The following is a 72,089-nucleotide window of genomic DNA, read 5'->3' as shown; positions in this document are numbered from 1 at the left end:
TTGATTCCATTGGCCGGAAAATCTTTCCGACTGCCGTTTGTGAACTCTTGATATACCTCTTGGAATGGTTTTTGGAGCTCAATCCCCAAAAATTGTGCTGCATAAAAAAATATTGTAGTTTTAGTCACAATAAATAAATTTATACATATATGAAAAAAATATTGTAGTTTTAGTCACAATAAATAAATTTATACATATATGAGAAATATCAAAAACTAAATTTTCATTTTATCATTTTATTGTTTGTGTGAAAAACAATAAATGAATATAAGTCTCATGTTTTAATCGTGTAAAAAGGTGATAGATTTACCAATAAAATCTGCGACAGTTCGACCATTGGTGAAGCGTCCAGTGGGTTGGCCAAAGAAATTTGAACCGTATGGTGGAAAATTTGCTTGAGCAGTACAGTTCTTGACAAAAGGATTGTTACCTGGATCAAAAAGGGAGTCACCAAACACGAACACGGATTTAACAAATTCATTGGCTGATGCTGAAATCATAAGAAATACGCTAAGGAATATTATGATCAATTGTGGTGATCTTCCCATAATCTTAATCATAAGTTGGTAACATTTATTTATTTTATTTATTTGTGTAGAAATGATGTGAATTTGAAGCTAAATAGACTTGAAGAAGAAAGGAAGGGAATAAGTTGAAGAAAAGGAACAAAAAATGGCCAAAAAACGACATAAGAAATGGAACTGAAAACACGAGGAAAGTGCACCATTAGTTTGCCATTATTATCCCGACATTTAAAAGAAATGTTGATTGAAACTTATGCATGGTGTTGTCATTCTATGATACATAAATTTGATTGATTGAGAATAATAGAGGTATTGTTTCTTAATTTTATTTGATGAATGAAATCACATGTTTCATTTGGTTATTTGGTTGGATTTGAAAGTGTGCAATTTCATAATTTCAAATGAAATGCGAAATCATTAGGAATCAATCAACAATTATGTTATATAAAGGAAATGTCTTATTCCAAGGGTATTCGACTTTGAATCTATCATGTAATACAAAAGAAGCATCATCGGCATTGGCAATAGCAATAGCATGACACATATGGTTTTAAAATGTTAAAAAATTATATTGCTGAGATAATATAATATTGGTTCTTAGGCGATGCATAATTTGTAGTTAATAGCCGTGTTTGACATGTAGTTTTGAAACCTTCTAGTTTTGAACTTCAAAAAAAAAATAAAAAACAAAAAAAAAAACCTCATTTGTGCGTTTGACAAATTTTGTTTTTATAATTTCACAAATTGACTTAATTACCTTTTTTTTAAGATAAATGACTTTAAATAGTTATTTTATGTAATTCTAAATCTTTTAAAAGCTTGAAGCTATTTTTGTCAAACGTTTATATACAAATAAAAGCTACAATTTCTAGCAATAAGCTATCAACTTCGGAAGCATGCCATATATCTCAACTTGAGCCAACCACTTCAATTTATCCACTCATTACTTATGTTTGTCAAACATTATTAATATAAAAATGCATTTTAGTTTATTCATTTATAATATTAATACAAGAGTAAATTACTGAAATGGTCCCTATGGTTTGGTCAAAATTACACGTTTGGTCTCTAACTTTTTTTTTTTGCACTCGGATCGTCCATGTGGTTTGATTTTGTTGCGTTTTTGAAACCAGAAACACATAAACGTAAGCACAAAGCTTAGTAATTTCCCTAAAATCCCACATACCATACATACATCGGGCCTCCCCTAACATCCATCGGGCCCCGTTGCAGATATGTTAGTAACATTCGATGAGCGCCGCCCAACACTCTCATCAGGCCTTGCCTAGCATAAGGCCCCAGCCAGCATACATACAACTTATAAACAATATGTCACACCCCCGAACCAGAACGACAGAAACGTCCGGGTGTGGGTGACTTCATCTTGTAATATCATCACAATGTATATAAATGAATCAAAGACAACATCATCATCATACATAAAATATAACAACCATCATTGTTTACATCAAGTATTGTATCGCATATTACATCCCAAAATATCAAGTGTATGATGGAAATAAAAATACAACAAAAGTCCACATGTTCTTGATGACCGACCTGCTTAACGAGTCCCTGAGAATACAAGTTACTTGGAAAACGTCAACATATATAATATTGGTGAGTTCATAAGCATGTTTGTATAAAAAGTTTTGTATCATTTGTAAACACCAGAAAATCCGATATTTTCCGTAAAAATGGTTTGAGAGTTTTGTTTCAAATCTTGTATTATAGCATGTGTGTTCATATTTTTGAAAATGTATAAATGGAGAGTTCCAGAAAATCCTATATTTTCTATTGTAAGTAAAATGTAATGTATAATGTATTTTCCCAAAAAAATCCGATATTTTCTGCTTGTAAAAGTGTTGTAGTCTTAAAACCCGAAGACCGAAAAATGGTGTTTGTATGGTTTTGTATCAGCATTAAAGTATATATAATCCGTAAATTTTACAGTGTTCGTTAATCTCTATGTGAGTCATTATTACCATGCTTGATATGACTGATCTGCCTGTCATGACGTTTTTCAGGCGTCGACTTGTTTAACGTAAGACATTTGTCACTGTAGACTGGCCTAGTCTAGCTGTAGCGAACAGCTCAGGTGCGCGACTGTCAACCCCGTATAGATCTATACACAAATTCTCGCTCTCCCTCCATGAGACTCTGGTTATAACTACAGGACTTAAGGTTATACACTAGGTAGGTACGAATGAAAGAACGTTTCACAAGAACCTTAACTAAATTTACGCGAATAGTGTATCACATTGTTTACCATTTTAAAATAATGTTTCGAGTATGCATTTGATTATAAAACACTGGTGATGAAAATACCATTTGTTTTTATCAAAGTGTTAAGTATTGTTTGTTATTGGCCCGATTAACTTGAAATGTTTCGTGAGGCCCAATAAGAAAATCAGTGGGCCTAGAAAGCCTAAATAGCATGTAATGAGAACACAAGGCCCAATAAGCATGTAAATAGGTATTTAAGGCCTAATAAACATGAAATGAATATACGAGGCCCATCAAACTTGTAAATGGGTCAATAAGGCCTAATAAACATGTAGATAAGTATTTAAGGCCTAATAAACATGAAATGAATATACAAGGCCCATCAAACGTGTAAATGGGCAATAAGGCCCAATAAACATGAAATGAATATACGAGGCCCCATCAAACATATAAATGGGTCAATAAGGCCCAAGAAATATGTAATAAGCATACAAGGCCCAATTAAAGTGAAAATGACGTAATTAGCCCATTTGTTATTATAATGCTTGTTTTGGCTCAATTACTACCAAAGTGACATAAAAAGGCCCACTTTCCTTAGAAATGACCTTTTTGCCCCAAATAATCAAAGATTTTTCAATAAAAGCCCATTTTTGTCAATTTTTTAATTATTTGGCCCACTACAACCAAAATCTACAACAAAGGTCCATTTTCGTTTCATATGACATTTTTAGCCCATTAAAAACCGAAAGTTTGTAAATAAGACTCATTTTGATAAAATGACATTTTAAGCCCATTAAGGCCAAAATTTTACATTTCAAGCCTATGGAACTGGGAATTTCCACATTAGGCCCCTTTTTATGAAAAATGACCATTTTAGCCCATTAAAACCGTGATGGCCCAAAATAAGCCTAATTTGTCAAAAATAACACTTTTGACCCCTACAAAACCGTAAATGTCTTAAAAACCCATTTTTATCCAAAAATGACTCTTTTGGTACTTTCAAAACCGTGAGTTGTCACAATAAGGCTCATTTTTTGTTTATTTGTCGAAAATGGCCCTTTTTACATTATGTCTTTGTTTTTCTAGTAACTTTTGCATGTTTAATATTTTCAACATGATACAAAGTTGCTTCTAAAAGTTTGTATACAATTATCACCGATATTTGGAAGGTATTTCGAATTTTGTGAGGGTTTAGCAAACTTTCATGACATATTCACAACATATAACATGAAATACACGCATACTTGCATAAATACTTAGATCTAACACAAAACCAACTTGTATTCTCCCCCAAAACATAGTAAAAACTGAAAACAAGGGGGTATGAAGCTCACCTTAGTGTTAGTTGGATTTTGAGGAGAAGTTTGAAGCAGTTTTCAGCCCTAGATAACCTCTTGAAGAGGTTTTCGACACTTGATGGTTCTAGAGATCTAAAACATGAAATGAAGCCATGTAAGGAAGTGTTATTTAGCCTATAATGGAAATCATAACTTATGTATGATGACAACTTACCAATTAGACGATACTTGATGTAAAGCTCTTGATATCACACACAAGATCACGGAAATTGCAAGAGATGGATGAAAGAAATCTCCTTGTGTTTGAGAGGGAAGGAAATTAAGTGAGAAAATTGGAATGAAGAGTGGTGGGGGTTAGGATCTTTGGCCGAGAATAAGGAGAGAAGAGAGAGATGGAAGTTTAGGTCTTTACTTAATGGTTAACTACCTATTGATCTAGATATTTGGTGGACATTTTGCATGGATGTCCTCCATGCAAAAAGTATGTGGCACCGTTAGAATTAATACAACCTTTTCTCTTTTTATTTTTTAACATATATTGGGCCGAGAATTAGAGAGGGAAGGAAAGAAAAAGATATTGGGCTTAAATTTATGTGTAATTGATATTGTATTGGCCCATTAGGGATTTTCAATCCATGTGGGCCCACATATGAGTTTACGACCTAAAAGAGAAAAGGGGATTGGTCTTTGGCCCAATGAGATTAAATAAATGATTTTCGACTCAATAAGTCCCATGAAGGGTCTTATGGCCCAAAATACTATTGCTTAATGAATATGGGTCCAATTAGGGCCTAAAGAAGGGTTTTTGGCCCAAAAGAACCCAGTTGATGAGTTGCTGGCCCATTAGGCCAAATAAGAGAATTTATGGTCCAATAAGAGGTTTGAACCGGGAAGTTAGGGTTTCATGCTCAAGGTTGGGTGAATGCAGCGTAATGAATTAGGTTGAGAGCTTGCACATATGAGTTTTGATTTGAATTGTCGTTTTTGAATGAATAACATGTATAACCTCACACTTAGGGTTACAAGATATATCAAAGGTCAATTACACATGGACAAAATTTCCTAGCATTAAAATACTAGTTGTGACACATTACATACAAGAGTCACACAGACAGCTTGAATCCTATAAACATAAATCAATGGGCCGATATTGGTGCCTTCGATCGGTAAATGTTGTAAGGAGTCTCACCTGACTCACGAATCAACTAAACCACAACACAAAGCCTCACAATCGCTGCTGCATCACTCCTATCACATCATACAAGGTCCAACCTTAGTCTACACACTATAACCAGCCATCATGACCAAAAGTCAACCCATGTCAAAAGTCAAAGGTCAACGTTGACTTCAGCCAACCACCTTGTTGAGGCCCTCTGTGGCCATGTCGTGGCCCTCCTTCGATCGAATAGACGAGAAATTCCTAGTCGCCATGTTGTGACGACCTATGTCATGTCGTGCTTAATGAATTAAGCCACTTTCTTCGATTCCAAGTGCTCCAAAGCTCAGATCTAGTCCACTCTATGGTCTAAATAGATGAAGTTTCCAACTTTATTCATTAAGATACCCAAAGGATCAAGATCTCTAACCCTAGGTCCAAAAAAAGCCAAATACCATTATGTCTTAGCCATTAAGACCCTATTCTGAAAATTCCTTAACCTAGCCACTCCATATGGATTTTCTAATACCAAAGCCATCATAAAGATGAAAGCTTTATAGACATGTATGTCTAATACATGTCTAGAATCCATTTTAGGTCAAAATGAGCTAAAAAGACCAAAACTCAAGAAAATGACAAGAACTTCAACCAAATACTATATCTACAACATATTATACTCTTGGGACTCAGGAGTGTCATAAAGTTTCCAACTTTATGAGTTCCTTCCTTTCAAACTTGTTCAAACATGAAGAACATGGGACAATATCTTATATCTAACCACTTCAAACCATAAAGACTGAGCCTTTGGCACTTATAAAGATCCAGAAGCTATGAGAGATGATGATGATGTTGGTTCCTTGCAAGTTCCACCAATAGAGCATATTCTTCTCCTTTTTTTTTTTCTCTTCTTCTTTAAGCCAACAATGCTCCAAAAGGTCAAAAATCACCAATGAAATGAGAGTAGGGTTTTTTGAGGTATAAGGGTGTTGGAGGCTAGTAATTGTTTTGGTAAAAAATTACATAAGTACTAATCAACCAAATTGAATGAGAGATTGTGATTTCAGATTGTGTAATAAAAAATGATAAACGAAAGTGACACAATGGTTTACAAGGAAAGCCCTTGATCCTTGCTAGGATCTTCAATACAAAACCTTGGGAGGTGATAATGTTCACCTGCCTTGATGATTTTATTAATGTAAAATGATGTTTACAGAGAATATTTGAGTACGAAAAAGTGATTAATCTCGTAGAGTAAGCTTCTAGTAAAAAATAGTGTGTTGTGTGCAGAATACAAGTGTCAATTTATAGTCTAAACTAGCCAACAAGATGTTCGATATTTCCGAGATCCTCTACAACTAGCTTCATGAACGTTATTTGACCACGTATTCCGGGTCTTTAGCATAGTTGAGATGATTTTTCGTTGAGGATTGGTCTTCCCTTGACTACTTCTGCATATGTGTTAGTTATGGACAAAATATGACTGTTATAAATATGAATAAAAATAATAACGGTGATAATCGGGATCCTAAGGTAGATGAGGATCCTGGACACCTAAGGATCCTGAATATTTTGAGGATCTTGGCCCTAAAAATTGCCCCCAAGTTATTCCTAAAAATGTAAGAGTTAATTTCAGGAATGTTGAAGGAATAACTTAAATTAAATTTTAAAGAGGAATTTAAAATTAGTACTTAGTGGATAGGTGTTATCTTTATTGAGATAATCGAGAAATGGTTAAATCATCTCTGTTATCTTTTCCTGGCTATAAATGAGGGCTTCCGGTAACTCCTATTTTTACTCTCCCAAGTTGCCATCATCTCACTGTGAAGGTAATCCTTTTTCCTTTTAGTTGTTCTTATGTTGTTTCGATTTTCCTTGTCATGGCTAAGAAAACTAGTTGCTCTCGAGTCGGCGTTGTCACTCCCTCCGAGAACGATTTTAGTGATCAGGCGATCTTAACATATGACGAGGTTTGCTCCTTCGACAATGAAGACATGGAATCATTGAAAGTCATCTGGGCTTTCCCTTCTGATGTGCTTTTTCGTCCTTTTGAGGCTATCATTTAATCTGATTTTGTGTCTCCAACGTAAGTTTGTTTTCTTGAATACCCATTCACTCTAGTTTTAACTTATCCTTTTACTGGTATCATTCATGATTTCTCTCTGTATACCCAAATTTCCTATATGCAAACTATGTTTTTGGTTTGGAGGATCCTCTTTTGGATCGATCTCTTGAATCAGTCCAAGAATATGGACATTGGATTACCTGAGTTAGCCTTCATCTATGATCTTTCTACTTTCGGTTCTTCTTGTTTCCTGTTATGAGTTAATACAAACAAACCCCACCTCATTCTGAAATCTAAACAAAATGATGGCGCTTGGAAAGAATAATATTTCTTCGTGAGACGCGACTCGATTCTTGAGGGGGGTTCCCTGCCAACAACATGGATTAAAAAGGGAAGGAAATAGATTTAGATTTCAAGGATCCTAAAATATAATTCCCTTATTTTGTTTGTTTTGATGCAGTGTTCAGGTTTGAGGAGCTTTTTCTCGTTGCTGAGGATTCTGAAGATAAGATTTCCAAATTTCTTACACTTCTTCCACTTGAGAGGGCGTTCAAGCTTAAACATTCTAGTCTTCAAGAGTGTTCCTCCACTACTGCTTCTATGGCCACTGGTAATATTATTTTTCTTGGATATGTCTTTTAGAGGATCATGATTTAACAGTGATCTCTGGAAGGTCCTAAGACTACCCGGTCTAAGGCCCGCTTTGGTTTGGCAGATTTGAAGATGATATGACCAGGGGTTCGATCAAATTCAAGCAGGAAAAAGGTGACTTTCTTCCTCTTCCCAAGAGATCTTATATAGATCTTACGGTTAAGGCTTCAGGATCTCAAAAAAAAGACTTTTGAGGCTGTAGACTTCAGCCTAGAGAACCTTAGCATTGAGGACGCTCTCGAGAAGTTTTCCTTAGTTTCCCAAGTTGTAAGTGTTATGTGTATAGGTGTAACGCCATGTTGCGAATCGTTTTCCTAATCTGGGACTGTGGCCTGAGGATAGGTTATCATAAGGCTTAGGGCCTTTGGAAGAGAGGAATCTAAACCCATGTATGTATGGATAATGTAGTTGAGGTGATCCAGGAGCTGGGTTGTGTCTTGGAGCCAAAGGGTATATCGGTAAAGTGGCAGTTCTAGCTCTTTATGGGTTTTGGGTTTTATTCGGAAGGCTTTAAGGCTTGGGCGCATTGTTAGGGCCGTAGGGCTTCTCGCCGCCTTTTCGTGGATATAAGATTCGTCGGGAACGGACCTCGAATGAGGAAGAAATGACACTTTAAAGTTATTGACAATATTGGTCCTTAATGGAGAAAAGTGGCAAGATGATACCATGCATGCAAGGTGGTCAACACAGAAGTACACCCAATGTAAGTTGGGGTTACGCCCAGCATAAAGAAGTAAAATGGACATGGGTGTTGGAGGCATACGCCCAACGTACGAGAAGTACGCCCAGCGTACGTTCAGAGTCCCTAAGCCCTAATTTTTAGGGTTAAGCTCTATATAAGAAAAATAATGACTCAAACCCTAGCCTCTTTATCAGCCTCTCAACCTTAAAAACTCTAGATAGCCTATCATCCTCCATTCTTGTGTGTTTTTTGTTTTGAGAAGTTCTTGGTGGTGTTTAGAAGCTTGAAAGAAGAAAGGAGAAGTTGGAGAAGAAGAACTTGAGTATCTTAAGCTCAAGGATCCGAGATTACATCACCATTTGGCACTCATTGGAGGTATAAAGTTTCCATCTTGCCTCATGAATGCTTAGGTCTTTGTTTATGGAGTTTTTTACCTCTTTAGGTCCCAAGAATGTATTTTTATGGTTTAACTTTGTTTCTAGGCTTAGGGTTGCCACCCTTAGTGCTAAATGTGTCCCAATATCAGTAAAGTTTCGATCTTTGAGGTCCTTTTGTGACCATGCATGAGATCTATCCATTTCCATGGAAGTTAGTTCCTATATTCCATGTATGGGTCCATTTGGTGGGTTACAAGCCACCAAGTAATCGACTTTATGAGTTAAGACATGCTAAGGGGCTCAGATATGTAATATGGGCTTAAGGTCTAATGTAATAAGCACTTTTGATGTTTATGTCTTAACAGGTAGTACGTTGGGCATACAAACCAGTACGCGCAGCGTACAAGCCATGTAGCAGTACGCTTAGCATACAGAGGAGTACCCCATCGTACACTCAGGTTATGGGCTTTGCGACATTTGGGCCTCGGTTTGGGCCAAACTTTGAACTTAGTAGTTATTGGGCCTTAATGGGCCATCAGAAGTCAGATAATGGACCAATGATCTATTTGGTCTTAAGGGAAGGCCCATTTAAGGAGTTGGCCCTAATTTAGAAAATTGGGCCATTAGTGGGCCTTTAGTGGGATTGGAAAGATTAGATGGAATTGGTTATGGTCCAAATTATATTAGGGGGGAAAATGGTCATTTTACCCTAAGAAGGATTATTGGATTTTGACTAAGTGTTATTGTGATAATGATAGCCGAGGAATCGCGAGAGTAGCCGATAGAGATTCCTTACAGAGAGATTCAGCAGGCAGCTTTGTGAGGTGAGTTTTCCTCTAGTAGGAATGGGTCGAAGGCACCAATGCCAACCCGTTTATGTATGTTAGCATATGCCAGACTAAGGTCTGATGTTGGGTTGTGCCCGATGGAGGTTTATATTTTTTCGAACTTCGGTCCGATGTAAGGGTAAGCCCAAGGAATGTTTGTATGCTTGATGTATTCGTGATTCTTGCATGTGTCTGTTTGTATGTTTCCGGACTTCGATCCGATGTCGGTTCAAGCCCGAGTAATGTTTATATGCTTCCGAATTTTGGTCCGATGTCGGGGAAATCCCGAGGAATGTTTAAATGTTTATGTTATGTATTTGTGTTTATATGTATTTGTTGATATGCTTATGTATACCGAGCTTTGTTCGATGTCGGGTGAGGCCCGATGCCAGACTTCAGTTCAATGCCGATCGGGGCCTGATGTGGTGGGCTAGGCCCAAGTTATGTGTTATGTGTTTATGTGATTATGTGTATGGTATGTAGTAGTTTGGGGAGACTCACTAAGCTTCGTGCTTATAGCTTTTAGTTTTGTTTTCAGGTACTTCCGCTAGTAAAGGGAAGAGCTCAAGATGACTACATTGCACACACCACAACATTTAGCCTAGGATGATTTACTCTGATGTTTGGACATGTGATTTTGAAACAATGTTTTGATATGATGTCTTGAAATACTATCACTTATGTTTTATGAGATGATTTGGTTTGCCGTGGTTTTATTTATAAATTAAAAATGAAAATTTTGGATCGTGTGTTTGAGATGTTTCAAATTGGTATCAGAGCCTTGGTTTGAGGGATTTGGGCACACTCTCGGGTATGTCTGAACTCAAACTGAGGAATTGGTATAAAATTTTAAAGAAAAGAAAAACCATTTTTACAAAAAGAGATTTTGAAAAGAGAAAAGGGTGTGGTGCATGCAATCAGCCGAGCTCAAGTAATTTCTCCCAAATTACCCATACAAGTTGTTATGTTATGATTATGAGAAGTGAATGCTAGATTAGGGCTACAGATCATGATGCCTTATATGTCTGTTATATGTGTATGAGAACTAGATGCTAGTTAGGGATAAGGATCTAGGAAGGATGCCTTATATGCCTGCTATATAAGCTTATTGAACTGTATGCTAGTACTGATTAGTCAGTAGTATGATAGCTTGAGTAGGATATGCTTGATTATGTTTACTCAATGCTCGAATGTTGCTTGCTTTGTGCTTTTAGGAGTCCTAGTTATCTTTAACTAACTAGTAAACGAATATGCTAAGTTACATATTACGAGGACTGAATAATTTCAGAAGGTTAGGTTTAGCTCTATTTTGCAGCTCTCGTTTGAGTCTAACCGTTGTAGGGTAGGCCCTCTCTTTCGAAGAATTATCTGGTCTTAGTAATATGTAATGGCATTCGCGAGCTAGTTAAGGGGAGATAGCAGAGACTTTTTATGCAGCTGGTGGCGGAGAGTGGGTTAGAGTCAAGGTCGTTCTTGAGGAAAGTACAGATAGATGTGGAAGGTAGTATGGGCCCGTACTACTGAAAACAGAGGATCCATACTCGAATCAAGGAAGGCTGAGATGAACTCAGGGAACTTGTAGTGTGTGAGATCCCTCGAGTTATGATGAGTATTCTGATGATTGTTATGGTAAATTTTCAAGTATAGTGACGTTACGGGACAGACCGGTTGGCAGTTCTGGTGCCGACGAGGGATCAGGCTCGGGCTCTGGAGCCGGGTAGCCTGGTTATCAGATAAGGGAATTTATTTCAGCTGAGATTACACGCAATATTTTAGAACAGAATCTTGCGATCTACGGTACGGTTAAGGAGGGCATCTTGGAGATACTTAATGAGAGGTTAGGTGCATTCCATACAGAGATAGCGTCCATGCTAGGGACGCACACGATGACGTTTCGGGAGTTCCGATCTTGTGGAGCTCCAAACTATAATGGGGTTAGGGACCTCATTCTCAGTAGGAGATGGTTAGCAGATATGGCTAACGCATTCAGGATGAATTTATGCCCCGAGGAGGCGAAGATCAGATATGCTTCCTGCCTGTTGAAGGACTGGGCACATGATTGGTGGGAAGAGATTGGTAGTGAGTTGGGTGATGATGCAGTTGATGCTATGTCATGGGATGATTTCTCGACCGGGTTTCTAGCAGAGTGTTTCAGCGATTGCGCTGCGACAATTAGCGCGAGAGTTTTTGGGTCTCCGCCAGACTAATGAGACTATGGAAGAGGTCATTGCCAAGTCCCGGGAGGGGGCTTTGATGGTACTATAGTATGCAGAAGATGAGTAGATGAAGAAAGGGAGGAATCATGATATGTTGCGGGATGATATATGGGATTTCATGACAATTTCGGGATGCGGGACCCTGAATAATATGGTTTCTAGAGCCTGTAAGTGGGAGATAGGTTTGGAGCACGTTGGTAAGAAAGGGGTCAGATCAGGTGCAGACATTGGTGGGTCCCGGGAAGAGACCCAAGATTCGGATCAGATTTTGAGAGGCTAGCAGGGGCGGATTCAATGCAGCACTTGCAGGAAACTGTATGATGGAGTCTTTCGTTCCAAGGGTTTGGGTAAGTGTATCTCTGGGTTTGTTTCCCTGCTTGTGTTTGGTTTATATCCTCAAGTGATGTCATATTCTATTTGCATGCCGAGAATTAGTAATGGGTAGAGAAAGGTCATTTCCCTAATTACGGGTTGAGAGTGTACAACGTCATCTGGTTTATGGTCGAGATCGGTTCAGGGGTGTTATATGGAAGGTCTGCGGTCAGAGTTCCACAAGATGGTTATTCAACATTGTCAGGATTCAGAGTTGTTAGTAATGGTTATTGAAGGAATGATGGAAGCGCCAAGGGAAAAGGCTCGTTGCTGAGGTATTCGTGGGAGCATCTGTCTTTTGGTCTTCAAGATTCGAGTGTGGTATCATTTCAAGCATCTAGAGTTATGGATTTCACTGCGATTCGAGAAGTGTTCATCTGGTTCTTGGAAGTTGTGTAATCTTTTGGGATTGGCTAGTAGTGGAGCACTAGTTGGTAAGAGCTGGTTGTCATCGGATCTATCATTAGAAAGTGAGCACAATTGGGAATTCCTCAATTTTCATGTATTGTGAAGACTTAGTCGAATCTAAGTGGGGGAGAATTGTCCAAGGATTCAGAAGCAGGAGCAGTTTTGAAACTGGGATAAGTTTTGCATCCTTGTCAAGAAGTAAGACAGCCAAAGCGGTTGTATGGATTGAGGATAGTGTGAGTTGGAAGTTCGGAAAACTTGCCAACGATGAGATCCCATTCTCGGAATGTTTGATAGTAGGTATTGCTAATTTATTTAATCTTGTATTTATCTGTTTTGGGCCATGAAGCCACTTTGGGCTTAAAGGATTGGGCTTCTACGTGTTTTGGCTTGTTGTGACCGTATGTTGAGCATAAGCCTAGCGTATACGGGGCGTAATGCGATCAAGGAAAATGTGGAGCCCTGGACATACCCACAGTGTACAAGGTGGTACACGCAACATACATGTGCCGACTCAAAACCCTAATTTTTAAGGTTCAAGCCCTATATAAAGTCATTAATTCCTATGTTTTAGCCTCCTTAGCCCAGAAACCCTAAAATCGAGCCCTTCATCATCCTTGTGTGTTCTTGACCTTGTGGAGTGCATTTTGGCAGCTTGGAGCCTTACAAAGAAGAAGAGGAAGTTGGTGAAGGAGAGTTAGTAAAGCTTGAGCTTGAAGATATGAATCATTATCATCATTTAGTGCTCATTTGAAGTATCAAACTCAGAACTTTCCTTGTTAATGATTAGATCTATTGTGTTTGAGTTTTTGGACCTTTTTGGTCCCATGGATGAGGTCTTAAGGATTAAGGTCGTTTCTTAAGCTTAGAGTTGCCACTCTTGGAGCTATTTGGGTCCTAAAATCATAAAGTTTCCATCTTTGAGGATTTGAAGCATCCATGCATGAGTATTTGTCACTTTTATGGAATCAGGTTGTCATATTGGAAATTTAGGCTCATTTGGGGGCATGCAAGCCACCAAGTGGTCGACTTTATGGGCTAAGACACTTCATTAGACTCAAATCTGGGATTGGAACCCTAGGTCTGAAGGATTTAAGAGCTTTATGGGAATATGGATTAATAGGAGAGTATGTTGGGCGTACAAGCTATGCAGCCTATATGCCTAGCGTACAGTTGAGTACACCCCGCGTACTCACTAGACTTAGGCTTTGCATTTTTTGGTCCATTTTGTGGATTTGTGTCTTGGGCCTTAGTGGGCCATCTAGAATTGAACCTTTAGGCTATAGAAACATTATTAGGCCTTAGGCTAAGGCCCATACGAAGGGATTGGGCCTAATTACAAATCGGGCTATATATATATATATATATATATATATATATATATATATATATTGGGCCTTGTTGGATTGCTTAACTTTTGGACCATAGGGTTGTGAATTAGAGTTTTATTCTTGGACCAAGTTGTGATAGGGATAAAATAGTCTTTTACCCATGTAGGGATTTTGGTTAAGGATGTAGATCCCAAATGCTAATTAGCTTTTATTTGGTAATTGATAGCTCGGGGAGCTGTAGGGCCAACAGTCAGGGATCATTCTTTTCATCCAGCTTTTCGAGGTGAGTTTCCTCATCGGGTTAGTGGGTCTAAGGCACCAAGGCCGACCCTTGTCTGATTATGTTGAAATACTTGTTGTATGTGTGATACTTGTATGTGTTTGTATATTTATGATTCATTTGGGCGAGGCCTGTTATGCGAATATGGGCGGGGCCTGTTATGTGAGTGTGGGTGAGGCCCGTTAGCCGACACGAACTAAACGAGAATCGAAGATCTCGTTAAGAGTAGCGTAACGAGAAAAAGATGGGCGAAAACGGACGTCGGATGAAGAAGTTATGAGGATTTAACGGGCCAATCCTGTCCCGGCTTGTTAATAATATAAAATTTAAAATTGACACAAAATTAGCCGACGGAGTCTAAACGAAAGTTGTAGAGTACGTTCCCACCTTTGCGTGGATATAAAGAACGTCAAAAACGAAGGTCGTACGCAAAAGTTAACAATTTTTAAAGTTGAGTATGCAAATTGCGAAATCTGATGCGAGATGGATGACGTGGCCTCATCGCAGCCGTACATCGCCGATCACAGAGCGCCCTTCGGATCACGCCACGTCGCCTCGCTTCGCCTTACGCCCCGCGTCAGAGTTCGGTACGCCCAGCGTACCCTCGATCCTTATCCTCTTCCGAAGTGCGAGATAGCTGGATGCAGTTGGACCCTATCCGAAGTCACGCCCCGCGTAGCCAAGGATTACGCCTAGCGTAGTCCAAGTCCTCGCAGGGTATAAAAAGGGGGCGAGGGTTCCACATTTTTCACACCTTTCTTCGCTCTCTCTCTAACTTCTTTCTCTCTCTAAGTGTCCTAAACACTTCTAAACCCTAGGGAACATCCCTAGCACCCGAAGGAAGTCCCGAGAAAAAGGGTCTTTCGGTTTCGAAACGCTGCTCCAAATAAAGTTCCGATTTTTGATAAAATTCGCTGTAAGTGAGCTACGCTTACGCAATTTTTAATATAGCTTCCAAATAATTATAGTAATGTTATTAGGTCCTTAAAATAATTATTTGGGCTATTATTATGAGTTATACTGAGTGTTATTTAACGCTTATATAATAATAATAATAGTCAAACTATTAATTTGTCGCGGTTATCTTTAGACTAAACCCTAGTGGTATTGATACTAGGTTTTATCGAAGGAAATTGTTTTGAGAGTATCGAAGCGCTGTCCGAGTGCTAAGTCACCACCTTTTAGGTGAGTGCATGGTCCCCTTCAACTTACACATAGATATGAAGTATTTACTACGTGTTATGTGTGCATATTGTCTGTTTACTTGCTGCCTATGCTCGGTGAAAGATTTTATACATGGTTTAAATGATTTAAACTATATATATATTATCTATGAACATGTTGGGGTAAAACATGGGTAGATATAATAGATGAAATATGAGTTGGACGATGAGTTGAGAGGTGATATAGACTATGAGGTATGGGTGAGAGGTGTACGATGTGAGAAGCCTTCTTCCCAAACGATGTCCCCGTCATTCAGCAGAGTATGGATGACAACCACAGACTATTCTAGACAGTCCAGTGGAACACTACCAGGCTCGCAACCTGTAGGTGTTGTGAACGATGTGTTCACTTGGTGTACTCTAAACCTTGGTGATCATGCAGACTCGATGCCTAGACCCTGGTGATCATGCAGACTTGGTGTCAAAACCCTGGCGACTATGCAGACTTAGTGCCTATTGTATGAATTCTGGCGACTATGCAGACTTAGTGCCTAAACCCCGATGACGATGGACTTCGTGCCGATTCCTTAGGATGATCCTCAGGAATGTATGAACGAGGAATGGTTGATTCTTAGGGTAGATCCTTAAGAATAAAGAAGATAATAGGGATGGGTAATTGGTTTGATTGTTTGATTGTTTGAACATAATAATTATATTATTGTGGTTTGAAAACCCTATGTACTCACTAGGTTTCCCAACCTGACTCACTCAGTTTATTTATATCACATGTGTTAATATGAAGTCACATTACACTGAGAGATTTAAAGAGATGTAGATCACTAGTGTAAATAAATGTAAGTTCTGTTTATGCTTATGTTTCTGTATTAACGATGACATCCCAAACGTTTTAAAATGAATAAAATACGTTTCTTCGAAAATGTTTTAATAACGTATTTATCATGTTTTTCTGGGAACAAATTCCGCAACATTTTTATTAAAAGAAGTACTCTGTTTTTTTTTATAAAGCATAAACAAAATCGGTCTTTTCTGGCCGTGAAAATGGGGATGTCACAGTTGGTATCAGAGCATTAGTTTAAGCAAACTACGAATATGGATTTATTTCTAGACTTAAACTTAGAATGCTAAGCGATGATTGTGAGGTGTGAGCACTAGCTTATTTTAGGAATTATGCCTAAAATACTTTTATGTGCTAAATGCCTTGTGCCTGACATGCTATTATTTGTTCGGATCTATGATCTGTTGCCAACCGGATCTGGAAACCTTATGTGTCTAGGATTCTAAACGTACGAATACGATATTAGAACTAGCATGTAAACGTTTCGGATGGCTAAGGATGATTTAAACGTCAATCCTAAATAAAGATCTAGATTTGCCTTATTCGGTGTATAGATCAAGATGGCAAGGACCTGTAGCGGAAACATAAACACAAGTGGAAATAGGAACCAACCCCCTCAACCCCCAGTGGTTCAGCAAATACCTGTTGTAGAAGAAGTTGCACCTGGGCCCGTCACCATGGCTGGAGTTCAAGCCATGATTCGGGCTATGCTAGCTGAACAAAGGGAAGAAATGAGACAGATGTTCCACGAAAATAGGGACGAACCTACCATACATGTTGAGCCGACCGAGCCATTTCCTGAACAATCTGAGGAAGGGAACTACAGCCGCCAAGCGAGTCAAGTGGGGACTCAAGGCGAACGAAGGGAAGGCCCGAAGGGGAGAAATGACAAGGATGGACGAATGTACAAGAATTTCTTGTTGGATATGGTGTCTAAGTCCATAACTTTATTTGGTATGTACTTGATCCGACCCAACATGGTCCATTTGGGTTGCATGGCATTGCAATACTTGGATAGACTAAATGAGAGAATATGGCACTTATGATTATTAATATATTATAAGTTCTAATATATTAATAATACTGTTATTTAATTAGTATTGATCAAGTCTTAATCTAGTATTAATTTGGTGATCAAAGTGAGACTAATTAAATAGATAGGGTTGATTATGACAATCATCAATTCTTTTATGGTGGATTAATGATCCATGGTTTATGGGTTATGGATGTAACCATTTGGAGCTCCATGGATAGTCCATGGGAGTTACAAACCCATGGGTCATGAGAAATGAAGAGTCATGACAATTATGGGTCTTCTTAATGAAACCCTAATTGTGACACCACTATAAAAGGAACCCTTTGGCTAGCAAAATCGTGACCTAGGGATACTAGAGAGGGCATAACCGATTTTGAGTGCTAGAAGTATTCTCTCAAGTTATTCCAAGTTTTGTGGTGTTGTGTGAAGCATTTGAGGCACAACATTTGGGGTGCTAGGCTCACAAAGTCTTGAAGGAATCCTAGCAACAACAAGGTATGTATTTCTACTAGTTTTTATGTTTCATATATTCCCCATGCCATGCTAGTTAGGAAATAACCTTGAAAAAGAAATTTGCATGTATATAGAGAAAACATAGATTCAAGGTTATTAGGGTTGCATGTACACTTAGGAAGTGTTAGAATGCTCAAAACCCATCAGTGGTATCAGAGCCTAGGATTGTTTTCTATATACTTCATGCAAAACTGCTTGAAAATCGAAAATTCTGCTCACTGTCGACTGGAATCGCCGAGTTCATGGGGAGGAATCGCCGAGTCCATGTACAAATTCATCCTACTCGTCGAGTAGGATCATGGACTCGACGAGTAAGTGCGTGTTGGGTAGTCTTTTCGTGTTTTGTTGCTGGAAATGGATTAAAATCATTATCCCAATCTGTTTTGGACTTGTAAAAACTGTTTTTCAAAATGATAATGATTATGTTAACCCATTTTCACATGACTTTTATCAATTTTCAAGAATTGTATATGTTAATATGATTCATGAAATTGCTTGGGATGAATTTGTGTTCTTATGAGTTTTTAGAAGATCATAGGAATTATGTGTAACCTCCATGTGTGTTTAATTCATGATCTTAATTGTAATGATGGTGTTCATAACGTGTCCTCAAGTTATGGATAACCAAAAGTCACTTCTTTAAATTATGATTAAAGAACTAAAGAGGTTTCATAAAATGAAGAGTCTTCATTTTTATGAACCATTAAAACTCATAAGTTACAAATTGAAGAGACTTGGAATAGTTTCAATTCTTGCCCTCAAGTTTTGGAATTTGAAAAGTCTTACACTCTAATACTTTAATTCCAAATTAAACCTTAGATTTTTAAAAAGTTTAAAAATCAACACTTATACTATTATTATAATTTTATTATATAGATATGTATAAGAATATGTCGTTCTTACCGTTAGTAGGCCTCATTCACGAAGCCGGTCTATAAGGGGGGTATAAGGTTGTTGCCTATAAAATGGTGACTTAATGGGTATCCACTCTCACCCACTGCTTCCTTGATAGGTGGAGGGTCGTTAGCCGAACGGGTAGGATATGACTTTAAATTCTCATTAAAAGTATAATGAATTATAAAGTAACTATACATTATAAATTCCCAATCTTAGTTACTTTAGAAAAATGTGAATTTGGTGCTAGCCCATAAAATTACACTTTGTACCTTACCAAGTCGTTAGTGGAGCGTGTGTGGTTAACCGACACACTAACATGGACTAGTAAGAGTGGCAAAGGGTAACTTGACTTTATTATAGATCGGTGGAGCGTGTGTGGTTAACCGGCACATCAATTAGGTAATATTGTTAAGGGTACCAAGTCAATTTGTATGGTTATTCACACCTTGTTTGTGATCCTCGGCATCCCAGTCACAAACTTGAGAGGGCACATTCGAGATTCAAACATGCCATTGAAAAGTTCAATGTATCTCAAAAGATCTAGGAGTTTCAAAACCAATAAAACCTAATAATAAAATATTTCGTCTTATGGTGGAAATTGGTAAATCGTCATTTACCTACCTTCAAATATTTTATAGTGTGGATTACGGCATCCCTCTTCCACCTATAAATAGTTTGTTGGATCCTAGCCTTAATATTTCATTTGGGTGACTTATTAAGGACTCTTAATCTAATGAAACTTATCTTCCTTTTATTCCAGATGTCTTCCAATAACGCTGCTAGCTCAAACCCGACAAACTCCTTTTCCCTAATGAATTTGTGTGGTAAGGTCATCTTTGATGGATCCAACTTTAATGAGTGGATCAGAAACATCAGGATGATTACCCGCTATAAGGACAAAGAATATGTCCTTGACAGGGAGCTTAAGGTTGTTAATGAAGCCACTGCTACTCCAGAAGAGCTTGCGGAGTTCATTGCACATGAAAAGGATGCCACCAAGGTGTCCTGCATCATGATGGCCACAATGACTCCGGAACTCCAAAAATCTTATGAAGATTTCTACCCCTATGAGATGTACCTAGATCTGATGGAAAGGTACCATCAGAGCGCGCGTCAAGAGAGGTATGAAATCATTTCCTCCATGATAACCGCAAGGATGAAGGATGGTGAACCCATCACCGGTCACTTGCAGAAGATGCAGAGGTTCGTTGACCGGTTGCTAAAGCTTAATGTTGACTTCCCTGAGGAATTGGCGATTGACATCATTCTCCATTCCTTACCTCAAAGTTATGATCAGTTTTGTATGACTTATCATATGAACAAGGAGGAAGTCACACTTTGCAAACTTCAAGGACTCTTAAGGACAGCTGAAAATGGCCTTAAGGGTAAAGCGTTTGCTACTTCTACTCCTTTAACAGCCCCTGTTCTTGCAATTGGGCAAGGGAAGGGTAAGAAGAGGAAAAGCCCTTCAAAGGGTACCAAGGGTAAGACTCTTGATGGTTCCTCTTCAAGTGGGACAAAGAAAGGTCCGATTACTCCTTCTTCGAACCCAAAGGAAGCACAATGCTTCTATTGCCAAGATAAGGGACACTTCAAGCGAAGCTGCGCCAAATATCTGCAAGATGTAAAGGATGGGAAGGTTAAACCCACCCATGCAGGTATTTACAAAATATTGTCTAACAACTCATCTCATGCTAATTCTTGGGTGCTTGATACAGGGTGTGGTATTCACATTTGTACTGATTTGCAGGCACTAAGAAGAAGTGAGCAAGTGGAGCACGGGAAGATAAACTTAGTCATGGGCAACAGGAAAGCATCACGTGTTACCAAGATAGGAGTTTATTCTTTATTTCTTAATAATGGGTTAATGTTAGATTTGAATAAGTGTTGTTACTCGCCCGAAATGGCGAGAAATATTAATTCTTTTCATGGCTTGTACAAACAAGGTTTTACATTTTCATTTGATAATAAAAATGGTGGTATTAATGTTTATTACAATGATGTATTTTACTTTAAAGCAATACCTTGTGATGGTGTATATGAAGTTGTGAATGCTGTAGCACCTGGTTCCTGGTATGTATTCTTGGTTATTAACTCTCCTTATATATTGCATTTTAACCTTGGACTCGGCGAGTTGAAGGAGTAACTTGCCGAGTAGAAGCGGGACAAGACGCGGGATCTACTCTGTCTACTCGGCGAGTAGGCTCGTAGGACTCGGCGAGTAGACCCTGTCTGGACTAAAACCATAACCCAGGTGTTTGCACCCTATTTAAACGATCTAACCCAGCCTCCATTTCCCCTAGCACTCCCAGAGGTCTGTAGAACGAAACCTTAGCCCCCTTTGTGTCCTTGTGGGTGATTTTTAGCTTTGTGAAGGTGGTTTGGAGCTTGAGAGAAGAAGGAGAAGGTTGAAGAGTGCAAGAAGGGGAAGAAGATCCGGAATCTACTCTGTGAAGGGCTTCTATTCAGGTAGAAAAGTTCCTACCTTGATCTTTAGTTCATTAAATCCCCTTTTTGTCCCTAAAAGTGGTTTTAAGCCCTAAGAACCTAAATCTCTATGTGTTTATGGTTAATGTTCTGCAAGGACTTCGGATTTGGACCTTTTGGACATCCTAGTAGCATAAATCCTCTGTGGTTGAGGTGATTGAGGTCCCTATTGAGTGTAGGACCTCTTAAAGAGCTTGGAATTGCATGTTTGAGCTCATAGGGCCATGCTTGCACGTAAAGTTTGCAACTTTATGTGGTAAACATGCCCTAGGACCATAGATCTGTGGTTTTGAAGCGTTGCATGTCTCAGATCCGGCCTACTCGGGAAATGGGTCGAGGGACTCGGCGAGTCCCAAAGGGGAACTCGGCGAGTTTTATGAAGATGGTCCTAGACTCGGCGAGTTGGATGAACAACTTGGATGAAGATGGTCCTAGAGCTCGCCGAGTTGTTCTTCAAACTCGGCGAGTCATATGAAATTTCACAGAGCAAGAGGGGTTTAAGCGTTGAAGGTTCAACCCTTCGTACCTGCACGCGGAATTAACCGTGTAACGTAGTCCCAAAACCCCAAACCCTCGTATGGGGTGTTCTGGTGTGGATTGGAAGCGAGTAGGGGATCCGCTCGAGGAACTCGGCGAGTCGGGACTCGAGTCGGCCCCATAGTCCCGAGTGGTGAGTGAAGGGTGACTCAGTGAGTGGGGAGAGGGACTTGGCGAGTAGGACCGGATTAGTAAGGGAAGGACTCGGCGAGTTGCTCGCGGACTCGGCGAGTCCAGTCAACTGGAAGTTGACTTTGACTTGGATTTTGACTTGGTCAAGGGTAAAAGGGTCATTTTACCCTAAGTACATCTAGCAGTGTTTGACTGATCGTTTTGTGGGAATTATAGCTGGAGGACGTCCGGAGCAGCAGCAGCAATAGACAGTCAGTTCTCGATCAGATCAGCAGCTACTTTGAGGTGAGTTACCTTCCAGTAGCGGTGGGTCTATGGCCACAATGCCGGCCCACCAGTAGGAGTTGTACGTTAGATGAATGTCTTTCTGATATCATCTAGGTTTGCTACTACACTATATGTTATATGCTAGCATGATGTGTTATATCTGATAGAAGTAGAGTTCGGTTGTTAGGACCGAAAGGTAGTTCAGACACCCCTGATATGTCTGATAATTCGTTATGTTATGATATATGTGTAAGTAGCAGTAGGGGTGAAATAGTCCCCGAGGATCGGTTGTCAGGACCGACGGGTAGTCAGCACCCCAGAATAGCTTGACACGGGTAGACGGCACCCCAGAATGGCCGCACGGGTAGTCGGCACCCCAGAATGGCCGTATCGGGTAGTCAGGCACCCCAGAATAGCCTGGCAGTATGTATGTTATGTGTTTGTATGGTATGTGGTACGATGGGGGAACTCACTAAGCTTTGTGCTTACGTTTTTCAGTTGTTGTTTCAGGTACCTCTTCGGCTAGGGGAAAGGGGCCGGCACGGTAGCGGCATATCACACACACTCTTGTTTTCTGCACTATGGATTTCTGGGATGTACTCTGAATTATTACTATGATATTACCGGTTTTCAGACATGGATTATTGTTATGAGTGTTTTGTAATGATGTTTCTATGTATTAACCTAAATTAAAAAATGAAATTTTTAACCGGTATTTTTGGGACGTTACAAGTTGGTATCAGAGCCCTGGTTTGAGGGATTCGGACACACCTTCGGGGGTGTCTGAACTCAAATCAAGGGATTAAAAAATTTTCCAAAAAGAAAAATGTTTTCTAAAAATTGAGAAAAGCGTTTTGAGAAAAAACGAAGTGTTTGATGTGCGCGACCGGCCGAGCTCAAGTAAGTATTCCCCAAAGTACCCATACAAGTTTATGTTATGTTTATCAGCTTTTGTAGAACATCATGCTAGAATAAGACTAAGGATCTAGGAGTGATGCCTTATGTGCATGCTTTATATGTTTCAGCTGTATGAAAATTCCATGCTAGTATTGAGTAGACAGCAAGTAGGATAGCCTGATTAGGTTATGCCTGATAGTATGAACTTAGCATTGTATGCTAGTACAGTTCCTGTAAGCAGATAGAGTTGATTGAGATTGTTACCCTTGTCTGAATGCTGATTGCTTCGTGCTTTGTGGGACTCTGAATAATGGGAGTTAGCCATTAGGTGAATATGTCACGTCACATGTGATCAGGGTTGAATAATCTTAGAGTGCTGGATTTGATCCTATTGCGCAGCTCTTGTTTGAGTCCAACCGTGGTAGGGACGAGTCTGTTACTCGAAGGATTATCTGAGCCCCATCACATGTGATGGTATTCAGGTAATGGCTAATTGGCATTACAAGGAGGCCTGCAGCAGCTGAGGATTGGGTAGAGTAGAGTCAGAGATTTCCCTAGGGCAAGCCTAGGATGAGTATAGCAGTGAACAGGAATAGTGAAAGGGGTCCGGTGGAGTCAGGGCAGTCCTTGAAGAAGGTACGGATAGATGTGGAAGGTAGTATGGGCCCGTACTACTGAAAGCGGAGGATCCGTACCCGAACTAAGGAAGGCTGAGATAAGACCGGGGAACTTGTAGTAGTTGTGATCCCTCAAGAAGTAGCAGTATCACTAATAATTGTTATTTATGTATTGCAGAATGGTGGTACTTCAATCGAGGTCGATAGATGGCGTTTCAGGAGAGGGGTCAGGTTCGGGATCAGGTTCCGAGCCGGTAGATGAGGGACTACGCGAGTTCATCGCATCAGAGATCACCAGGGGTATCCTTGAGTCGACCCCCATCATCTTCAGGTCAATCAAGGAAGGGATAGTTGAGCTGATGGAGGATCGCCTCAGGGCGTTCAGGAGCAACATGGCATCTGGCCAGTCGGGATCTCGCACGCTGTCCTTCAAGGACTTCAGAGGCAGTGGTGCGCCGGATTTCCAAGGGGTGAAAGACCCCATTGCTGCCAGGCGATGGATTGCAGACATCGAGTCTGCACAGTTGACTAGCTTCTGCCCCGAGGGGTCGAAGGTGAGGTATGCAGCAGGGTGAGTTCATCGCATCAGAGATCACTAGGGGTATCCTAGCCCGAGATTGGTGGGAGTCAGTGGGTGACTCGTTGGGAGCCTCAGTGGTCGAGGTTATGACCTGGTCGGACTTTGTGACCAAATTCAGGGTGGAGTTTGCGCCGGCTGTCGAGCTTCAGCAGCTGGCCAGGGAGTTTTTGGATATGAGACAGACGATGGAGACTGTGGCGGAGATCACCGCCAAGTTTCGAGCGAGGGCACTGTTGGTGGCCCAGTACGCGGGTGATGAGGACATGAGGAGGACCCGCTATCATGACATGCTCCGAGCTGACATTCGGGAGCATGTTAGTTTTTCAGCTTGCCCCGCCTTGGACTTTATGATTGCTAGGGCGAGGGAGAGGGAGATAGATTTGGAGCATATCTGGAAACGGAAGTCAGAGGAGGGACAGACGGGAGGGGCTTCGGGGAAGAAGCCTAAGGGATCAGATGGTAGGCCGAAAGGCCAGTCAGGACCGGGCCGCTGCAAGAAATGCGACAGGCCTCATGAGGGAGCATGTAGACTGGGATCGTCAGGCTGCTATAAGTGCGACAAGACGAGGCATTTTAGCAGGGATTATACCGCCCCTGCACCTGTGTTACAGATATCAAAGTTGCTGTGTTTCCACTGTAACCAGAGAGGCCACAAGAAGGCCAATTGTCCCCAGTTAACAGCTACAACGTCAGTGAAGGCGCCAGCACCAGCAACCCTGCGGATTACTGATGGCCGGCAGGGCAAGGCAGAGGCTCCAGTGGTGAGGAGTCAGGCATTTCAGCTGACTATCGAGGAGGCACGCGCCGCACCCGAAGTGGTGACGGGTATGATTCTTTCCCACTATTTTATTTTTATGATGTTATGATATTGATATGTGCTCTGTGTGTATATGTATGCATTAGGGTCGTTCCATGTGAACGGCATCCCAGTTCAGGTGTTGTTCGACTCGGGTGCCTCCTGATCATTTGTTTCCCTTGCGCTTAGCAAGAAGTTTCCTGAGTCTTCGGGCGTGTTAGATTGCCCTTTAAAGGTAGAAACTGCTGATGATCGATCGGCGCGAGCATCGATGGTGTTTCGGGATTGCGTATTGTGTTTGTTTGAGGAGCGCTACCTGGTAGACTTGGTTCCCATTCCGTTGCGTGGGAACAAGGTGATTATAGGCATGGATTGGTTGAGCCCTAATGGGGCGGTGATAGATTGCGCGCAGCAGCTAGTGCGAGTCAGGACCCCAAGTGGGGGAGAGTTAGTGATTCATGGCGAGAGGCCACAGTGTGGACCCACAGTCTGTTCAGCAGCGAGGGATAGACGATACCTTCAGCAGGGATGTGCAGGTTATGTCGCGTACGTGATGGATACCCAGGAGGCGGGTAAGGCGACGGTGAGCGTGGTTCCGGTGGTGTGAGATTTTGCAGATGTTTTTTCAGAGGAGCTTCCTGGGATACCTCCGGAGCGACAGGTGGAGTTCAGGATTGACCTCGTTCCAGGTGCGGCTCCGATAGCCAAGGCACCATATCGGTTGGATCCTCCTGAGATGCAGGAGTTGTCTACACAGCTACAGGAGCTATTAGACAAGGGATTCATTCGAACGAGCAGTTCACCCTGGGGAGCCCCGATTCTATTCGTGAGAAAGAAGGACGGGTCGCATCGGATGTATATAGATTATCGGGAGCTAAACAAGGTAACGGTGAAGAACCGTTACCCACTCCCGAGGATTGATGATCTCTTTGACCAGCTTCAGGGAGCGTCTTGGTTTTCCAAGATCGATTTGCGTTCGGGTTATCATCAAATGAGGGTCAGAGAGGAGGATGCGCAGAAGACCGCGTTTCGGACGTGCTATGGCCATTATGAGTTCGTGGTGATGCCGTTTGGGCTCACCAATGTTCCTGCCGCGTTCATGGACCTCATGAACCGCGTATGCAGACCGATGTTGGATCGTTCTATGATAGTTTTCATTGACGACATCTTGGTTTATTCCAAGACACGGGAGGAGCATGAGGAGCATCTAAGAGAGGTTTTGGAGACCCTGAGGAGGGAGATCTTGTATGCCAAGTTCTCCAAGTGCGAGTTTTGGTTGCGCGAGGTGCAATTTCTCGGACATCTTGTCAACCAGAATAGGATTCTAGTCGACCCGGCCAAGGTCGAGGCCGTGATGAGATGGGAGGTTCCTAAGTCTCCATCCGAGATTCGGAGCATCTTGGGATTAGCAAGCTACTATCGGAGATTCATTCAGGTTTTCTCCAAGATAGTCGTACCCCTGACGCAGCTGACAAAGAAAGTCTTAGTCTTTCGGTAGGGACCCGAGCAGCAGGCTGCGTTTGAGACACTGAGACAGAGATTGTGCGAGGCGTCAATCTTAGCCCTGCTAGAGGGCGTAGAGGATTTTGTGGTTTACTATGACGCGTCCATTTCAGGGTTGGGCGCGGTACTGATGTAGAGGGGGCATGTCATTGCCTACGCTTCGAGGCAGCTCAAGCCTCACGAGGCGAACTACCCGACACATGATTTGGAGTTGGGGGCGGTGGTTTTTTCCCTCAAGATTTGGCGGCATTACCTCTACGGGGTTAGATGTACCATCTACACGGACCACAAGAGTTTGAGGTACCTCATGGATCAGCCGAATCTGAACATGAGGCAGCGTTGGTGGTTGGACGTGGTGAAGGATTATGATTGCGAGATCCTCTACCACCCGAGGAAGGCCAACGTGGTGGCCGATGCGCTTAGCCGCAAGGCGGCGCCGATCAGGGATATTTGTATGAGGATGACCGTAGTGACTCCCCTGTTGGAGCAAATCCGGGAGGCTCAACAGGAGGCTATCAAGGAGGAGCATCGGAAGAGAGAGCGTGTGGTGGGTCAGGTTTCCTCCTTCGATTATGATAGCCGAGGACTATTGACACTACACCGTAGGGTGCGGGTTCCGTATCACGGAGGCGTGCGCCAGATCTTGATGGAGGAGGCGCATAAATCCCGATTCTCTATTCATCCAGGGGCGACGAAGATGTATAGGGATCTTCGTCTAGATTATTGGTGGCCCTGCATGAAGCGGGATGTGGCTTGGTACATCGAGCGGTGCTTGACCTGCAGGAAGGTCAAGGCCGAACATCAGAGACCGCATGACAAGATCCAGCCGTTGGACATCCCGTTGTGGAAATGGGAAGATATCACGATGGATTTTATCACGAAGCTTCCCAGGACCGTGCGTGGAGTAGATTCGATTTGGGTCATCGTGGATCGATTGACCAAGAGTGCTCATTTTATTCCGATTTAGGAGAGCATATCGGCTGACATCTATATTAGGGAGATTGTGGCGAGGCACGGGGTGCTGGAATCGGTTATCTCAGACAGGGATGTGCGTTTTACTTCCAAGTTTTGGAAGAGGTTTCATGACGAGTTGGGCACTCGTTTGCATTTTAGCAACGCCTTTCACCCGCAAACAGATGGTCAGAGCGAGCGGACCATCCAGACTCTGGAGGATATGTTGCGGTCGTGCGTGCTAGACTTCGGTGGTAGCTGGGATACTTATCTTCCCTTGGCTGAGTTCTCGTACAACAACAGCTACCACGCGAGTATCGACCGCCCTCCATTCGAGATGTTGTACGGACGGAGGTGCAGGACCCTGATATGCTGGGGAGAGGTTGGTCAGAGGGTCATGGGGAGCACCGAAGTGGTTCTCAAGACTACCGAGAGGATTCAGCAGGTTCGGAGCAGGCTTCAGACCGCGCAGAGTCGGTAGAAAAGTTACGCCGACAAGCGCCGATCCGACCTGGAGTTCCAGGTTGGGGATATGGTTCTCCTGAAGGTGTCGCCTTTGAAGGGTGTCATTCGATTCAGGAAGCGGGTCAAGTTGGGCCCAAGGTATATTGGGCCGTTCAGGGTTGTAGCCCGGGTGGGCAAGGTGGCGTATAGGCTGGATTTGCCAACCGAACTCAGTCAGATACACAACACTTTCCATGTTTCTCAGTTGCGGAAGTGCCTGGTAGACGACTCTGCAGTGGTTCCGTTAGAGGAAATTCAGGTCGATGGCGGCCTGAATTATGTTGAGAGACCAGTAGCAATCATCGACCGGAAGTCGAAGGATTTGAGGAACAAGCGAGTGGAACTCGTGAAGGTGCAATGCCGCACCGGAAGGGATCAGAGTGGACTTGGGAGCCAGTGGAAGAGATGATGGAGCGTTACCCCGAGCTATTTTTGGAGCAAGCAACAGACTTCGAGGACGAAGTCTAAAATAAGTGGGGGAGATTTGTAGCACCTGGTTCCTGGTATGTATTCTTGGTTATTAACTCTCCTTATATATTGCATTTTAACCTTGGACTCGGCGAGTTGAAGGACTAAGTCGCCGAGTAGAAGCGGGACAAGACGCGGGATCTACTCTGTCTACTCGGCGAGTAGGCTCGTGGGACGAAACCCTAGCCCCCTTTGTGTCCTTGTGGGTGATTTTTAGCTTTGTGAAGGTGGTTTGGAGCTTGGGAGAAGAAGGAGAAGGTTGAAGAGTGCAAGAAGGGGACGAAGCTCCGGAATCTATTCTGTGAAGGGCTTCTATTCAGGTAGAAAAGTTCCTACCTTGATCTTTAGTTCATTAAATCCCCCTTTTGTCCCTAAAAGTGGTTTTAAGCCCTAAGAACCTAAATCTCTATGTGTTTATGGTTAATGTTCTGCAAGGACTTCGGATTTTGAACTTTTGGACATCCTAGTAGCATAAAGCCTTTGTGGTTGAGGTGATTGAGGTCCCTATTGAGTGTGGGACCTCTTAAAGAGCTTGGAATTGCATGTTTGAGCTCATAGGGCCATGCATGCACGTAAAGTTTGCAACTTTACGTGGTAAACATGCCCTAGGACCATAGATCTGTGGTTTTGAAGCGTTGCATGTCTCAGATCCGGCCTACTCGGGAAATGGGTCGAGGGACTCGGCGATTTCTATGAAGATGGTCCTAGACTCGGCGAGTTGGATGAACAACTCGGCGAGTCCTATGAAGATTGCCTGGAGCTCGCCGAGTTGTTCTTCAAACTCGGCGAGTCATATGAACTTTCACAGAGCAAGAGGGGTTTAAGCGTTGAAGGTTCAACCCTTCGTACCTGCACGCGGAATTAACCGTGTAACGTAGTCCCAAAACCCCAAACCCTCGTATGGGGTGTTCTGGTGTGGATTGGAAGCGAGTAGGGGATCCGCTCGAGGAACTCAGCGATTCGGGACTCGAGTCGGCCCCATAGTCCCGAGTGGTGAGTGAAGGGTGACTCAGTGAGTGGGGAGAGGGACTTGGCGAGTAGGACCGGATTAGTAAGGGAAGGACTCGGTGAGTTGCTCGCGGACTCGGCGAGTCTAGTCAACTGGAAGTTGACTTTGACTTGGATTTTGACTTGGGCAAGGGTAAAAGGGTCATTTTACCCTAAGTACATCTCGCAGTGTTTGACTGATCGTTTTGTGGGAATTATAGCCGGAGGACGTCCGGAGCAGCAGCAGCAGCAGTAGACAGTCAGTTCTCGATCAGATCAGCAGCTACTTTGAGGTGAGTCACCCTTCACAGGTACTTGTGATAGGGGTGAAGGTTTGTTGGAACTTGTACACACGGATGTGTGTGGGCCCTTCAGAGTTGCTACAAGGGATGCTAATCGTTATTATGTGATTTTTACTGATGATTACAGTAGATATGGATATATTTACCTAATCAAGCATAAGTCAGAAACCTTTGAAAAGTTCAAAGAGTTTAAGCAGGAAGTTGAGAATCAATTGGGCAGGAACCTCAAGATGCTCCGATCCGATCGGGGAGGAGAGTATCTTAGCATTGAGTTCCTTGACTATCTTAAGGAATGTGGGATTGTCTCACAATTGACACCTCCCAGGACACCACAGTTGAATGGTGTAGCTGAGAGGCACAATCGAACCCTGTTGGATATGGTTCGTTCCATGATGATTCGAGCTTCGTTTCCAATCTCTTTCTGGGGGTATGCCTTAGAGACTGCCGCCCATATCCTTAATCTAGTCCCTACTAAAATGGTTGCCAAAACACCTCACGAGATGTGGACTGGGAAAGTGCCCAATTTGGACCACATCAAGATTTGGGGTTGTGAAGCTTTTGTGAGGCGTGAGACTCATGACAAGTTTGAGCCCCGAAGCGAGAGGTGTATTTTCATCGGCTACCCACAGAGATCCTTTGGTTACCTCTTCTACAGACCCAGTGACAATGTGGTCTTTGTAGCAAGAAGAGGAGTCTTTCGTGAGAGAGAATTCATAAGCCAAGGGGACAGTGGGAGGCAAATTGACCTTGAAGAGCTTCAAGAGTAAAGTGGTGAAGGAAACTCAAATGTTGTCAGCCAACCTGAGGAGGAAACTCCTATTGAGCCGATAGATGAGTTTGTACCTCCAAGACGTTCCACTAGGGTGAGGAACACACCTGAATTTTATTATGGTTATCACATCACCACTGAAGGTGATACATTTATATGTGATAATACACTGATAGATTTGGATGAACCTAAGAATTATAAGGAAGCCATGGCAGGCCCTGAGTCTGCGAAATGGAAGGAGGCTATGGACAACGAGATTCAGTCCATGTATGACAATCAAGTTTGGAACTTGGTTGACAATGTACCAGGTCGTAAGACAGTTGGGTGCAAATGGATCTTCAAGAAGAAGACCGACATGGATGGGAAAGTACACACTTATAAAGCGCAACTGGTTGCGAAGGGCTTTACTCAAACTCCGGGAGTTGACTATGATGAGACCTTCTCACCAGTAGCTAAGATTAAGTCTATTAGAGTGTTGTTAGCCATAACTGCATTTCATGACTATGAAATATGGCAAATGGATGTCAAAACCGCTTTCCTTAATGGGAAGTTGGCTGAGGATGTTTACATGGCTCAGCCAGAGGGTTTTGTCGATCCAAAATACCCTAATAGAGTGTGTAAGCTTGAAAAATCCATTTATGGATTGAAACAAGCATCTCGTAGGTGTAATCTTTGCTTTGATGAGAAAGTCAAAGAGTTTGGCTTTTCTAGGAGTGAGGATGAGTCTTGTGTGTATGTCAGGGCTAGTGGGAGCATAGTTAGCTTCTTGGTGTTATATGTGGATGACATACTTCTCATAGGAAACGACATCCCAACTTTGCAGGAGGTTAAGGCCTGGCTTGGGAAGTGTTTTGCTATGAAGGACGTTGGGGAAGTTGCCTATATCCTAGGGATAAGGATATTGAGAGATAGGAGTAAGAGACTAATTGGACTTAGTCAAAGTACTTATGTGGATAAGATACTGAAGAGGTTCAGTATGCAAGATTCCAAGAAAGGAGAGTTACCAATCCAGAGTAATGCCAAGCTAAGTAAGACTCGGAGTCCGAGTACAGAGGCTGAGATAGCTGAGATGAGTCAGATACCATATGCTTCCGATGTGGGCTCAATCATGTATGCTATGACCTGTACTCGCCCTGATGTGGCCTTTGCTTTGAGCATGGTCAGTAGATATCAAGGGAACCCTGGAAAGGCACACTGGACAGCGGTAAAGAACATTCCCAAGTATTTGCGGAGGACTAAGGACTGGGTCCTTACCCTCGGAGGCAGTGATGACTTGAGAGTGGAAGGATATAGTGATGCTAGCTTTCAAACTGATAGGGATAATTTCCGCTCTCAGTCAGGCTGGGTCTTTATCCTAAATGGAGGAGCAATTACTTGGAAAAGTTCCAAGCAGGAGATAGTAGCTGATTCGACTTGTGAATCAGAGTACATAGCAGCAAGCGAGGCAGCAAAAGAGGCGATATGGCTAAAGAACTTCATCAGAGACCTTGGAGTTGTGCCAGCTATAAAGGAGCCAATGGAAATTTTCTGTGATAGTGAAAGTGCGGTTGCTTTGGCGAAAGAACCAAGAGATCACGGGAGATCTAGGCACATTGACAGAAAATACCATTTCATCAGACATAGAATAGAAGAAGGACTCCTCGTGGCAAAGAGGGTATCATCAGATGAGAACCCAGCAGATCCCCTCACGAAGGGACTGAGCAAGGTTAAGCATTTACAGCATGCAAGGCGCATTGGGCTAAAGGATGATATTAGTTTCAATAATTAGATTCCTGAAACTCGTAAAATGTAATTGACATTTGATGATAAATAAAAGTTGTTATTTATTTATGAGTAAGGTGTTACTATCTTATGTTGATTGTTTACTATGTTTCAATTTTGCATGTTTTTACTTCCAGAATAATCATGTTATTATTCAAACCATCCACAGTCGGTCAAACTTTGGAAGTAAGTATTGATTCAAGACTGTCATGAATTTGGCTTGTATGATTTGTCTAAAGTGATTTAGATAATGCAATGGTTGCTACAACATTCATGAGTACTCATAAGGGCTGAGTATTGGATTCAACCCACGCTCACTTGCATCACTTCATGGAATTTATCTCGAGTGATCGTGAGACGGTAATATCATATAAATCTTCAAACCTAGAGATATGAGTTGTTGACTATGAGTTGGTTATTCATTGATTGTACGAAAACGCATTGGTAACTCGATGTTATCAAACGTGCCTTTGTGAGTAATTCAACGAGTAGTTAGTACAAGCATATCAGTCGAAGTTTATCTGTTCCTTTTAGAAATAGAAGTGATATCTGGGCCCCTCGATGATTTGGTTTTGACCTATGTACCGGGCCCGGTCAGAACCTAACTGATGTGTTCAATTTAGTTCTATGTCGAAACAAATCGGAGATCGAGAAACAAATGTTGGACAATAAGTAAGACCATGTTCCATGTGTTTGTCCGGCTGATATCATGAGAGTAGAGGATTATATGATCACTTATCTTAAATGGTGTATCATCATCATATCAATTCCAAGAGACTTTGAAAGAGCTACGATTGCTAGTTGGATTTTGAAGTCATATTTGCAAATATAGTTATTAGACTTATCCAAGTGGGAGACTGTTGGATATGGTGTCTAAGTCCATAACTTTATTTGGTATGTACTTGATCCGACCCAACATGGTCCATTTGGGTTGCATGGCATTGCAATACTTGGATAGACTAAATGAGAGAATATGGCACTTATGATTATTAATATATTATAAGTTCTAATATATTAATAATACTGTTATTTAATTAGTATTGATCAAGTCTTAATCTAGTATTAATTTGGTGATCAAAGTGAGACTAATTAAATAGATAGGGTTGATTATGACAATCATCAATTCTTTTATGGTGGATTAATGATCCATGGTTTATGGGTTATGGATGTAACCATTTGGAGCTCCATGGATAGTCCATGGGAGTTACAAACCCATGGGTCATGAGAAATGAAGAGTCATGACAATTATGGGTCTTCTTAATGAAACCCTAATTGTGACACCACTATAAAAGGAACCCTTTGGCTAGCAAAATCGTGACCTAGGGATACTAGAGAGGGCATAACCGATTTTGAGTGCTAGAAGTATTCTCTCAAGTTATTCCAAGTTTTGTGGTGTTGTGTGAAGCATTTGAGGCACAACATTTGGGGTGCTAGGCTCACAAAGTCTTGAAGGAATCCTAGCAACAACAAGGTATGTATTTCTACTAGTTTTTATGTTTCATATATTCCCCATGCCATGCTAGTTAGGAAATAACCTTGAAAAAGAAATTTGCATGTATACAGAGAAAACATAGATTCAAGGTTATTAGGGTTGCATGTACACTTAGGAAGTGTTAGAATGCTCAAAACCCATCATTTCTTGGGTGCGAAACCACCGAGTCTCTCAGGAAGCCCGAATTTGGTTGAGATTATGGATTGGATCTCTGAGATGGAGATGGTGTTTGAGAGCTGCAGCTGTAGCGAGAAACAGAAGACTGTCTTCGCAGTAAGACAACTGAAAACTGGAGTCTTGAGCTGGTGGTAGCTATTGGCAGATACAATGCCACGAGGAGAAGCCCTAAGGATGTCATGGGAGGAGTTCTTGGAACAGTTGAAAATGCAGTACTGCTCAGAGATAGATCTGGTAGACCTAAACAATGAGTTTCAAAACCTGAAGAAAGGGAAGATGAGTGTTGATGAGTATGTCACCGCATTCACCGAGAGGATGAAGCTATTTCCCTACTTGGTGCCTACTGAACTCTCAAAGATTGATAGGTTTGCTAACGGACTGCCCACAGACTTTGGCCCAATGGTCAAAATGGCAACTACCTTAAAAACAGTTGTTAGAGCAGCTAAGAACGTAGAGACCCAGATAAGCGAAAGGGGTCTAGAAAAAGACAAGACAGGAGAAAAAAGGAAGCATGAAGGATCTTCAAAATCCAACAAAGAAAGGAAATTCTCAAAAACTGAAGAAGGAGGAGGAGGTGAATCCAAGTGGTGCGAGAAGTGTAAAAAGAAGCACTTTGGGAAATATAGCGAGGAGGTAACTTGCTACAAATGTGGACAGACAGGGCATTACGCCAGCAAGTGTACGTCCAAAAAGAAGTTGTACTATGGATGTAACAAAAAAGACAGGGCATTACACCAGCAAGTGTACGTCCAACAAGAAGTTGTGCTATGGATGTAACAAAGAAGGGCATATCTCTAGGGATTGCCTAAAGAAAAAAGAGGCAGCAAGGCCAAACACACCACCAAGGCCAAGGGCATTTCACATGATCCTCAACGAAGCAGAAAATCATGCGAGGAATCAAGGATGAGGACTTCATATCCGAAGATCAAGTTATGCAGTAGCCATAGTATCGTATGATGTAGCCTATTAGAGGTATAGTCTAGGGCGAACTTGAACACCTATGTAATAGTTTCAAGAAATAATAAAACCTTCATTTTGTTATCTGATGTGTTAAACTATTATGTGATTTTCTTGTATGGTGACTTGGGGACTGCGAGACAACACTTGGGACAAGTATGAGTAGGTGTGAAAGGTAGTAGATACATATACTACCGAAAGCACAGGACTCACGCTTGGATCAGGGAAAGTCACAAGGTTACCAAGAAGCTAGTAAATGATTTCGTTTTATTCAAGCATGTTGTTACCATCGTTTCGGTAATGACTAAGAGGATGATTGTTATTCCGACCCTAGTGGTCATATCGAATTGAGTCCGACTACGATAAGTATGTTACGTGGTTCGGAGAACCAAGTTTGATGTAGCGTCCGACTTAAACCAAACGATTGAAATCAAAGCAATCAATAGAAGTATCGCGCTCGTTGTTAAAAGAAGTTGGTAGCTAGAAATGCTACATGTTAAAATGTGATTATATCACATTAGACCATGAAGGAAGGAATATTCCATTCCGGAATTTGACTCTAAGAGACATGAGTCTAAGAGATAGACTTGAAGGAATATAGAAGTTATAATAATTACCTAGGATGAAGAGATGATGCATGGAGTCATTATACGAGCCCTGTTTCGTTGATGATTCCGAGACGTAATCATCCTAAGGGGGAGATAATTGTAACGCCTGCAGATCCGGGCTAGTCAATTTAGAGGCAATAAGGGTCGAAAATGACTTTTCGAAAAACGATTATTTAGAATAAATAATTTGAACCAAGTTGTAGCATATGTCACGAGGTTTCCGTACATATAAAGAACGCCGAAATCTGAGTTATAACAAGGAAGTTATGACCCGTCGAAGTTTCGCGACGAAACTGGCACGGCACCGGGAAGCGTAAATAGTGAATTTACAATAGAGCGAGTTTTAGCCTTAGCGCTATAAATGAAAGTCGTAGAATACGTTAAATTAAGAACATCGATAAAAAGAACGCCCAAATTTGACTTCGTATGAAGAAGTTATGATTTTTCGAAGTTCCGGATTAGCGGCGTAAAGCCCGAAATTCGAATATTAGATCGAGTGATTTTTAGCGGACACGACCTAAACAAGAATCGAAGATCTCGTTAAGAGTAGCGTAACGAGAAAGAGATGGGCGAAAATGGACGTCGGATGAAGAAGTTATGAGGATTTAACGGGCCAATCTTGTCCCGACCTGTTAATAATATAAAATTTAAAATCGATTTAAAATTAGCCAACGGAGTCTAAACGAAAGTTGTAGAGTACGTTCCCACCTTCGCGTGGATATAAAGAACATTGAAAACGGAGCTCGTACGCGAAAGTTACGAATTTTTAAAGTTGAGTATGCAAATTGCGAAATTTGATGCGAGATGGATGACGTGGCCTCATCGCAGCCGTCCATCGCCGATCACAGAGCGCCCTTCGGATCACGCCACTTTGCCTCGCTTCGCCTTATGCCCTGCGTCGGAGTTCAGTACGCCCATCGCACCCTCGGTCCTTATCCTCTTCCGAAGTGCGAGACAGCTGGATGCAGCTGGACCCTATCTGAAGTTACACCTCGCGTAGCCAAGGATTACACCCAGCGTAGTCCGAGGCCTCGCAGGGTATAAAAGAGGGGTGAGGGTTCCACATTTTTCACACCTTTCTTCACTCTCTCTCTAACTTCTTTGTCTCTATAAGTGTCCTAAACACTTCTAAACCCTAGGGAACCTCCCTAGCAACCGAAGGAAGCCCCGAGGCTCCCGAAGTCCCGGGAAAAAGGGTCTTTCAGTTTCGAAACGCTGCTCCAAATAAAGTTCCAGTTTTCGATAAAATTCGCTGTAAGTGAGCTACGCTTACGCAATTTTTAATATAGCTTCCAAATAATTATAGTAATGTTATTAGGTCCTTAAAATAATTATTTGGGCTATTATTATGAGTTATACTGAGTGTTATTTAACGCTTATATAATAATAATAATAGTCAAACTATTAATTTGTCGTGGTTATCGTTACACTAAACCCTAGTGGTATTGATACTAGGTTTTATCGAAGGAAATTGTTTTGAGAGTATCGAAGCACTGTCCGAGTGCTGAGTCACCACCTTTCAGGTGAGTGCATGGTCCCCTTCAACTTACACATAGATATGAAGTATTTACTACGTGTTATGTGTGCATATTGTCTGTTTACTTGCTGCCTATGCTCGGTGAAAGATTTTATACATGGTTTAAATGATTTAAACTATATATGTATTTTATATCTACGAAAATGTTGGGGTAAAACATGGGTAGATATAATAGATGAAATATGAGTTGGACGATGAGTTGAGAGGTGATATAGACTATGAGGTATGGGTGAGAGGTGTACGATGTGAGAAGCCTTCTTCCCAAACGATGTCCCCGTCATTCAGCAGAGTATAGATGACTATCATGGACTATTCTAGACAGTCCAGTGGAACACTAGCAGGCTCGTAACCTGTAGGTGTTGTGAACGATGTGTTCACTTGGTGTACTCTAAACCTTGGGGATCATGCAGACTTGATGCCTAGACCCTGGTGATCATGCAGACTTGGTGCCAAAACCTTGGCGACTATGCAGACTTAGTGCCTATTGTTTGAATTATGGCGACTATGCAGACTTAGTGCCTAAACCCCGGTGACGATGGACTTCGTGCCGATTCCTTAGGATGATCCTTAGGAATGTATGAACGAGGAATGGTTGATTCTTAGGGTAGATCCTTAAGAATAAAGAAGATAATGGGGATGGGTAATTGGGTTGATTGTTTGATTGTTTGAACATAATAATTATATTATTGTGGGTTGAAAACCCTATGTACTCACTAGGTTTCCCAACCTGACCCACTTAGTTTATTTATATCACAGGTGTTGATATGAAGTCACATTACACTGAGAGATTTAAAGAGATGTAGATCACTAGTGTAAATAAAGGTAAGTTCTGTTTATGCTTATGTTTCTGTATTAACGATGACATCCCAAACGTTTTAAAATGAATAAAATACGTTTCTTCGAAAATGTTTTAATAACGTATTTATCATGTTTTTCTGGGAACAAATTCCGCAACATTTTTATTAAAAGAAGTACTCTGTTTTTTTTTATAAAGCATAAACAAAATCGGTCTTTTCTGACCGTGAAAATGGGGATGTCACAGGTGGGGCCCGTTATATGATATGCATGGTATGTGTTATCTTGGGGAACTCACTAAGCTTTATGCTTACTGGTTTTAGTTTATATTTCAGGTACTTCCAGTTCCAAGGGGAAGACCTTGGGTTGACTGCATCACATGCACCATAGAGATTATGTTGTGGGACATACTCAGATTTTCATGATGTTTGATACTTTTGCTTTGTTTGGGATGTATAAACAATGTTTGGAATTAAAATTTTACTTAAATTAAAAATGAAATTTTTGGGCTATAATTTTTGGTTGTTTCAGTAGGCTTTAGGGCTGGGGTTTTCTCGGTGGGACAGGCTGCATTAAAAGCTGCTACATACAAGGTCACCAAACATGAGAAATCATGCATGGAAAATCAACATGTGTTCATACCTTTTGCATTTGATAATTTGATTTCCTTGCACCGTATACGGTGGAGCTTCTTAATAGAATACAACAGATCATGCATAGCAATGTTATATCCCCTAGATCTATGGATGTAGTCTTCAAACGAATTGGCTTTACCATACAAAAAGGCTTAGCGGCGCAACTTGTTGCCCGTTTGCCTTCTCATTCGTTGTACAATGATAACTAAAAATTAATCTACAATATAAGCTACAAGAGACAAATTGGAGTTTGTCAAAAGGGTTATTGTACCAATCTTTCTCATTTAGCTTGTAATGTTAGTTTTAAAAGTACGTTGCTATAATAGTAAAAATTAGATCCTAGGGTGCATGTACACTTAGGAATATTTTTTATTGCTTCTGTTGCCTTATTTTAGTGTATAGTTGCATAGAAAACCCATCATTTAAACCATTAAGTCACGAACTTGCCACTAAAGACATAAAATTCATATGTTACCCTTTATGGCCTAAGTGCACAATCTATTGTCTTTCTTCTCTTGAACCTACTTATCTCATCTCATAAATGTGACTTAGACTTATCTCGGCTAATTTCATGCAGCTACATCTTCACAATTGTTGAAAATTATCTAAATGACAAAATTACCCTTTTGCCCAAAAACTCTTCAAAGTCAAATCCTTTCTAAATTTCGGGTTCTTACACATCCTTAGAAAGATCAACGTACAAAAACATATTATTTGCATCTAACCATAATGATTCATATTTATTCCTTAAAACTCAGTTAGTACTAAATCTGAAATTTACCATTTTAAACCATTCATAACTAGAGTTAGGTCACAAGAAAAGATGTTAAATGGTTCCTCACTTTAGCACAATATCACATAAAATGTGTACCTACCTAGAAAATTAAGACTAAAGGGTTAGTTTATTTCATGTATATTTAATGAGTGAACAATATGAATATTTCATAATATCTTAACTCTCTCACCTACTCCTTATCAAATTGTTTCTCCACTCAAAAGTGTGATGGATTGTTGGTGATTTTATTGTCATCAAGTCTTTTAGTATAATCAGTTCATTTTTAGATATATTGCAAGCTTGAAAGGTGTAGAGTCTAGGCTCGCATAAGTTAATTTGATCTTGAGAACACAGGGTTTGGGGCAACGATTTTGGTGGGATTCCAAGGGGAAAATCCACTTGCACTACTCTTTTACTGGTCGAAAAAGCAAGTAGAGTCAAGGGGTGTCTCTTTCGAGACGTGTAGGATAGTTTCCCGACATCGATTGAACTTTCCTTATAATCTTCTGTAAATTCTATCTAGTGAAAACATTTAACAAAGCAAGCATTTTGTGGTTATATATTCGATTTTGCATAAAATTGAGATATTTGTTTTTTGGATTATCCTAAATCTAATTTTATGTCCCAAACTTATAAGATCGAAATTATAGATTTAGGAAAATATGTATACACGGCCCTTGAATTAGAAAAGTTCCCTTTTGATGTTAATTAACCAATTTATAACAAGACTTGCCCATTTATGATATTGATCATATTCCTCCTTAAATGAATTTGATTCTCTTATCAATGTTATCTAGGTTAGACACAAAACACCTACTTTCTATATTTAAATTTGTGTAATTAACAACTTTATCAACTCCAAATCTTCTATAACCACTAGTCCCTACTGCAACTTGATTCATATGGTCTACTAAATATTACTGTATGACACGATTAGATAACTATGGCCGATGTAGCATAAACATATACTAGCCCTTCATATAACCCGATTTACAACCAAGGCACACTTCATGACGCAAAGTCGCATGCGATAATGTGTTGTTTAACCGGACACAACATCCACCGACTAGCCATGTCTAATAACAAGTTACATGACATGATTCAAACTAGAAACCACATCTGGTAAAACAAATCGTTTAATTACTTTTTAACAATAAACTTTATTGGGTTAATTCTAGTAAATATAACAAAAGATGTAGAGTAAATTACACGAATATTCCCTATGGTTTGGGGTAATTTGCACACTTGGTCCCTAACTTATTTTTTTAACTCGGAAAGTCTCTATTGTTTGTTTTTGTTACGTGCTTGGTCCCTACTGTTTGTTTTTGTTACGCGCTTGTTCCTTATCTTATCTAAAAAGACTATTATTTAAATAGGGAAAAATAGTGGGGTATGTAAGGTAAGGTGAGGGGGTGGAGGTGGGGATGTGTTTATTTAAATAAATAATAAAATAAAGGGCAAAATAGTCTTTTTAGGTAAGAGACGTACCAAACGCGTAACAAAAACAAACTGTATGGACCTTCCGAGTTAAAAAAAATAAGCTAGGGACCAAACATGTAAATTATCCTAAACCATAGGGACCATTCGTGTGATTTACACAAAGATGTATTTACATTCCCATAGTATACGTGATCAAGAACATGTCCATTAGTAAAATAGTAAATTAAAAACACAATCCACCATCTCAAACATAAACTATTCACTAACTATCAACTCTTAAATGCTAATTACAACGATATATTCTATATGCAATGACTTTAATTAATATATATATATATATATATATATATATATATATATATATATATATATATATATCTAAGTTAATGACAAGTTGATATTGGCCAAACTCTTCAGATTCATTGGTCTGATTTGATTATTACCTCCATTCCAAAGGGACTCGGACATGAGCTTATAAGTATGTTCTGAAGGATGAAAATAATCCCAAAAAAAGAAGTCATCAGGATTTGAACATTTATCATAACCTTTGGTCCCACATTGCAATATTCCGTTTAGAGGCCCGCCACCACAACACGCCTTATATACATTGACAAAACCTATTCAAATTCACAAGAAAATGCATAAGTATTACATAAGTAAGATCACAACTTTCATTCTAAAATGAACATATATAATCAAAGATAACATGTTATAGAAAAAGTATACCATATGATCTAGGGTTAGCACGTATATCTTGTGTAATGTTATACACTAGTCCATAAACACTAGTTGCATCACGATACTTTCTACGTATATTGTTTACCATATCTTCCAATCCCTTATTATAGTCTTTCACAACGTTGTTTATCTTATCTAAGCATTGGTTAATATGTGCATCTGGTAGAAGAACTTTAGCAGGAATACACCCCATGGGGCCTACTGAGAAAATGGCGATCCTTCGAGCTCCAACCTCATAGATTTTGTCAAGGAAGTGGGAAACTTCTTTCAACATGTTGTCTACATATGTTTTTGAACTTATTGTGTGAGGTGACATGAAATAATTAAAAATGTCATTAGAACCTGATTCGAGGAAGAATAGAGAGTTTGAAATTAGGGTTTTGGATAAGTGTTTTTCATCAATTAGGGTTTTGAGTTGTTGTAGCTATGCTTGGATTGGTGTTACCCCCTGTCCATCACACATGGTTAAAATCAAATGAGAGAAGAAAAGAAGTGTTCAAGTAATATACAATTTGATGCATTTAACTATTATGAATGACAATTAGACTCCTTTAATTATAAGTTTCTGTTGTTAAAGTTGTATATTGATACTTTTTTTTGTTCCAAAAAGCTGAAATTTTATGTGAGTGCTTTTTAATCCTAATTTATTTTATTCATTAGAGGAAAATCTCCAGAAAAGTCCTAAAATTTTAGTCCAATTTATGAAAAAATCTCAAACTAAATTTTGTTTATAGAAAAGCACAAAATACCAGCTAAAACTTCGAAAAAACCCTATTTGGCTGGTTTCGTAGATTTAGCCGGTATTCTATCCTTTTTCGTTAGTTTGCTCAAAATATTGGAACTTTTTTGAAAATTACCCGATAACCAAAATATTATGACTTTTCTGAAAATTACTATAGAATTAATGGATATTATTATTAACAAATCATTTATAAACATAACAAATATTTTTATTATAAACAAAGGAAATACATTTGTTTCTAATTTCTAGGAATAGAATGATCAACTAGGTCTATTATTTGTTGACCACTTCAAACTCCTTATAATCCTCTTATGTATCGTTGTGGGTGTCATAGTGAGATGTATTACGTACGTTTCTTCAATTAAATACAAGAGTTGATAATATTTATTAATACACAATCAATAAATGTCTACTTTCTGGTCTGATGCTATAAGATCACATATTATTAGAAAATATCATTACATAATGATTCTTGAACATATACATCTTTCATTATGTTCTTTAACCTAAATACAACATAAACTATCATTCACGATTCACTTTTTCACATTTAATAGATGTGTGTTACTGTGTGGGGTATGGATGTTGGGTTGTAGTTAGGTTAAACAATATAAAAGGAACACCAACATTAGAGGAATACTGACTGAGTACATCTCACTATCATACCCACAACGATGCATAGGGGAATGTAGAGAGGTTGATGTGGTCAATATGCAATAGATGAGTACTTAGACCACCAATTTATTCTTAGAAATTAGCAACAAGTGTATTTCATTTTTTATAATAAAAATATTTGTTATGTTTATAAATGATTTATTAATAATAATATCCCTTCATTTCATGGTAATTTTCAGAAAAATCTCAATATTTTAGTTATCAGGTAGTTACCGGAAAAGTCCTAAAATTTTAAGCAAACTAGTGAAAAAAGACAGAATACCGGCTAAATTTGCGAAACCGGCCGGAAAGGGTTTTTTCGAAGTTTTAACCGGTATTCTGTGCTTTTCTGTAAACAAAATTTAGTTTGGGACTTTATCATAAATTGGACTAAAATTTTAAGACTTTTCTGGAGATTTCCCTTCTTTAGAGTTCATTATTTGGAATTGCTAATCTTAATTGTGATCCATTTTATAATCCTCTTTTATGAATGATTGAGTTCTTCATTGGATTCCGTTGCCAAAAAATAAATTCGGTATATATTTATCATATAAAATATAATTTTTAAATTAACACTTAAAGTTTAATAATATAATATAAAATCGCAATAAGGTATTCGGTGATTAAATACATAAGTAATTACCAAGAAATCAATTTTTAACTTTCTTCAAATTTCTATGTGGTCATACAAACTTGAAAATCATCAACAAAAAAGGTTAATAGGTCCGTTTAGGGTTATATATATATATATATATATATATATATATATATATATATATATATATATATATATATATATATATAACAACCTTATATAAGCTTAGGTACCTAACCACATCATACTATGTAATTTTGTATCATATTTGCATTGTAATCACCCAAAGTGATTAAAATCAACCTCATAACTTGATTGCTTTCAAAATCTTTGAATTTTCACCATTATCTTCCTTCAAATGACGTCTTTCTATCGGAGACCCCCTGGTGGGCTTCATATACTACCGTTACAAATCAAATGGTGTAGGAAGAATATAATGGTGAATATCTAAAAATCTTGAAAGTAAATCAAGTTAAGGATTGAAGTTTAAGAACCTTAGATGATTGCAATGGAAATATAATGCAAAACAATATAGTATAATGTGGTTAGGTACCTAAGCTTATATAAGGTTGTTAGGTATATTCACTTTACCTATATATATATATATATATATATATATATATATATATATATATATATATATATATATATATATATAATTGCGTATTGAAAGCACAGGTAATAAATTTGGTGATCTTACTACATTCTTGTTAGTATACGGCAAAACTCCACTTCCACCGCTGGCGAAGTTGATTCCATTGGCCGGAAAATCTTTCCGACTGCCGTTTCTGAACTCTTGATATACCTCTTGGAATGGTTTTTGAGCTCAATCCCCAAAAATTGTGCTGCATAAAAAAATATTGTAGTTTTAATCACTACAAATAAATTTATACATATATGAGAAATATCAAAAACTAAATTTTCATTTTATCTTTTTATTGTTTGTATGAAAAACAATAAATGTATATAAGTTCGGCGTTTTAATTGTGTAAAAGGGTGACAGATTTTATCGATAAAATCTGCGACAGTTCGACCATTGGTAAAGCGTCCAGTGGGTTTGCCAAAGAAATTTGAACCGTACGGTGGAAAATTTGCTTGAGCAGCGCAATTCTTGACAAAACGGTTGTTACCTGGATCAAAAAGGGAGTCACCAAACACAAACAACGATTTAACAAATTTGTTGGTTGATGCTGAAATCACAAGAAATACACTAAGAAATATTATGATCAATTGTGGTGATCTTCCCATAATCTTAATCATAAATTGGTAACATTTATTTATTTTATTTTATTTGTGTAGAAATGATGTGAATTTGAAGCTAAATAGACTTGAAGAAGAAAGGAAGGGAATAAGTTGAAAAGGAACAAAAAATGGTCAAAGAACGACATAGGAAATGGAACTAAAAACACGAGGAAAGTGCACCATTAATTTGCCATTATTATCCCGACACTTAAAAGAAATATTGATTGAAACTTATGTATGGTGTTGTCGTTCTATAATACATAAATATTGATTGAGAAAATAGAGGTATTGTTTCTTAATTTTATTTGATGAATGAAATCACATGTTTCATTTGGTTATTTGGTTGGATTTGAAAGTGTGCAATTTCATAATTTCAAATGAAATGCGAAATCATTAGGAGTCGATCAACAATTATGTTATATAAAGGAAATGTTTTATTCCAAGGGTATTCGACTTTTAATCTATCATGTAATACAAAAGAAGCATCATTTAGCAATGATAATGGCAAGACACATCGTTTTAAAATGTTAAAAAATTATATTGCTAAGATAATATAATATTGGTTTTTAGCGATGCATAATTTATTAGCTATTTATAGCTAATAGCCGTGTTTGACATGCAATCTTGAAAGCTTCTGGCTTTTAATTTAAAAATAAAAAATAAAAAAATAAATATAAAAACCATTCGACAAATAGGTCCTTTTAGCTATTATCTAAAACAAAAACTTAAAATCTAAGAGATACTTCAAATAGCATTTGACAAAAATCTTTATAATTTTACAAATTGACTTGATTACCTTTTTTGTAAAATCAATGACTTTAGATAAGTTATTTTATATAATTCTAAATTTTTTAAAAGCTTCAAGCTATGTTTGTAAAACGTTTATATACAAATTAATATAAAAATGCATTTTAGTTTATTCATTTATAATATTAATACAATTATATTTCCATAAAACGATTTAGAAAGTTTGTATTAACTAAAATTATAGTTTACTAGGATTATGATTTTACCTAAATGTTAAAAGTTGTGACCTTGAGAGTAAAGCAAGTTAGAGACAAATTTCGGTAAGAAATTCCATTAACTACCAAAACACCATGTCTATCACATGTAATGTAACTGACAAGTTCACAAATCATGAACACCTACCTACCTCAATTACCATACAAATCAAATAAAGTCCAAGTCCACACATTTACATTTATTTATTTATACACACCAAAACCAAAAATAAAAGAATCTGAATCGTATGCACACACAAATCATTATTTATAGTAACCTCCCCCACCCTGATAAGGAGGAGGGTAAGGTTGTTGACCTTGTACAGTAGTACTGTGTGGCCCCTCCCAACCTGGGGGGCCATACTAGGGTCCACTTGGACCCAGTTGTTGGGTCGGTTGAGGGGGGTAAAGATACCCCCCACCATCACCACCACCACCACCGCCGCCTGGTTGTGGTGGTGGTTGGTGGTAGTAAGGTGGTTGAACACTAAGACCGGATATTTGTCTTTGGACGTCTTCCACCATTTCACGACACTGCATGCTTCGCGTCATAGCAAAGTCACTTGCTTGTTGTTTGATGTTGCTGATTGCTTCCTGCATGTACAATAATTATAACATAAAAATATAAATTTTAGTGATTAGATATATTAATATTAATTATTATTCAAAGGCTTTTGTTATCACCTGAAGAGTAACATAAAACTTCAGTCCTTCATTGATATTCTCTTTTATTTCTCTATACTTGGCTATAGCTCCTTCAATCTGCTTATAACACTTCTCACAAGAAGCTGCACACCAAATGTAATATAAAATAAACAAAAAAAAAATGATAAATATAAAATATTTTATTAAGTGGATGTGGGACCTACCCGTGTAGTCCTCAATGTTAAAGGTGCTTGCAAACTGGTTGTTTTGTGCCTATATATGGAAGACAAGTAATTAGAATTCGTTTTTTTTTTTTTTGTTGAAAATGAAATAAGAAAGAAGACCTGAATATGAAGCAATAACTGCTCTTGTGCCTGAAGATTTTTTGATATTTCTTCACATATATTATCATATTTTGTTATCTCTTTTCTAAAAAGATCCTCGTATGATCCAGTAGATGTCATCAATTTTGGGAGTATATCATCCTAAACCCAATAGACACACAAATGCAAACAAAACCATTATTAAAATTTAAAAAAAAGAAAAAAAAAAAAAAAAAGTAGAGTCATTTTATCATTAATAAATACCTTTGTCTTCATATCTTTAAGCATGTCCTCTAGACCTGCCCTTTGTGCACCCAAAGCCTCTAATTGCCTCTACAAAAGTCACCACAATATATTTTAAATAAAAAAAAAAAACAATTAAGAATTTTATGTCATAAATATAAATGATTCCTGTTTATGTTACCAAGCTCTGCTTCAGGGCCCCTACTACAGCATCTTCATTGGCATCCAAAGACATTATTGGTCTTCCCAAACTTGGAAGGGCAGTTTCTATCTGGGAAAAAAATAATGATGATGAATTGATGATTTCTAATTGCTTGATTTAAAGGATATAAAAAGTCAACAATTTAGTCAAAGTTCAAGAAAGCATACAGGACGAGTATCTAGAATAGCCATGAGTGCCATGTGTCCTCTTACAGATCGATCAATTTTTCCATCACTATCTGCAGCTTGCTTCAGATTCGCAGCAAATCCATTTAATCGATCTTGTAAATTCTTAGTCAAAGTATTTGACTGAGGTCTAGTCCATCGTGTCCCAAATTGGCTTCTAAATTGTCCATCTTCTGTTGCTTCTTTCTCAAGTAACTCCTCGGTTTGAACAACCAATTCATGGTTTACTCTTCTTAGATCATGAAGCTGTTGAAGCTCACCTTGTAAGCCAGCTGGACCTCCGCTAACTTGCACCGCTTCCACATCTTCCCATAAAGCTGGTGGCAACACAGAATGTCCTTCTAATGCGAGAATCGAATCAGGTAAACTCATCTCTTTGAGGTGGACTCTAGCAAGCTCACTCCCTTGTTGCAGTTTCTCAGCTTGAGTTCTGATGACATCATCCACCATTTCAGTGTATCTTGAAAGAGCTTTTGCACTATTGTCAGGTACAAGAGTTGCAAACATCCTTACTTTACTTGCATCCAATAAATCGTTCATGTTCATTGATTTGACCAATGAGAATGCAGGAAGAGGAGGGAGAGAATTAACTGGAGGTACTCTTAAAAGATAGACTCTGTCGTTCTCTTTCATTGCCCTATCTAAATTGAAGTTAAGTTTGGTTTCTAGCTTGTTGATTGAATCGAGGATTTGTTGTGAAGTACCCCTCGGATATGACTTCTTGGCTTCGGATAATGCAGTGATGCCACTGTTGATTCGTGCAATTTCTTCACCGATTTCTTCTTTTTCATGAAGCTCTAGGCTATACCTATAACAAGCTTCTGCATAGAACAAAGTTGCCTTTAGCTGAATGTGAGAGATCCATGTCTTGTCGAAGTGTTGATTGAGTGGTGTGACATTTAGTGCAGCTACTGCTTCCTCATAGTAGAGACCCGCCTATATTTATGTAAACTGTTCTATAAGACTGTAACCATTTAACCAAATGCAAGTACTCTTTTCTTTGAGTTTGTGGATCAAAAACTGCTTATAATAACTTTTGATGCAATAACATGCAATGCAGAAAGATTAAGACGCTTATATGTGGAAAACCAACACTGACCTGTCTTGAAATCTTGGCACAAACACCAGGAGTGCTTCCTTTAGCAATTGTGTTCTCAAATACAGATTCCTGCGCTTGAGCAAGCATCAACCTCTCCAACATCCCCGCACACTCCATTGAAACATCCACAGTAGTTGAATTCCCAATTGAGGCCTTTGTTGCCGCATTATCCCTCAAGTAAGCAAACGCACCAGCGGCTGCTATAAACGAGTGCGACGCCTGCCGTCTCCCTTCCACCGTCGAACGATCACAAGCCAATCCGATCTGACTGTGCACCGCCCCTAAATTAAACAAAATCGCGGCCTTCTCCAGGTGAATATTCTTTTGTGACGCCTTGTTCCTGTTCTTAAACGCATCATACCACGTGAAGGTCACAGAGTTCACATGATCCTTGTCAGGAGAGATTGGAAACCTCGATTCAATAGTGGTTAGGGCTTTGATGTAGTTCTGGAGGAGGTCGCGACGGGTAGAGAGGGAATCGGCGGCAGAGAAGCGCTCAATGTTGTTCCGCATCTCCTTTAGGGTTTCGAGGTCGTCTTCTAGGTTCTGAGCCTCGCGTTCGGAGTAATTGAAGACTATGTAGTTGCGGAGAGGGCGGTAGAGATCGACCCCGACGGTTTTCTTCTCGGGGATTGCGAGCATGATGTTCGTCGCCGACGACGATGGAGCAGCCATAGCTCAATGAATCAGTCGATGATGGTGACTAGCAAGTCAATGATTTTCATACAGATTATTGCGCTTCAACCAGCGTCGTGATTGATCTTGCTTTCTGCGATCAGAGAATAAACGACGATCTTCGATCATTCCAACTTCCATGTCAGATGGATGAGAATTGAGACGGGCCGATACTAAAAAAAATAAAAAATAAAAAGCCCATTACAAGTTTAATTAAGATTCTAAATGAGTCGTTTTGTTTGTTCCCAAAAATTTTAAAATGAATAAAAAAAATATCACGAAATTGTATCTTTTTACATACCGATTGGTTTGCAGAAAATTAAATTTGAATTAATTTCAAATTCTGTTGGCAGAAAACAAAAATTGTAATACACATAAAATGACATAATTGTTTTTTTTTATCTGTTTTACTTATTTTAATTTGTTTTCAACCTTATATATAAACATATATTATATAAACAATAAAAATAATATTTTTTTTTATTAATTAAGCATTTATGTCGGTGGAGGCAGAGGTGGTGGTGGTGGTGGGTGGGTGGTGATGGTAATAGTGATGACGATGGCGGGTGGTGGTGGTGGTGGCAGTGGTATGTGGTGGCGGGTGGCGGTAACGGTAGTAAGTGAAGGGGCGGTTTTACCTAGGTGTTCAGTGTGGCAACGGCAACAACTAGTTTCCACGTACGCAACGGAAACAAATTTCGTATTTCGATTTTTTTTACCTATTTTCCTTCACCGGCAACACCTTGTATATATTCTTGCGTCCGCCCCTAAGTAGGTGGTAATGGTGGCAGTGGCAGTAAGTGGTTGGTGGTGACGGTGGTAGTAGCGATGGTGGGTGGTGGTGGCAGTGGTAGGTGGTAGCGGTGGTGGCAGTGGAAGTGGTGATGGAGTGGTACGTGGTGGTGGTGGCGGTGGTGGTGGTAGGTGGTAGTGGTAGGTAGTGGTAAAAGCGGTAGTAGGTGGTGGCGGTGATAAGTGGTGATGGCAGTAATAAGTAGTGGTGGTAGGTGTAGTGGTGGTGGTAGGTGGTAGGTGATGTTGGTGGTAGTAGTGGTGGTGACGATGGTAGTAGTAGTGGCGGTGGTAGGGGTGGGGGTGGTGGTGGTGGTGGTGGCGGTGGTGATGGGTGAGTGGTGGTGGCAATGGTGGTGGTGATGGTGGTAGATGTTATGTTATGAAATAAAACAAGGGTAATAAGGTGAAATGTCATTTTCCTTCAAAGTATGGAATTAATTCCATCATCTTCTTGAATGACAGTGCTTTTCCCGTATTCGATGGAAAGTTTTTTCATTTAAGATTCCAATTTCATCATACAAAGTTGAGCCAAACAATAGAATGAGGTGGAATTAGATTCATTTGCTATAACATCCCGACTCCCAGGTACAAGTTTTAAGCATTATATGAAATATTGATGGACCTACTCGATGAGTTGGTTGCCCCCAACTCGTCGTGTAGAGATGGGTTAGCCCGCGTGGAATAAGGGATCTACTCGACGAGTCGGTGGACCCGGACTCGACGAGTAGGTGCTGGGAGATGAAACCCTAATTTTAGGGTTAGCACCCTATTTAAAAGACCTTAAGTCCCTTCCTCCAGTCCTTTACCACCCCCTTGATGGCTGAGAGAAACCCTAATCGATATTACCTTGTTCTTGAGTGTTTATGAGGTTTAAAGAGTGATTTTGGTGCTTTGTGTGAAGAAGGTGTGAAGTATAAGAAACTTGGAGCGGAAAGGAGCTTATGGATCTGACTCTACTTCATCTTGGCATCATTTTGAAGGTAACAATTCGTTACCTTGGTTTATCTTTAGCTAAATCTCTTCATGGTTGGGTTTAGGGCTATCTTTAGCACATTTGGGAGTTATTTCGAGTATTAGGGCAAGATCTAAAGTTGTAACTTCAGATCTGGACTCCCCTTGGTCCCTATAGCCATAAAGTTATGAGATTTGGCAAGCTTGGGCCTTTCCCTTTGAGTTAACCTTTTCCTTAGTCTAGTTTTGGAATGTAGGACCATGCATGTACGTAAAGTTTGCAAATTTACGTGGAAACCATGTCCTAGGAGGTTGGATCTGCAATATGGAGCTTTGGGGTGGCTTAAAAACATTTGTATATGTGATGGACTGCATGAACTCGACGAGTCGCTTAGCCGAATAAGCGATTCGGACAAAGGTTTCTCGTATTTGATTCTGCATGAACTCGGTGAGTCAGTAAGAGGACTTGACGAGTCAGTTAGGGTTTTCCTCGACATCTGAACACGCATGGACTCGACGAGTTGGTTGGAAACTCGGCGAGTCAATTAGGGGTTTGGGTGACTTTTGAGTTCTTAAGGAAATCGACGAGTTGCTAGTTGCACACAGCGAGTCAGGTCAACATGGACTGTTGACTTTGCTCGTTAACTTTGACTTTGACCAAGGGTTAACCAGTTTGACTTCTGGGGGTATTTTGGTAATTGGGAATTTATGGAAGTGAACCATTAGCAGATGTAGGTGTTGGACTTGGAGTTGCATTTGGTGGAGTTTGACTTTATCACTTTGAGCTACTTGTGAAGTAAGTTTTCCTCACTATACTTAAGGGTCTAAGGCACCAAGGCCGCCCCTTTTGGATTGTTATCCTGATATGTTATGTTAGTATGATCTGTTAGATCAGTATCCTAGTAGATAGGATGGTATTATGCTATTATGATTTATTAGATCAATATCCCGGTAGATAGGATGTTTATTATGTTGTTATGATCCGTTAGATCAGTTTGTCTATCTATAGACTGTTATATGATTATCTGTTATATGTGCACATGTTTGATTGGTGGCTGAGGCTTATCTGTTTTGTGCGAGAGCCAACAGACTTGGGCATTCCAACCCGATGGTTGTGGGTCGTGAGTATTCCATCCTGAGGATGATTGGACTCGTAGTATGTGGGTATTCCAACCCGATGGTTATGGGCCTGGGGTATTCCATCCCGAGGATGAATGAACCCATAGTATGTTGGCATTCCAACCTGATGGTTGAGGGCCTGGGTTACTCCAACCCGATGGTTGACTGGACCCATAGTATGTTGTTTGTGATTATATGTATATTGTTATGTATATGGGTATTTTGGGGGAACTCACTAAGCTTCGAGCGTACAGTTTCAATTTTGGTTTCAGGTACATCATATGGTCGCGGGAAGGCGAAGGTGTGATCGTACAGCTCCTCACATTTTATGATTTTGATTTATGGGATACTCTGACATGGAAATATTTTGAAAACACTTTGTAATAATTGATGGTTTTGAAATGTTTTAAAAAGTTTAAATTTGGCTTAAATTTTATGGATGTCACAAGTTGGTATTAGAGCCTTAGTTTGAGTGAATTGGAGGAACACTCGTGTGAATCCAGTCTCAAAATAAGGAAAGATTTTCTAAAATGGTTCTCAAAAGATTTTCAAAATAATTAAAAGAGGATGCAGAGCATACGATCAGCTGGAGCCAGTAAGTAGACCCTAAAATTGTTGGAATAGTGTCTAAGGCTGCAACTATATTTGACAAGTATTTGACCCGATTGTGCATGGTCCTTTTGGGTTGCCTTCACCATAGCAACTTGACAGGATGATTTATAATGAGAGAAGAAATATTATTAATATATTATGAGAATAATATAAGGAATAATAATATTGTTATTTGATTAATATAAGTCATAAATTAATAGGGAATTAATTTGGTGACTTAGAGTGATTAATTGAATAAAGAGGCATAAACTGTCAATTGTATGATAGTTGTACTTTGGGCTATGATTCCTTATGAATAAGGGAGTGGACGATTTTAGGGTTAGGAAAGGCCTAGAAATCGTCCAAGGCTTATCAATAAGGAGATTGGATTGCTTAGGGCCTAATTTATCCAATTAGGGTTTAAGGGTGAAACCTTAGGAGGCTCACTAGTATAAATAGACCCTTAAGGCTAAGAAAACTGGCATCCTTGTGATTGAAGAAACCCTGGCCAACTTTTCTTACCCTCCCCTCTCTCTCTAATCATCCTCTTGCTAAGTTGGTGTTTGTAAGCCATTAGAAGAGTGACATTTGTGACTCTAAGCTCCAAGGACAAGAAGATTCAAGCAAGCAATTCAAGGTAATTTTTCAGATCTGATTTCATGTGTTATGATATGAATGTTTTCATTAGATCTATCAATCAAAGTCTTGGATACATTGCATGTTCAATTAGAGAAACCTAGATCCAAACATTAGGGTTTGTATGTGCACATAGGAATGTTCTTATGGCTCAAACCCATCAGTGGTATCAGAACCTTGATTGGTTTCTATTGAATTGATGCATTGGTTGCTTGATTGTTGATTGCCAAAATCGTTTTTGTCCTTCTGCCTGATGAACTCGGCGAGTACATTGTGGTACTCGGCGAGTTCGAGCGTCAGAAGGAGCTAGTTTCGGGATTTCTTGCTGTTTATCTTATGGAAACTTGCCTTTATCTTAATGGGTCAATATAAATCCGATTTTAACACATATTTGAATATATCCTTGACCTAATTCAAGATATTTACCAATTAATTGAATAATAATTTCCTTATGTGATAATTGATTGATTATTTTAATTGAATTGGTAAATTGTTTTGCAAGAAACATTTAAATAAATCAAATATAGATAATTATGAGGTTAAATGGTTAATTTGAATTATTTTTTATTTGATCCCTTATGTTTTAAAAGGTTTAAAACTTGTCCTCAAGTTTTGAAATTTATGTTTTGTGATTAAAAGTTTAATTTAGACAATTTAAATTTCAAACCCTAGAATTTTACAAGTTTAAAATTCAACCCTATACTCTATATGATTACAAGCTTAATATATATATATATATATATATATATATATATATATATATATATGTATAATTAAAATGCTAGTCTTACCGTTAGTAGGCCTCATTCACGAAGCCGATCTATAAGGTGGGTATAAGGTTGCGGCCTATAAAATGGCGCTTAATGGGTGTACACTCACACTCACCGCTTGCTTGATTGGTGGAGGGTCGTTAGCCGAACAGGTACGATAGGGCAACCTCATCTTCTCATTAAAAGTATAATATTGAAATACAAAGTAACTACATGTTTTTCAAATTCCCAATCTTAGTTACTTTAGGAAAAGTGAATTGATTCAATCCCATGAAATTACACTTTGCACCCTTGCTAAGAAGTTAGTGGAGCGTTTGTGGTTTACCGGCACACTAATTGGTTCTAAGCATAGGTGGCAAAGGGTGATTCATTGTTTATCATAGTTCGGTGGAGCGTGTGTGGTTTACCGGCACATCGAATAGGTGATTGTTACAATGAAGGCACCGTGTAGATTTGCATGGTTATTCACACCCACTTTGTGATCCTCGGCATCCCAGTCACAAACGAGAGGGGCATATCGAGATTTAAACATGCCATTGAAAAGTTCAATGAATCTCATCGAAACCTAGGAATTGTCAATACATTTAGAACTTAAGGTTATGTTTTCATGGTGGAGAATTAGTGAATCGTCATTCACTTACCTTCAAATTGTTTGCATGTTGGATTACGGAATCCCTTTTCTAATATGTAAATATTGTTGTTGGATCCTAGCCCTAATTTTTCTTATTGGGTGATAATTAGGGATTCAAATTCTAATCTATCTTTGTCCTTTCTATTTGTAGATGTCGAACGCGAACAACGCTGCTGCTAGTTCATTCACATTGATGAGCCTTTGCCAAAAGGTAACTTTCGATGGAACGAACTTTAGCGAATGGATAAGATACATTCGCACGATTGCTCGCGACGAGGACAAGGAGTATGTCCTTGATGAGAAGCTCGAGAAGATCAATCCAGAAATCGCTACTCCGGCTAAAATGACTGCTTTTGAGACTCATGAACGTGATGCGACGAAGGTTCATTGCATCATGATAGCCACAATGAACGTCGAATTCCAAAAGTCCTATGAGGACATGTACCCGTACGAGATGCATCAAGACTTATTGGAGAGATACCATCAAAAAGCAAGGCAGGAACGTTACGAGATCTTCACTAACATGATCTCTGCTAAAATGGGACATGGAGAATCTCTAACCGTTCACTTGCAAAAGATGCAAAGGTATGTCGATCGTCTTCGCAAGTTGAATGTCGACTTTGGGGAAGATTTGGCTATCGACATGGTGCTTCATTCCTTGCCTCCGTGTTACAATCAATTTAGGATGACCTACCACATGAACAAGGAAGAGGTCACCCTAAGTAAGCTCCAAGGTCTCCTAAGGGTTGCTGAGAGCAACCTCAAGGACAAGTCTGTTGCACCAACTCCTAATCCACCCGCTGCTCCTGTTTTGGCAATTGGGCAAGGAAGGGGTAAGAAGAGGAATGCTCCGTCTAATAGCCACTGCAAGGGAAAGTCCCGAGATGGTTCCTCTTCTAGTGGGACCAAAGTTGATCCTGCTAAGCCCAACCCTAACCCAAATGAGGCAGAGTGCCACCACTGCCACAAAATAGGGCATTGGAAGAGAAGCTGCCCAGAATACCTGCAAGCCATCAGGGAAGGAAAGATCAAGCCGCCTTTCGCAGGTATTTACACAATTAAATCTAATGATTCATCCCATACTATTTCTTGGGTCCTAGATACTGGGTGTGGTTACCACATTTGTTCTGAATTGCAGGGACTAAGAAGAAATAGGGATGTGGAGCGTAGAAGAATAAATCTAATCATGGGGAACAGAAGATCGTCGCATGTGACCAAGATTGGAGTGTATTCTCTAGTGCTTAGTAATGGATTATGTTTAGATTTGAATAATTGTTGCTACTCGCCAGAAATGGCAAGAAACATCATTTCGTTTCATGGTTTGTTTAGAAAAGGATTTAGATTTTCTTTTAATAATGAGAATGGTTCAATTTATGCTTATCTAAATGGTGTCATATATTTTGAAGCAATGCCATGTAATGGAATTTATGAAACTGTTATGATTGTAGATAACCTAGGAAATGATGTTTTGTGCATGGATTCTTCCAATAGTATGGATAAAGCATCCTTGTGACATTGTCGTCTTGGACATGTCAACAAGAAGCGCATAGCCCAACTCCAAAAGGATGGAGTGTTGGAGTCATTCGACCTTAGGGAAGATGACACATGCGAATCTTGTTTACTTGGAAAGATGACCAAGTCACCCTTTACTAGCACATGTGAAAGGGGTGAGGGTTTATTGGACCTCATACATACCAATGTATGTAGACCCTTTAGATCAACCACAAAGGATGGGAACCGCTTCTATGTGACTTTTACCGATGACTATAGTAGATATGGGTATATTTACTTAATCAAGCAAAAGTCGGAAACATTTGAAAAGTTGAAGTGGAGAATCAATTGGGCAGGAAAATCAAGATGATTCGATCCGATCAAGGAGGAGAGTACCTAAGTCTTGAATTCCACGACTATCTCAAAGAATGTGGAATAGTTTCGCAATTGACGCCACCTAGGACACCGCAGTTGAATGGTGTGGCAGAAAGGCGTAATCGAACCTTTTTAGACATGGTTCGTTCTATGATGAGTCGTGCTTCACTACCTATCTCATTCTGGGGGTATGCCTTAGAGACTACCACCCATATCCTTAACGAGTCCCTACTAAAAAGGTTGCCAAAACACCTCACGAGATGTGGACAGGGAAAGCTCCCTCGTTAGCACATATCAAGGTTTGGGGTTGCGAGGCTTTCGTAAGACGAGATACTCACGACAAGCTCGAACCTCGTAGCGAGCGATGTATTTTCATCGGCTACCCGCAGAAATCCTTTGGATATCTCTTCTATATACCGAATGACAATGTTGTCTTCGTTGCGAGGAGAGGGGTTTTCCGAGAGCGAGAACTCATAAGCCAAGGAGACAGTGGGAGGCAAATCGAGCTTGAAGAGATTCAAGAATCGATTGATGAAGGAACCTCTACCGTTGGCGCTCAACCCAAGGAGGAAACTTCGGTTGAACCGATTGACAAGTCCTTACCTCTTAGACGTACCGAAAGAGTTAGAGTTCAACCCCAGTTTTATGGTTTTCATATTACTACCGAAGGGTACACGTATATTAGTGATGGTACACTAATAAATCTAGATGAACCTAATAGCTATAAGGAAGCCATGGCAGGCCCGAAGTCTGCAAAATGGAAGGAGGCAATGGACAACCAGATCCAATCCATGTATGACAATCAAGTTTGGAATTTGGTTGATAATGTGCCCGGACGTAAGATCGTTGGGTGCAAATGGATCTTCAAGAAGAAGACCGACGTGGATGGAAACGTACACACATATAAGGCGCGATTGGTTGCGAAGGGCTTTACTCAAACTCCCGGAGTTGACTATGATGAGACCTTCTCACCAGTTGCGAAAATAAAGTCTATTAGAGTGATGCTTGTTATTGCTGCATTTCATGATTATGAGATTTGGCAAATGGATGTCAAGACTGCTTTCATTAATGGGAAGTTGGCTGAGGATGTTTACATGGCTCAGCTAGAGGGTTTTGTTGATCCGAAGCATCCAAATAGAGTGTGTAAGCTTGAGAAGTCCATTTATGGACTTAAGCAAGCGTCTCGCAGATGGAATCTTTTCTTCGATGAGAAAGTCAAAGAGTTTGGATTTGTACGAAGCGAAGATGAATCATGTGTATATGTCAAAGCCAGTGGGAGTATAGTTAGCTTCCTCCTTCTGTATGTCGATGACATACTACTCATAGGAAACGACATCCTGACACTGCAGGAGGTTAAGTCCTGGCTCGGGAAGTGCTTCGCTATGAAGGATCTCGGAGAGGCTTCCTATATTTTGGGAATAAGGATAGTGAGAGAACAAAGTAAGAGACTAATAGGACTTAGTCAGAACACTTACTTGGATAAAGTGCTAAAGCGTTTTAGTATGGAAAATTCGAAGAAGGGAGAATTACCGATACAAAGTAATGCCAAGTTGAGTAAGACTCAAAGTCCGAGTACCGAAGTTGAAATAGTAGAAATGAGCCGAGTACCATACGCTTCCGCAGTTGGCTCAATCATGTATGTTATGACTTGTACTCGCCCTGATGTAGCCTTTGCTTTGAGCATGGTTAGTAGATATCAAGGGAACCCTGGCAGAGCCCATTGGATTGCGGTCAAGAATATCCTTAAGTACCTTCGGAGGACCAAGGAATGGTTTTTAGTCCTCGGAGGGAGTGATGACTTGAAGGTGCAAAGGTATAGTGACGCCAGCTTTCAGACCGACAGGGACAACTACCGTTCGCAGTCGGGCTGGGTCTTTACCCTAAATGGAGGAGCAGTAACTTGGAAAAGTTCCAAGCAGGAAACCGTAGCTGATTCAACGTGCGAATCAGAGTACATTGCAGCGAGCGAAGAGTCGAAGGAGGCAATATGGTTGAAGAACTTCATCGGTGATCTTGGAGTTGTACCTGCCATAAAGGAGCCTATGGAAATTTTCTGTGATAATGAAGGAGCAATTGCTTTGACCAAGGAACCAAGGGATCATGGTAGATCTCGACATATCGACAGACAATATCACTTTATTAGACATCGAGTAGAAGAAGGACAACTTGTGGTTAAGAGGATATCATCAGAAGATAACCCAGCAGATCCGCTTACGAAGGGACTGAGCAGGGTTAAACACTTGCAGCATGCTAGGAGTATTGAGCTGAAGGATGATAATAGTTTAGATTAGATATTAGAAACGTGTAATAGATAAATGTAATTAACATTTGATGATTAAATAAAGGAGTATTGTTTATGAGTAATGTTACTGTCTTATGTTAATTGTTTAGCTATTGTTTCACTTTGCATGTTTTGACTTCCATAATAATTGAGTTTATTAAGAATAATCGAATTATTCAAACAATCCACAATCGTTCATATGTTGGAAGTAGGTATGAATGAAGATTGTCATGAATTGGTGTGTAGATTGTCTAAATGGTATTAGACATAGCAAAAGTTTGTTGCAACGTTTGTAACATCCCAAAATTCAAGGCCAAAAATTTCATTTTTAAATACATTATTATATAAAACCATCAGTAATAAAACATTCATATTCATATCTCATGTCAAAACCAACGTGTCAATAATCAAAGCATTTTATCGTAAAACCATATCAGAGTGTAATCCCAAAGATCTCTTGTGTGGAAAACATAGTGTGATGCGCTGCGATCAAGCCGACTCCTTCCTTTGAAAACGAGTACCTGAAACCAAAACTGTAAACCGTAAGCACAAAGCTTAGTGAGTTCCCCCATCATACCACATACCATACAATCATATAATGAACAGCTAGGAGATACGGGCCTCGCCCACACTCATGGAGATACGGGCCTCGCTCACACTCCGCTAGCTGGGAGATACGGGCCTCGCCCACACTCCACTATCTCTGAGATACGGGCCTCGCCCACACTCAGCTACTAAACCCTAACATACAAGTATATACAATCATATACTAAACAGCTAGGAGATATGGGCCTCGCCCACACTCATGGAGATACGGGCCTCGCCCACACTCCGCTAGCTGGGAGATACGGGCCTTGCCCACACTCCACTATCTCTAAGATACGGGCCTCGTCCACACTCAGCTACTAAACCCTAACATACAAGTATATACAATCATATACTGAACAACTAGGAGATACGGGCCTCGCCCACATTCCGCTAGCTGGGAGATACGGGCCTCACCCACACTCCACTATCTCTAAGATACGGGCCTCGCCCACACTCAGCTACTATCACATATATCATAACACAAACATACTATCAGACATACCTGGGGTGTCCGAACTACCCTTCGGTCCTAACAACCGAACTCTACTACTATCACATATAACATATCATGCCAGCACATAACATATCAGGTAGTAGCAAACCTAGATGATATCACAAAGACAATCATCTAACATACAACTCCTACTGGTGGGCCAGCATTGTGGCCGTAGACCCACCGCTACTGGAAGGTAACTCACCTCACACTGCTGAAATCCTGAAAACATAATCCCACACTTGCTGAAGTCCCACAGACTCGACCCCAGCTGCTGGCTGACAGATTCCCGAAACGAGCTCTAATTGCAAAAAGAACCCAACCACCCTCTTGGTTGCGGTGGCGACACGAGGAGGCGGCAGAAACAGACGGCGTAGCGGCAACAGCAACAACCTTGGCCGCCGACGATGGGTAATACAACCGTGAAAGAAGGTGGAAGTCGGACAGGAGGCGGCGGCTGGAGTAGGCGTCGGAATTGCAGCAAAGAAACACCGGGACAGCAGCCATTGCTCCTTGTCGCTTGCAACGGAACAACAACAGCATTGATGCCGGCTGCCGGGGATAGCAGCGTTTGCATGGCAAAGCAGCGGCGGCCATCGGCTGTGAGCAGCACCGATGGATGGTTTCGCTGGAAGTAGAGTTCGTCGGTCCTTTTGGGTTTTTGGGGTTCCTCTAAGCCGCTCATGGTGTCACCGGAAGCAGGCGGAGACTTGACCGGATCGGAAAAACTAGGAGAAGGGGGAGCGGCGACTGGGGAGTCACAAGGTGGTGACGGCAGTAGAAGATCCGGAGATGGCGGCTGAACAATGAGGCTAGGGTTTGGGCTTATGGAACGCTTTTATGCCCGACACCCTTATTAACTTTCTTCCATAATGGCATAAACGACCCCTCCATCTAGAAATAATTTCAATTTCACTCCAATAATTACCTAATAAACCCTGACCTCTATAATTCCTTTCATATTAGGTCCGGCAATTACCAAACAGTCCTTAAGCCTCCAAAATATCTTCAAATTAAGTCCCCATAATTTACCAAGCAACCCTCAATATCTTAATTATGACATAATCAACCCTTCCACCTCATTTCCTTTTAAATTAAGTTCAAATAATTACCACGAAGCCCCTGTCTTCATAAATATTATAAAATGAGTCCCAAACTCACGTTTTTAGCCCCCAACTTCTAAAAATATGGCAATTACTCCTCGAACCCAACACCCCGCATGTATATATTTATTTATTTTAGGCTACCACTCGTCCATTAATTTATTTATTTATTTAATAAATAAACGGGGATTTACAACGTTCATGAGTGCTTATGAACTAGTTTTGAGCATTGGAACAAACCCGCGCTTGCTAGAATCACCTTATGGAATGTGACGAAAAGGTTGATCGCAAGACGATAATATCATATGGTCTTAAAACCTAGATATATGGTTTGTTATTTGTTAATTGGTTGTACATTGATAATGCGAAACCGCATCAGTAAATTGATGTTATAAAACGCATTGTTGTGTATAGTTGATTAATGAATAAGTAAATGCATATAAGTCGAAGTTTATCTGTTACTTTTATCCTAAGAGGGTAAAAGCGATATCTTGGCCGCTCGATGATTTGATTTGACTTATGTGCCAGGCCCGGTCAGAACTAAATTGATGTGTTCAATTAAGTTCTATGTCAAATAAATCTGAGATCGAGAAACCAACTGCTGGAAAATTGATTTCATAGAATTGTCTGCATGATATCTAAACAGAGGACTGTACGATCCCTTATCTAAAGGACAGGACAGGACTGATAAGATCAAAGTTTGACAGTGTCTTTGAGAGCTACGATTGCTAATCGGATTATGCTTGTGTATATAGTTACTAGACTTATCCAAGTGGGAGACTGTTGGAATAGTGTCTAAGGCTGCAACTATATTTGGCAAGTATTTGACCCGATTGTGCATGGTCCTTTTAGGTTGCCTTCACCATAGCAACTTGACAGGATGATTTATAATGAGAGAAGAAATATTATTAATATATTATGAGAATAATATAAAGAATAATAATATTGTTATTTGATTAATATAAGTCATAAATTAATTGGGAATTAATTTGGTGACTTAGAGTGATTAATTGAATAAAGCGGCATAAACTGTCAATCGTATGATAGTTGTACTTTGGGCTATGATTCTTTATGAATAAGGGAGTGGACGATTTTAGGGTTAGGAAAGGCCTAGAAATCGTCTAAGGCTTATCAATAAGGAGATTGGATTGCTTAGGGCCTAAGTTATCCAATTAGGGTTTAAGGGTGAAAACCTAGGAGGCTCACTAGTATAAATAGACCCTTAAGGCTAAGAAAATCGGGATCCTTGTGATTGAAGAAACCCTGGCCGACTTTTCTTACCCTCCCCTCTCTCTCTAATCATCCTCTTGCTAAGTTGGTGTTTGTAAGCCATTAGAGGAGTGACATTTGTGACTCTAAGCTCCAAGGACAAGAAGATTCAAGCAAGCAATTCAAGGTAATTTTTCAGATCTTATTTCATGTTTTATGATATGAATATTTTCATTAGATCTATCAATCAAAGTCTTGGATACATTGCATGTTCAATTAGAGAAACCTAGATCCAAGCATTAGGGTTTGTATGTGCACATAGGAATGTTCTTATGGCTCAAACCCATCAAAAATATCATACAGTTATTGATTTTGTTATATGTTAGAGCATCATGCTAGAACTAGGCTAGGGATCTTCAGGAATTGCATGATAGAATTGTATGATTGTATGATGCCTGATAGCCTAGGGTTTTCCTTATATGAAATTGACATCATTACTGCAGTTGCTTAGTGTATGCGTCACGACCGTACATAATTAAGATCTTATAGCCTGAGAATGTTTGGTTTTGCCTTATTTCCTGTTCTTGTTTGATGAAGGGCTTAGGGTAGGATCAGGTTTTTCAAAAGTCTATAAGTTCCAGCGTTATGTATGGCTAGCATACACGAGTGTTGTAGGGTTGGTGGAAGTTTCATGGTTGAGTTGTGCGAGGTCAATAGACCAGTTATGAGATAGTTAGCTTCCCTCTAGAAGTGAGGATTGAGCGATCACCATGCATATGTATATTATTATGGCGTTGTGATGATATTTGAGACAAATATGGTGTAACGCCCCAATTCTCAGGTATTAATTTAATATAAAAGTTTCTTGATTTCAAGGGCTACTCGACGAGTTGGTTGCCTTACTTGTTGAGTAGCAGCGGGTTGGTCCACGTGTTTTAGTGACTTACTCGCCGAGTCCAAGAAGGGACTCGACGAGTAGGAGCTGGCAGATGAAACCCTAAATCCCGGGGTTTTGCACCATATTTAAAGGATCATTGGCCTCCCCCATCCTCCCCTTTATTTCCTCTTGTCCCTCTCAAACCCTAATCGAGTGTGTGTGTTCCATTTGTGTATTCTTAAGCTTGGAAGAGGATTTTCTTGGAGAAAAGAGCTTGCAGGTCAAGTATCCAGATGCAAGGAGCTTGTGGGATCCGAAATCTATCTTATTTGGCATCTTCTGGAAGGTATCAAATCGCTATCATGACCTCATTTCATTTCTAGATCCCTTTTGGGCAAATTTTAGTGCATTCCTAGTATGTTTGGAAGCTTCTCTTGTGAATGAGCTAAGATCTGAAGTTGTAACTTCAGAACTGAACTCTCTTAGGCTTCTAAGTCCATAAAGCTTCCAGATCTTGCAAGGATGAGACTCTCCTAAGGTGTAAAACTCCATTATAATCTTATATTTGTCATTTAGAGCCCTTAGAGCCTTGCATGCACGTAAAGTTTGCAACTTTTATGTGATAAACATGCCTTGGGAAGCTGGATCTACAATATGGAGCCTTAGCATGGCTTAAAAAGCATCTGTTTGGATGAAGGATTGAAGGGACTCGGCGAGTCATATGAAGATGGGCATGAACTCAACGAGTTGATGAACAACTCGGCGAGTCCATTGAAGATTGCCTTGGACTTGGCGAGTCAGCCGAAGACTGAAGGCCTGCGAGGTGGTCCAGTCAAGATGAAGGCTCATTATGCATGTTGTTTTCTTATATGATTATATGATATGGTTATGAGGTTGGTATTTTGGGGTAGCTCACTAAGCTTTCGGGCTTACAGTTTCAGTTTTCGTTTCAGGTACCTCTGGTGATGGCGGGAAGGCGAAGGCATGATCGTACCGCTCCTCCTACTATTATGATTTTTATGATTTGATACTGGGATACTCTGATAATTAGTAATTTGAAAACAATCTATGTAATATTAAATGGTTGTAAGTGTTTTGGAAAAGTTTAAATTTGGCTTGAATTTTTGGGTGTTACAAGTTGGTATTAGAGCCCTGGTTTGAGTGAACTGGAGGAACATTCGTGTGAATCCAGTCTCAAATCAAGGAAAGGTTTTCAAAATGCTTTTTTTTTAAAATGGTTTCAAAACAAGTAAAGGAGGATGCAAGGTGTACGATTAGCCGGAGCCAGTAAGTAGACCCCAAAATGCTATACAGTTATTTGATATGTTAGAACAGCATGCTAGTACTAGGCCAGGGATCTTCAAGAATTGTATGATAGAATTGCTTGATTTCATGATGCCTGCTAGCCTAGGGTTTTCTTTATATGAGATTGATATCATTACTGTAGTTGCTTAGTGTACGCATCACGATTATACATAATTAAGATCTTATAGCATGAGAATGTTTGATTTGGCCTTATGTTCTGTTCTTGTTTTATTGGGAGTTTAGGGTAGGATTGGATATTCGAAAGTCTATAGGGTCCAATGTTATGTATGGCCAGCATACACTAGCGCTGTAGGGTTGGTGGAAGTTTCATGGATGGGTGGATTGTGTGAGGTCGGGAGGCCAGTTATGAGATATTTAGCATTCCTCTAGGAGTGAGGATTGAGCGCCCGATATGTTATGAATATTTTTAGGGCGTTGTTGTAACGCTCTAAAAATTCCAACCAATTTAAACTTTTCAAAACAACCCAATTTCATTAAATTATAACAAAGGTTTTCAATACATTTATTATCAGAGTATTCCCAGAACCATATCATAAAACATAAGCATGAGGAGCGGTACGATCACGCCTTTGCCTTGCCACAGTCTCCTGAAGTACCTGAAACATTAAAACACAACTGTAAGCCCGAAAGCTTAGTGAGATACCCCCAAAATACCAACCACATAAACCATACACATAACATGTCGTATCATAACAGAACAGCCATGCACTTCGGGTCTACTGTGTGATTGGTCTGCCGCACCGGGCCTTCAGTCCACCTGGTCCATCCTCCGAGTCTAGCCATATACATCGAGTCTACATTGTTGTTGGAACGCCCGCACCGGGCCTTCAACCCACCTGGTCCACTCTCTGAGTCTACAGTATGACTGGTCCACCCGCACCGGGCCTTCAATCGGCCTGGTCCACTCTCCGAGCCTCGGCATGTCTGGTTCGCCCTCTTGGGGCCTACAGTCTATCCGGACCGCTCGCTGGGCCTTCGGGATAACCGGTCTGCCCTGGGTATGTTGGCCTACAACACAAAGCAGGACCCGCCTCAACCCAACCCCAGTCCAACAACCATATGCACATAAACATATAATCATATATCACTTCATAACTAATCAACCGACCTTAGCAGATCACATACATAACACATCCCTACCAGGATTCCGGCCTAACCGGTCACTATCATGGCATCATCCTATAAACCTGGATACCGACCCTAACCAGGTCTCTAACATATACCATCCTAACTACCAGGATGCAAACATAACAAGCAACTACCTGGATTTCCATCCAATAAAGGGCCGGCCTTGGTGCCTTAGACCCTGTTGATATAGTGAGGATAACTCACCTCGCAACTCCTGACTGAAAAGATAAGATCACGCTGCTCCAATCTCCAACACGAACTCCACCACTGATCAATACCAAAAGACTGAACTCAATAAATAGCAATAATTACCCAAAATACCCCAGGAAGTCAAACTGGTCAACCCTTGGTCAAAGTCAAAGTCCTCAGTCAAAGTCAACTCTCTTGACTGACTCTACTCGCCGAGTCAACCCGCTGACTCGTTGAGTCCCTATACTTAGAAACTCCCAATCCACGACACAACTCGTTGAGTCGCCCCCAAGACTCGCCGAGTCCAACAAACTCTGAGTCACTTCCTGCTCAACTCATCGAGTCGTCCCTCGACTCACCGATTCACAGCTTAACCAAAAAGTTTAGGACTTCACGACCAGACTCGCCGAGTCCAAGAACAGACTCGCCGAGTCCAGGGAAATATTTAACAGACTCGCCGAGTTGTTCTTCCAACTCGTCGAGTCCATGCACAAATTCATACAACTCGTCAAGTGCACCCATGTGACTCGCCGAGCCCAGACGTGACATCTTCATCCAGACAATTTCAGGCCATTCCAATGCTTCCAATACATAGATCTGGATTCCTAGGGCCAGATTCACACGTAAAGTTTCCAACTTTACGTGCATGCAAGTCTCCACAAGCTCCAACAAGCTAAAAATGAAGGTTCAAGGCAAGGACACTCTCAATCACGCCCCAAAGCTATCACTTTCTGATCACATGACTCCAAACCAACCTAGATCTGAAGTTGCAACCCCAGATCTAGTCTCTATGCCCAAAAAAGATCCCAACCATGCTAATGAACCCCAAATCACACACCTTGGAAGAAATAACAAGGAAATAGCTTAAGGTAAGTTCCTCTTACCTTAGAGATGAGTCTAAAATGATGTAGACTTCAGATCCACAAGCTCTCTTGATGATATCCTCAACTTCCTCCAACTTTCTCTTCACTAATTCCTTCTTCAAAGCTTCAAACACTATCCAAGCTCTTACTCACGGCTATTAGGGTTTCTGGGACTCAAAGGGAATGTAAGGAGGCTGAAGAGAGGGTATTATGTTCTTTATATATGGCACAAACTCCGGATTAGGGTTTTTCTCATTCCAGCACCAACTCGTCGAGTTGGTCACTTAATGCGTGACCAAAGTCGCGACTCGAGTCGCCGAGTTTGTCCATCGACTCGCACGAGTCGGCCTCCCTTATTTACACTAAGAACCCTGAACTTACACTTCTGAACTCAGGGTGTTACAATTGTGGTGACACTTGAGACAAATATGGGTAGGTGTGGAAGGTAGTATGGGCCCGTACTACTGAAATCACAGGACCCATACACATAGCAAGGAAGTCACAACCCCTAGGGCTAGTTGGGAGTTGGTTCCCAGTCCTTCATATGGATTATCTGATACCTGGTGTTATGTTTCAGAATGGTGATGACCAGGCGTTTCGTGACTGGATCCAGTTTGGGATCAGGATCGGGAGAGGGAGCAGGCGGACAGGGGGCGTCGACAGCGCTTGAGTCCATCGGCCAGATGGGGCTAGGCGAGATGGATGACATGATCCAGGAGATCTTGCATAATGAGGTTGCTACTTTGTTCCGGGCCGAGTTGTCGGAGATGTTCTGGTCTATTAAGACTGCTATGGTGGAGTATTTTGATGATCGTTACGCAGCCCTCACTGAGGCGGTTGTCGCAGCAGCTTCAGCAGTTGTATTAGCGGCAGGGTTGGGAGTCGGTCGGGCTTTTCAGTATCGAGACTTCGACAACACGAAGCACCCTAATTTTGATGGGACTCAAGACCCCATCAAAGCCATTAAGTGGCTGTCTGACGTGGAGGGGTGTTTCTTCACATGCTTATATCCTATTGACTAGAAGGTCATATGTGCCCTGAACTTGCTGAGGTCTGGGGCAAAGGACTGGTGGAGGTTGATGACTGGGTCATATTCAGATGAGCAGTGGGCTGTTGTTACTTGGGAGTAGTTCGGGGATATGTCCCGCGCTCGCTACATTCCTCGATTCGAGCGGGAACAGTTAGCTCAGGAGTTTTTGGAGTTGAGACAGGATTGGGAGTCGGTGACGGAGATCACTCGTATGTTCACTGAGAGGGCGATGTTCTTCCCGGAGTTTGCTTTTGAGCAAGCTCAGATGACTCGTTATCTGAGCATGCTCAAGAAGGATATTCGACAGTTTGTGGCAACTCAGCGTTGTGATACGCTTCTGGAGTTACAGGAGGCCGCTAGGTGGCGGGATCTTGAGATTGAGTTACAACTGAAAGAGCAGGGCCGGGCCCCAGCACAGGCGCAGCCGGCGCCAAAGTGGTTTAAGACCGCTGATTCTAGGGTCACTTGTGGAAAGTGCAGCAAGGGTTATTCGGGAGCCTGTCGAGCGAGTAGTGGGTGCCACAAGTGTGGTAGAGAGGGGCACTATGCGAGGGATTGCCGCCAGTCCGCCCCTGCATTGGATATGAGGATATGCTATCATTGTCATCAGGTAGGTCACGTGAAGACCAACTGTCCGCAGCTCGCAGTCAGACCGGCATAGGTTCCAACGCCGGCTACGTTGAGGATTACCGATGGGAGGCCAGTTAGGGCAGAGCCTCCGAAGGCCCAGGGTCGTGCTTTCCAGCTTACATCCGAGGAGGCCAGGGCAGCGCCAGATGTGGTTGCTGGTATGATTCTATCCTTTATCTCATTTATTATATCAGTCTTATGCTTATCTGTTGTACCTGTGATTAGGTATGTTTCTAGTGAACTCCTTGCCTGCATTGGTTTTGTTTGATTCGGGGGCGAGTCGGTCTTTTGTGTCTCAAACATTTAGTAGGGAGTTCAGAGTGTCAGTGGGTGAGTTAGATTGTTCGTTGCGAGTCTCTATCACCAACGAACATGGGGTTTCTGCTTCTTCAGTTTATCGAGGGTGTGAGTTGGATATTTTCGGGGTGTCCTTTCCGATAGATTTGATTCTGATCCCCATGGGGGAGGTGTGTGTGATTGTAGGCATGGATTGGCTCAGTCGGTTCGATGCTATGATTGACTGTGAGGGCCAGCGAGTGGTAGTTCGAACCCCAAGTGAGGGAGAATTGATTGTTTATGGCGAGAGCACCAGGTTAGGATCCGGGTTTTTTTCGGCTGCTTGGGCTCGGGCTCGGAAACACCTTCAGTGATGGGTTTTGAGCATTCTAACACTTCCTAAGTGTACATGCAACCCTAATAAACCTTGGATCTATGTTTGTCTAAGATACATGCAAATAATTATTTTTCCAAGGTTCATATCCTAACTAGCATGGCATGGGGAACATGAATCAAATAAAGCTAGTAGAAATACTTACCTTGTAGTTGTAGTTGATTGCTTGGAGTTTTAGAGCCTAGCACCAATAGTGTGGATGCCTCAAATGGAAATCACAAATCACCACAAACTTGGAACTTTGAGAGAATAGTCACTACTATCTTGAAATCGGCCCTCTTACTTTACTCACCTCAACTAGTATGATTTCATGAACCAAAGCCTCCTTTATATAGTGTGGTGGATTAGGGTCACATTCATGTAAACCCTAATACCCATGTCTCTTCATTTCCATGAGATCCATGGGTTAAAGCTCCATGGAGTATCCATGGACTTTCCATGCAAGCCAGGCCCATTCCAAATAAGCATTAGCCCACACTATATAAATATAGAAGCCCATATTTAATTAGTAATACTTTTGATCTCTAAATTAATCCTAGATTAATTATAGATCAATACTAATTAAATAATATGATCTTATATTAATATATTAGAACTTATAATATATTAATAAATCATAATTTGTACTATTCTCAAAAGATTATCCATAAATTGTTTGGGTGAAGTGCAACCCAAATGGACCATGTCGGGTCGGGTCAAGTACATACCAAATATAGTTATGGACTTAGACACTATATCCAACAGTCTCCCACTTGGATAAGTCTAATAACTATAGTTGCAAGTATGACTTCAGGAACCAATCAGCAATCATAGCTCTTTAAACTCTGTTGAACTAGAATGCGCCATTTTAGATAAGTGATCATATAATCCTCTGTTCTAGATATCAGCCGGACAAATACATGGAACATGGTCTAACTTATTGTCCAGCATTTTTTTCCCGATTTCCGATTTGTTTGACATAGAACTTAACTGAACACATCAATTTAGTTCTAACCAGGCCCGGTACATAGGTCAAAACAAAATCATCGAGGGGCCCAGATATCGCTTCTAATCCTAGAAGGAACAGATAAACTTCGAATCATATGTTTGTTCTACCACTCATTGAATTATACATAAAGGCACGTTTTATAACATCGAGTTACCAATGCGTTTTCGTACAATCAATGCATAACCAACTCGTAAGTAACAAATCATATCTCGAGGTTTGAAGACTTATATGATATTACCGTCTCACGATCATCGAGATAAATTCCATGAAGTGATTCCAGTGAGCGTGGGTTGAGTCCAATGCTCAGAACCTATGAGCGCTCATGATTGTTGTAGCCATGTCCAACACCTTAGACCTCTGCAACCAATCATGACAGTCTTGATTCATACCTACTTCCGACATATGACCGACTGTGGAGGTTTGAATAATATGATATACCAAACATAATTATTCTAGAAGTCAAAACATGCAAAAGAAATATAGTAAACGATCGACAAGAGATAGCAACACTTTGCTCATAAATAAAACACATTTTATTCATCATCTAATGTCAATTACACTTTACACATTTCGAGATTATCTAACTACTAAAACTAATATCATCTTTCAGCCCTATGCTCCGAGCATGCTAGAGATGCTTAGCCCAAGTCAGTCCCTTCGTGAGGGGATCTGCTGGGTTCTCATCCGATGATACCCTCTTTACCACGAGGATTCCTTCTTCTATTCAATGTCTGATGAAGTGATATTTTTTGTCAATGTGTCTAGATCTTCCATGATCTCTTGGTTCCTTAGCTAAGTCAACCGCACTATTGTTGTCACAGAAAATTTCCATTGGCTCATTTATAGCTGGTACAACTCCAAGGTCTCCGATGAAGTTCTTTAGCCATATAGCCTCCTTTGCAGACTCGCTTGCTGCTATATACTCAGATTCACAAATGGAATCAGCCACTATCTCCTGCTTGGAACTTTTCCAAGTAATTGCCCCTCCGTTTAGGGTAAAGACCCAGCCCGACTGAGAGCGGAAATTATCCCTGTCAGTCTGAAAGCTACCATCACTGTACCCTACAACTCTCAAGTCATCACTCCCACCAAGGGTAAGGACCCAGTCCTTAGTCCTTCGCAAGTACTTTGAGGATATTCTTTACTGCAGTCCAGTGTGCCTTGCCAGATTCCCCTGATACCTGCTAACCATGCTCAAAGCAAAGGCTACATCAGGTCGAGTACACGTCATAGCATACATGATCGATCCTACAGCTGAAGCATAAGGTAGTCGACTCATTTCTGCTATCTCAACCTATGTACTAGGGCTTTGTGTCTTACTCAATCTGACGTTACTCTGAATGGGTAACTCACCTTTCTTGGAGTTATGCATGTTGAACCTTTTCAACACTTTGTCCACATAGGTGCTTTGACTAAGTCCAATTAGTCTTTTACTCCTGTTTCTCAAAATCCTTATCCCTAGGATATAGGCAGCTTCACCAAGGTCTTTCATAGAGAAACACTACCCAAGCCAGGACTTTACTTCCTGCAGGGTTGGGATGTCATTTCCTATGAGTAGTATGTCATCCACATACAGTACCAAAAAGCTGACTATGCTCCCACTAGCCTTGATATAGACACAAGATTCATCTTCACTCCTTGAAAAGCCAAATTCCTTGACTTTCTCATCAAAGCAAAGATTCCATCTGCGAGGTGCCTGTTTCAATCCATAAATTGATTTCTCGAGTTTACACACTCTATTAGGGGTACTCTGTACTGACAAAACCCTCTGGCTGAACCATGTAAACATCTTCAGCCAAATTTCCATTAAGGAAAGCGGTTTTGACATCCATTTGCCATATTTCATAGTCATGAAATGCAGCAATGGCTAACAGAACCCTAATAGACTTAATCTTGGCCACTGGTGAAAAGGTCTCATCATAATCAACTCCCGGAGTTTGAGAATAACCCTTTGCAACCAGTCGTGCCTTATAAGTGTGTACATTACCATCCATGTCGTTCTTCTTCTTGAAGATCCATTTGCACCCAACTACCTTACGATCAGGTACATTGTCAACCAAGTTCCAAACTTGATTGTCATACATGGACTGTATCTCGCTATCCATAGCCTCTTTCCATTTAGCAGCCTCAGGGCTTGCCATGGCTTCCGTGTAGCTGTTAGG

General features: G+C 40.4%; 3 protein-coding genes across 3 annotated transcripts in view; all 3 read right to left on the bottom strand.

Annotated features, from left to right (window-relative positions):
• LOC111911203 (GDSL esterase/lipase 6) overlaps window positions 1-548 on the bottom strand; it is a 2,158-nt gene extending 1,610 nt beyond the window's left edge. Inside the window, exons 1-2 of the mRNA XM_023906987.2 lie at window positions 311-548; window positions 1-97 (exon numbers count right to left, since the gene is read on the bottom strand). The exon at window positions 1-97 is cut by the window's left edge and continues 49 nt beyond it. Coding sequence (XP_023762755.2) covers window positions 1-97; window positions 311-548 — 335 coding nt within the window. The remainder of the gene's footprint in view (window positions 98-310) is intronic.
• A 40,679-nt stretch (window positions 549-41,227) lies between these two features.
• On the bottom strand, window positions 41,228-41,861 carry LOC111911202 (GDSL esterase/lipase 6). Its single transcript, XM_023906986.3, has 2 exons — window positions 41,576-41,861; window positions 41,228-41,466 (listed from the first exon to the last, which is right to left on the bottom strand). The coding sequence occupies exons 1-2, from the start codon at window positions 41,859-41,861 to the stop codon at window positions 41,228-41,230; spliced, it is 525 nt and encodes a 174-aa protein (XP_023762754.3).
• A 4,092-nt stretch (window positions 41,862-45,953) lies between these two features.
• On the bottom strand, window positions 45,954-49,383 carry LOC111911280 (vacuolar-sorting protein BRO1). Its single transcript, XM_023907083.3, has 8 exons — window positions 48,519-49,383; window positions 47,402-48,355; window positions 47,214-47,303; window positions 47,054-47,122; window positions 46,811-46,951; window positions 46,691-46,739; window positions 46,506-46,609; window positions 45,954-46,415 (listed from the first exon to the last, which is right to left on the bottom strand). The coding sequence occupies exons 1-8, from the start codon at window positions 49,191-49,193 to the stop codon at window positions 46,185-46,187; spliced, it is 2,313 nt and encodes a 770-aa protein (XP_023762851.1). The 5' UTR covers window positions 49,194-49,383; the 3' UTR covers window positions 45,954-46,184.
• Between the last annotated feature and the right edge of the window lie 22,706 nt (window positions 49,384-72,089).

This window comes from Lactuca sativa, chromosome 8 (assembly GCF_002870075.4).
Source record: "Lactuca sativa cultivar Salinas chromosome 8, Lsat_Salinas_v11, whole genome shotgun sequence".
Lineage (NCBI taxonomy): Eukaryota > Viridiplantae > Streptophyta > Magnoliopsida > Asterales > Asteraceae > Lactuca > Lactuca sativa.
This window is presented reverse-complemented; position numbering and strand designations above follow the sequence as displayed.

Bases quoted from the DNA above. Each gene is read 5' to 3' on its own strand.
- LOC111911202 (XM_023906986.3), bottom strand. From the start codon at position 41,861: ATGTTGAAAGAAGTTTCCCACTTCCTTGACAAAATCTATGAGGTTGGA. The intron at 41,467-41,575 runs GTATACTTTTTC...GAATTTGAATAG, and splicing joins TGCTAACCCTAGATCATATG to GTTTTGTCAATGTATATAAG.
- LOC111911280 (XM_023907083.3), bottom strand. From the start codon at position 49,193: ATGGCTGCTCCATCGTCGTCGGCGACGAACATCATGCTCGCAATCCCC. The intron at 48,356-48,518 runs GTCAGTGTTGGT...ACATAAATATAG, and splicing joins GTGCCAAGATTTCAAGACAG to GCGGGTCTCTACTATGAGGA. The intron at 46,740-46,810 runs GTCTTCTTTCTT...TTCCATATATAG, and splicing joins AGTTATTGCTTCATATTCAG to GCACAAAACAACCAGTTTGC.